The sequence below is a fragment of the Lycorma delicatula genome, chromosome 12 (assembly GCF_047948215.1).
Source record: "Lycorma delicatula isolate Av1 chromosome 12, ASM4794821v1, whole genome shotgun sequence".
NCBI lineage: Eukaryota > Metazoa > Arthropoda > Insecta > Hemiptera > Fulgoridae > Lycorma > Lycorma delicatula.
In genome coordinates this window covers 32,669,851-32,741,939 of record NC_134466.1, presented here as the reverse complement: position 1 = coordinate 32,741,939, position 72,089 = coordinate 32,669,851, and the positions used below count along the sequence as shown (strand labels likewise).

Genomic DNA, 72,089 nt, shown 5'->3' with positions numbered 1-72,089 from the left:
TCATACGTATAAAAAAGATTTTTTTAAAATTCAGGGATCATAAAAGGATTCAAAATATAGTAACCTATACCGTTTATTTAAGGTAAGAAAGAAGTTTACAGAGAGAGATGTAAAAAATTCAGGTCTGTTTTAAATAACGTTTTTCTATTTTTTTATTTTCTTTTTAATATACGTAAACAAGTTTATTTATAGCATCTTACTGTTTACGACACGGATCGATTAGTTGTACATGTTTCATTTTACTACAATCACCTGCTTCGTTGCGAAAGTTATGTTTGGTCAATATTATCAGTTATTCGAATTCTTCCTTTTATAATTACACCTTTCTTTTATATGTATAAAACAAAATTTAAAATTAAATTTTTTAATATTGATATTAATAATAATAATATTATATTATATATTATTATTATTATTATTATTACTTTTTTCGTTAGATAATGAATGAAAAAAATTAACATAAAGGTTAATTAAAATTCCTTACAGGTTCAATAATATTATAAAAACTGTACAATGTATTTGTCAGATTAAATTTTCAAATTTATTAAAAATTAATCAAGATTTTACGTTAACAATAATTACAATTTAACCAATCATTAGATGCAATCTCGATGTAACATATCTGATAAATATTGTTTTTCGAATAAAATTTATTATAATTTTTAAGTAAAACTATTTTGTTATTTTACATTTATGAATTTTTCAAGTTTTATATTTCCACCCATCACCTTCGACCGTATTTTTACATCTTTCATGAAATTTAATAACTATTTCCACACTAGTAACGCTGTATTTTTAATAGGATGGATCCGGAGTCAAAAAGAGAAAATCTTTTAAATATAGCAAGCCTAATTCGAGAATATTTTAAACTAATCCTCACCTTCTTTCGATCATGGAAGCACATGTTATCTCATCTTATTTAATCGATTTGTTATAAATTATTTCTTCTAAACTGTTTCGTTTACAGTAAGAACATATTGTCTATCTGATAATCCGGCACCTTCATAGTGCGATAAATATTTGTACGTGAACACCTTTTTATAAAACGTTTAAATTTAAGTAATGTAAAAGTTACTACTCCAAATTTCATCACGAAAAATTAAACTATATCTTAAGACATAAATGCATTTAATAAATTAATATTTATATTTAACACTTACTATCCATACATACATATATATAAATATATATATAATGTATATATATACAAACACATGCAAAAATAAAAGATGTAACCTAGATTTTTATTTTTCAACTTAGAGGAACTCAAGTAAAAAAGTATAAAAGTAAAAATTTTAAAAACCGAGGAGGTCATTTTTTGAATTGGAATAAAAGGGTGCTTACGTTGTTATACTAAAAAATAAGAAAAATTATTATAAATTTTGAGACAAAACTAATCATATATCTTGTTTATACATATTTATACAATTTTATTTATAAGATTCAAAAATATAATTTATATAATTCTGAAGTTTCACTTGTGGAAATTACGAGTACAATTTGATATGACTACTAAACTTACTTCTACGCAAAATGTAACAGTGTCTTTTATTTATTTATTTTTTTTTTATAGAACATATTGCTGCAGCGTTTATTAAAAAACTGCAAATAAATTTGTTCAATAAAATGATTTACAAAAAGATTTCTTTAAACGTGAAACTTCAAAAGTCTACAAAATAAAGCAGTATTGTTACATTAAAAATCGGTTTAAAAATACATCATGTGTCTACGAATATTTAAATTGTTATTTCTTGGCATCTTCAGTATAACAAATATTCTAAATGTAATTACATTTACTCATTATTTAAATATTTTTTAGAATCTATTTTGATCATATTTGCATAAAAGTAAGTAAAGTTTTTGATCATATTTACCTTAAAATATATCTCTTTAATATTTTTTGTACGGTAGTGAACATTTATTATTCACAATAGAAAGTGTTAACAAAAAATGTTATTTTTTCCTTTAAAAATTAGGTTATTTCCATTAACTACAAGAAAATTATTTTATTTGAGTTTATTTATTTTTATTTTTCAGCTCTGTTTTTTCTTCAATCAAATAAATTTTCGACATAGTTTAATGTGTAACTTTTTTTTATATTTTTGAACTCGAAAAAATGGAAATTAAGGCGGGGAGAACTCCATAAATATGTAAATTTATTTCAAATTTTCAAATAAGCTAGTTTTCTTTAATCTTTTTTCTCCTAATATGTACATTGCCATCTGTTCAACCAGTGAACCCCTCTTCAAGACCTAATGAGATAAGGATGATATGTATGATTTCCAAATGAGGCGCTGTCTTGTACAGGCTCAGAGCGACCATTCCTGAGACGTGTGGTTAACCCCAATCACCAATATATACCGGTATCCGCTATCTAGTATTCAACTCCGTATAAAACCAATTAACTTTTACTGGGATTTGAACTGCAGAACCTTCGACTTTAAAATCTACTATTAAAAAACCGATTTGTGACGACGAGTTAACTACTAGATCCGCCCGGGGGCTAAATCTTTTTTTTTTAAATCTGGAAAAAAGCAGTTTTTGATCCAAATTTAAAAAAAGATATATATTTACAAAATTAATTTGAACAAGATATTCCTACAATATTTTTCTACTCTATATCTACATAATAAAAAAATAATACTGATAAATAAAATCTACAAAAAAAATTAAATCAAAAATATTAATACTTATAATTTTTTTAGCTGATAATTTATCCAACATATTGAAGGTAGAATAAACAATTTTATTAGTTAAAAATTTACTGCGTATTTAAATACTTATTTTATATACATTAACACAAACCACAAACAAACACACCGAAACATTTAAATTAATATTTCACACACTTACACTCGGTAGACAAATTAAAAATATGATTAATTATAATAAACATACATATTTTTATACATATAAGCATATATTATTTTTGTTCTTTTTACTAAAGAAGAAATAAATAAAACTCTTAATAGTAAAAATTTATAAATAAATAATTCACAATGACGTACAAGTTCAAAACTTTCGATATATATGTAACATTTATAAATACATTAAATTTTTTTGAATTATCAATTCGAAATTATGCGCGTTAGTGAAACGGGCTTTACGTATCGTGGCAAATAAACACGACTACGGGGTTTGGACTTCGTATCAAGACTTTTAAAGTTGCTCAACATCAACACAACGTCGTACGCAGGACTGTTGGTTCATTCACTTTGTGGAGGGGGATGTAAACGAAATTATTCAAACTCTACCATACTGCTATCTAACACATAATCATTGAACTACATTAATAATTCAGGTTAAAATAAGTATAATATTTATTTTAGTTAATACTTAAAAACAATACAATAACAATTTTTTTTTAATTTATAAAAAAAAGGATATTTTCTGTTATGCGCCCAGCACCCTCTTTTTTGTTATTTATTGCAGAGATATATAAAATGATACTATGATTTAAATCATTACATCAAATAATGTTTAAAATAAATAATTCTGTAAAACTGTTATTTATGTTGGTCTGCACGGTTTACAAATAAGATAGCGATCTGTTATTGTCTACTTGTACGATGTTAATTTCTCACTTACGTGCAAAAAGATTAATGTGCTTGTATGACAATGTCCCATATTCAAAGTACTGCTTAGGTTAACACACGTAACATATTCTGCACACTTTGCTAACTAAAACTATGTTAGCAAAGTGTGTAGTAGTTTGGAGTCTGATTTTAGATGACCTAATTAAATGGTAAATGAAAGTTTCCATTTATCTGCAACATTTGCAGTATTCTACTATGAAGTTAAGGTGATGTTTCGTTAGTTGCCCAGTAACATTACGCCGTAATACCGTTTGTAAAGTTGCCCTGTTTTATTGTAAACTCACAATGTCGAAATAGAAAAGTAAAGCTTGTCTTCGGATGGTCGCAGGTTCCCAACTCGGCGAATATTTTGAAAAGGACAAGAATTCATAAATAACACATAATAGAGTAGGATTATTAGTTTCAAAACATGAATGTAGGAGCAAATTTTACTTGTCGATCAGACCAGGTTGGAAAGGTCCCACCAAAAACATTGAAATATCCGAGTGGATCTAATAAAATAGCCCACCACTCTATATCGATGTAAACGTGTTGTCTCATTCGGTTGTAACTAGCTTCGGTTCAAACAAAAATATTTTGTTTGTAAAAATTTTCGATAAATTCAATATTTAAACAAAATATTTTTATGTAAAATTTCTAGTAATATCTTCATAAGGTCATAAATAAGTGAGAATGACTAACACTCAATAAAGTACATATTTCTGGATAACAACCAAGTTTAATATAAAAATCTGTTTTTGTTAACTTTTTACAAAACAATTATATTGCTATTTTCACTGCTTGGTGCGCACTGACGCATTTTGCAAAGAATACGCTCACAAAACTCAGACAAAAAATTAAAATTTACGTATAACTGAACTACAATCTAAAAGTAAATACTTTTTCCTAACTACTGCTATTGCTTAATATTTAATTTCGTAAAATTTATATACTTTTGTGGTGAATTTATCAATTTATTTTTACACGAATCAATTTTTTAAATACGTCACATGATTTGTGGAAAAATCTTTATTTCAGTTCTCTTTTTTATTTTTTCATTTTCTTAAGGTGTACGTTAATCTGTTCAACTAGGAAACAGTAACCAATACCTCCACCCGGCCCAAGGAGATGAGGATGATATGTATGACCATTATCAGGCATAGTCTCAGGCCGACCATTCCTGAGAGGTGTGGTAAATTGAATCCAACCAAAGAACACCGGTAACCACTATCTAGTATTCAAATCCGTATAAAAGCTACTAACCTTTATTAGGATTTCAACCTCTGAATCTTAACTTCGAAAATCAGCTATTAACTGATTTGCGTCGACGAATTAACCACAAGACCAGCCTCAATTTTTACCAAACTCTATTTTTTGTAAATACTTTTAAAAAATCATGAACATTTTATATTTTTGGCTACTTTATCACGATATTTCAAGGATTTCACAAAATTTATTTAAAGGTATTATTGCCACTTTTTTGTATTATTTACTTAAAATTATATCTAAAATCATAAATTTAAACTTATATAGAGTGGTTACCTAAATAAAGTACTGCACAGATTTTCCTATGAAAGAAAACAGGGAGAAATTTTTGATTAACCATATTTCGATAATGAAGAATTTCCGGATCAATTTTTTACATAGAATGTTTTCACTATTTTAACTTAAGGAATGGGACTGTAAAGTCGAATACATATTCTATATAAATACGATTGGTTTAATTAACTTTTCCTTCTCAAAATTAGGAAGCAAACTTCCAAACTAAGTACCTCAAAATTTTATTTCTTATTTTGAACTTTTTAAATTCATTTCAAATGTAAATGTAATGAAGAAAGTTTCCGCTCCAAAAGAGTAAAGGTTATTATTAACTAAAAAGAGTCGGGTTACTGATAAATTCAAGTGAACTCAAAACAAACATTAAGATTTCAATAATGTAAATTATATTTAATTAAAAATTAATTCTTTTTTGCAAATTAAAAAACTCTGACATACATATGCACACGCAGCATACTGCTAGCATCCGCTGCTATGCAACATAGTTCCAACAAGTCCATAAATCAGAGAAACATCGATGTTGCAACTAAATACAAAGCAGTTCGTAAGAAGCTCATTCTCATCCCATATAGTGAAAACGGTTCAAAAATTACTGGGCACAGACAATGGAAAGTGAATTCAATACCGTGAATGGTTTCAACAATCTCTAGCAAATAATCCTATATGTTTTCTATACCGATCATTTATAGTTTCCTTTATCATTTATGATCTGACAACAACCCACATACCATATATAAAATCCTCTACATAACGAGAAGATTGGGATGTAGATTACAAAATTCAGGAAAAGACTACTTCGCTCAATATCTTTGTAGAAGCAATAAATTAATGTAGTTGTTAGATAACTGTGTCGAAATAAAATATTCTTGGTTTCAACAAGGGGCACATTGTGCAATACAGCCGGGCAATCGATGAACGTGCGAAAGGTTTTAGGAGGGGACGACCACATTTTAACGGTTCCGGTAACAGGAAGGGTCCTTGGCGAGATCCACACCTCTTTAAAATAGATGGAGGAGAAGGTGAAAAAGCCTTCGCTGCAGTAACAGCTGCACCTGGGCCTAAGCGTGTTTGTCCGCCGCCGCTAGCTCAGGCGTCGGCTAACAAAATTAAGGTGGTTACTGGAACCACCGTCAAGGTGGTCCCAGTAACGCCTGTTTCGTGGGCTTCGTCTGTGATGACGGAGCTGACCTTGAAGTAGGTCCTGGACTTGCGGAAAGAAAAGTTTCAGTTCTCCAGGGTCACGAAAACAAGGGATCATGGAGTGGTCCTGTAGGTCGTAAGAGAGTAGCAGGCGAAGCGGCTGCTGGAGACCAACGTTCTGAAGAGGAATAGGCTGAAAGCTCATTTGCAGACCGAGCGGAGACCTCAAATATTGGTGTATGATTTACCAAGGGCAACAAGGGAAGAGGAGCCCAAAATACTCAAGGTGATACACAGCAAAAATTTAGCGTTAGATATGGTTGTCAAGAACTTTCTCAAGGGTACCAGGATGGTCCGGCTGGGGCGGATGGAAGCCTCAAAGAGCTACTAGGACCTTACCTAAGAACCGGCCGGTCTTGGTGGCCGGTGGTCGGCTGTTCCTTGGGCGGACCTCTTGCTGGGTCGTTGACCGTACAGAAGTACCTCGGTGCTTCAAATGTCAAGGCTTTGGTCAGACCTCTCTCCGCTGTCACAGTCAGCACAGTCTGAGATGTGTGGTCATTGCGCCCTTGCAGGGCACAGGGCAGTTAACTGTCCTATTACGATCGCGCCTTAAAAGTGTGCTCCTTGTGCCTTGATGAAAGGCTTTGATGCCGGACACCGAGTCGGGGGCAAATAACGCAGGTCGCACGACATAGCCCGGGCAAACATTGTGCATAATACGACGTATGGTGATGCCTGAATTGGGGAAAGCTTTGAGGACGGTCCTCATCATATTAAACGCTTGCGCCTGGAGCAGTTAAACATTCATCGCTCCCGGACGGCCACCAATGAAGCCATGAGAATCATTGAGCAGTACGACCTCGAGGCCCTCTTGGTTCAGGAGCCGTATACGGTCGGGGATAAGGTGGTCGGCTACCGCGGGATTGATGTGATTCATTCTCGTGGGGAACGGCCCTTCTCTGCAATCGTGGTCGGCTCGGTCTCGCTGGATGTCATCTGAATGCCCCAGTATTCTGACCAGCGGTTAACCGTTGTGCGAATCACGAGGGTACGCTCGATGTGTTACTGGTGTCGGGATACTTCCAGTTTGGATAGACTATCCATGACTTTTTGGCGAAATTGGGGCTGATTCTGGACGCTCTCCCGGGCATCAGAGTGCTGATTGCTCTGGACGCTAAAGCCAAGTTTTCCGCCTGGGATTCAGCACTCATGACCCCAGAGACACTGGTCTCGCACAATTTTTTCAAGCCAGGAGCTCTACTTGCTTAACGAGGCAGAACAATCGCCGACTTTCTCTTCCGAACTAAGGGAAAGTTACATCGCCCGTCATCTTGGTGACAGGTGATCTGCATAGGTGTACATGTAGTTGGACTGTCTGACCCGAGGGCAGTGTGAGTAACCATATGCTTGCAACATATGAGATCGCTTACGGTGGCGCTCCAAGATCTCCAGATTCGGGTCGCTATAACCTAAGGGCCCTGGATCAGGACAGGCTGCAGCGCGATTGTGCGGCTGCTTTACAGGGGCTGGAATGGCGCATGGAACATTGGGTAGGAGGTGGAATAGATGGCTGAACAATTCGGCCGGGCCATCATAACTAGCTGCGATAGGGTCCTACGGCGGCCTCGGCCAATGGACGGACCCTTAGGTAGTGGCCAGTCCATTGATTGGAGAGTGCCTGGAGCCGCATGACCGCTGCTTCCGGGGAGCCGTCTGTTAAACGCAGGCAGAAGCTGGAAAAAAGTGGGGGGTCCTCTGACATTATCTTATTGCGCGCAACAGTTAGGTCTGCTAGGAGAAGATACCAGCGTCACCTCCTTGGCGATACTTTTGGCCCGTTTTGGCTAGACTCAATGTGCGAGTTGTAGCGCAACCCCTGGCAGCTCGCGAAGTCATGTTACAGGTCAAAGGCATTGCACGTGCTGTCCAGTGTTCAATGCGGGTTTGGTGGTCGTGACCACACTTTAACACCTGCGGTGACTTACCACGCGTCCCTGGATTCTGTGTTTCCAAATGCTCCGGAGGGTGAAACAGAAGTCGGCGTTAGAGCAGGTGAGACAGGATTCGCTGACGTACGGGCTGTGGATCCCGTAGGTATAGACCGAGTGGTTTCTCGAATGGCACTGAGAAAGGCACCGGGGATTGACCAACTTGACCCGGATATTTTCTATAATCTGCTGCCTGTCATAAGAGAGTTGCTTGGCAGGGTGTTCTCGGAGTGCCTAAGCTGGGGTTACATTCCGACTTGTTGGAAGGTGGCTTTGGTGAGGGTTCTCTTAAAATCAGGAAAGGAATCTCATTCCTTCCTGTTAGTTCCGGTTAGTTCGTGGTAACTCACGACCGCAGCTGGAAGACAGAGCGCAGGCGTTTTTATCAACCGCAGAGGGCTGGATGGACATTCAAAATTTAAACATTCCTGTGCCCAAAACGAAATTTATGCTTCTCATGGGTGCAGACAAATTACTATACAGTCGTAACCCCCTTATTAAGTATAAACGCTTGTAATCAGCTGAGTTCGAGTTTATAAGAGTTCGAGTTTTTTTGTGAGAAGTTGCTGTTCGGCAACCACATTAGGCAAGGATCGGCGGATGCAGTGTCTGTGATGCACAAGCTTAGGAGAATTGCTCGAAAGAATTACGCGCTGTCAGGCCGTCATTTTGGCCGTCATGCCGTCATGGTGTACAGAGGTGTCTTCTAAAGTATGACCTCTTACACGGCGTCTATTTGGGCGCATAGGTTGGAAAAATATCGAGTACATATTCAAAATTTAAGGAGTGCCCAGCAAAGAGCCTTAATTATATACACTAGAGTTTTTAAAACAGCCTCCTACGAGACTACCACTCTATAGGGAAAGGCTCTCCCAATTGATTTAGTGGTGAAAGTTCGGGCCGCCATGTGGAAATTACGGTAGGGAGGCCGAGGTATTTGGGATACGGTTTTGAGCCGTGTCTGTACCGGAGCTGAACGGTGTATTCAATGCACCGGTTCTAATTTCGAACAGTTCCCCGTCTCACGCCTGCGGAGGAGGCTTTACAGCCTCACAATGGAAGCATGGTAGCAAGAATGGCACACCACGACTAAAGGAAAGTCCTTGTATAATATTACACAGGATCTGAGGGAATGATATGCCTGTTCACGTTTTTAAGAGCAACGGGGGCCCGAGTCCTCTCCAACCATGTATTTTTTAACCAACATTTGTTTTGCTTCCGCCTGGCAGCTGATGAGCTGTGCGTCTGCGAGGACGTTCAATAGAATGAACACATGATGTTCGACAGCCCAGCTCTTGAGGGGGCCAGGACTCAGGCCCCCACCTGGAACTTAGTGGTCAAAAGGAAAATTGGCCACTCACAAGCGGCGAGTCAATGTGGCGAAAGCCGCTTCGTTGGATCGTGTGGGAGTTCCTTGATGCGGTTGCTTTGTTCAACAGACATCAGTAGTTTACCTAAGCTAAAGACTGTTACCGTGTTGCTGTAGGAAACTAACCGAGAGATATGGCTGGCTATCAGCCAGATTAAGGCTCCAATGGTGAACAGGTACTTTCTGGCATTCAGCGGCCTAAGTGTAGCAGCGAACTGCTTTCATTGATAAAATAAATTTAATTATTGATTGTCATATGTTTTTAGTAATGCGCCTACCCATTTTAGTTGTATATGTCAAGTGGGCAATGTGACATGCAAGCAAGTGATTTATGGTACCACACTTACTCCGCTCACGCTTTTAGGTTAGCTGTAGGAGGTAGTTAGGACACGAGTCACTAAACTGTTTCGAGGCTCAGTAGCCGTTTGTGGCACAGACATTATCTCTTATGCTTTAGGGCGACCTATTGGGGTGGTGGCGAGAGAAATGCCAAGCAAACAAAAAAAAAATCGATGTTCATGGGGACCATGAACAAACTAAACAGATGTTACATATTGTTATAGTAGTGCATGACAGGTGTATATTTACTTTCCGAACGCATTTTAGTTACTTTGTTACAAATTATTTATAGAAAAAAATATATATATATATAAAATACATGTTTAGTGGTTTAATCCAACCACGTGTATAATTTTGTCCTGAAACTTTGTTAGCGATAGTGGAATATAAAATCCATTTTCGTAAACGTTTTCTTTTACACAATCATACCGCTGTCCCAGTTAGCCCGAGAAATCGGTTCTAAGATGTTAATTTCTTTTACGTAGTGTTCATAGAAATCTATGGAAAATTGGGGGCTCCTAATTAAGTCGTAGAAATTATTGTTTTTTTAACGTAAATATAATATCGGTAGAATATATAGCTCCCGCGTTGGGCCTTTGGAGGTTTGTTAAAGAGAACAAGAATCGTTTGTTTTAATCTTTTTCTGACCGTACAATGGAATTTAATTGTGTTGATGTATTGCGCCTGGTTTAATCGCAGTATTCCTCAATTACCTGGTACAGATACAAGATATATTACAGTTTACTTTTCGGAGAGCTTCATAAATCTACAAACGAGCACACATTCAGACAGTGGAGCTGCAAAGCGTCATAAGAGAAACAAGTACGGGATCAGAACGGAACTGTTAAAGACTCCGGATTCTGCAAATACTAGTAGGACCACCGAAATGTAATCCAAAAGAAGAATCACTTTGAAGCAACATTGGAATATGTAAGACAATTCTGATCGGAAAATTGTAATTAAATTATACAGTTTTATAAAATAAATATTTCAAACAATTTCGGTAAGTGGGTGGTTCAATTAATAATAATAATAAAAATACGATTACAACACAACATGAAATACCATCGACAAGGACGGTTTTTAACAAGTAAACGCCGATCTTTGGCGAATGGTAGAGTCTCGGCAATTCATCAGAGGTACCAGGTTCCAAACCCGGTCAGGTATGGCATTTTTCATACGCTACAACATTTGCGTTTCAAACTCCCACGTACAAACGACAAGTACATATAATGAATTAATCATTAAAAAAAAAATCTAACAAAATAGCTATAATTTTCAAATCACTAAATATGTTCTAGCTACGTTTTTTGTAGTTTATTTTTCAAGAACGTCTTTCATCACATCATATGTTTCTTTAAAATTAATACCATGCATAAACGATTGAATATCGTTTATCGAAGAATATTTGTTACCTTTGTTACCGATGTGTAATGGAATCACTTTTAAAATTTTTGCAGTAAAATTTCTGCAATAAACCAAATTATTTTCATTAGTAAACTACTGAGAAAGTTCTTTTTGTAGGCATCGAAACCCCGAAATTTTTGTATTTCTTTGAAGTAAATTCCAACCTTGTAGTCTTGAATCTAACAGTTCAGCTTGATTTTTTGATAAATTTAAATGTCTAACCAAGTCATTTAATTCACCTTGTGATTAAGATGTGGCTTATTGAAAGATAATTCAAAATCAAAATCATTGTTGTCTTCTTCAGTACTGCCCGATTCTTCATCGCAGCTTTCGAAACATATATTCACAGGTGGCTCAGGAACTTAAATAATTTAAGTGTGAGGTACAAGCCTGATTGCAGATTGCAATGAAAGATATTTTACAGTATGTTAATTTTTTTTAGAAATTCTATACACACTTGTTAAACAAAAGTAACGATCGGTTACATGATCCTTTGGTTCGCGCCTAACCATAGATACAGCCAATGACAAAGCCGTCCGTGTATCTTTCAGCTATCCTCTTAAATATACTGAAAAATTCGTGCATTCTATATGAGGAGCCCATGTCTTATCCTGATCAATCTTACGCGGAAAGTAAAAATGATACGCTTTTTTTTCTTAAAGGTGTAATGTTTTTTCTACTTGATTTTACGACAACTTCACCACATACGTAACAAAAGGCATCCACATCATTTACACAATTTCGAGCATTATGACACAGCACGGTTAACAAACTTATGACAGTAATAAGACGGAAAAAATTTAATTAATTTCTAAATCCAGTGCTTAATACGAGTAACACAGCTGTTTTTTTTTTTTTTTTTCAGCTATATCTTTTGATCTGCACATATATGATTAATCTAATCAATGAAAGTTCACTCTTCAGTATTAGATATGATGTCATAATATGTGACGCTGATATGATTTAATTTTTTATCTAGTATTGTTGAATTATAGCTTACAAATTATATTACCAAAGTTAAACAATAAAAAATGAGCTACCAAATTCAACATAGAAGCGCTAAGTATGCGTTAAAAATGTAAAAAATCCATTATTAAAATTTAATTTTTTTTCAAAAATGGTGGGTGGTGGAAAGATTCTGAGTTCATATTCGTTTTCAGCAACAAAAAACAGATTAAAATCATTGTTATGATTAACACTTAATGCAAGGTACAATGAGCATACTCTGTCGGATAATTTTTAAACTACTAGAAGATACATGTTTAGAAGCTATAAGAAGTACGTAAACTTTACATCTCTAAAAGAGCGATTACACGTATGGAAATAACTTATTAATTAACGTTAAAAATAATAATAAAAGTAAATACATTTAATAACAAAAGTAAATATATTTAAAAGTTAAAAGATTACTAAGTATTTTACATTCTGAATTTACATATTAGCTGTTTTGTGAAGTAAACCACTAATAATAAATTTTATTGCATAGTTAATACCTTTAAAATATTCTTTATTCAGCATTAACAGCTGTAAATATTTCAGTTATAATCTAATTAGTATAAAACTAGATTAAATTTAAGATTTGAATTTAAGTTCAATTATTCTTTAAATACCAGGCCTAACTGATGTATTTTTATTTTATGTATGTTCATCTAAAAAATTATATTTTACGATTTCTAAAAAAAAAAAATAATAAATAAACAGCTCGTTCAGTTTGTCGCAAGAAAGGCTATTACGCTTTCTTTCTCCAATTGTGCTTGAATTTCCATGCCATGCGTATTCTTTACAAAGGTGATGAGGCCATAATATTGTACGCTGCGCCCATCTGGGCTCATCGTCTTCAATTATAGTGTTACAGGGATATTTTGTTACGAGCCCAGAGTCTTCTATTAGCTGTTGCCGGAGGCCACAGAACTGTCCCGCGAGAGGCAGTCATTGTGATCGCCGGCACAAAACCAACTGACAGCCTAGCTACGGAATGTAGCAAGCGTTACACTTCTAAAAAGGAGGGCCTTCTTACTCCTGGGTATATGCAAGTGACTGAAGACCAAGGTTTTGACTCTTGGCAAGTTAGGTGGAATGAATCTTCCACTGGTCGATACACGCATGGCATATTTCCAGATCTTTGGGGTTTTCGAGCTATTAGGTGGGTTTCCCCCAATCGGTACATAACACAATTTTTCTCAGAACATGGTGTCTTTAGGGAAGATTAGCTAGGTTTGGTTGGTTGATTCGGGTCTCTACCCAGACTGTAGCGTCGATGATACTGTGGACCTTGTCCTTTCTGTTTATCCCCGGAGTTGTTAGGAAGCTTGAGAGAGTAAACTCCTTTCTTGATCTGCAGGTCAATTGGAAAACTCGCAGAAAGTGGACCATTGTGGCTGGCTTCCTCCGTTTCCTCGCACTGATCAGATAAACTGAGGAGCTATAAGTAGAGTAGTACCCTGAGTCGATAAGATCCACCTAGACAGTTGATTAGCCACTGATATTTGTAGGCTTATTAGAATCGAGCCACGGTTAGTTGAATATGTTTGAGATAAGTAGGAGAATTCTGTCGGCAACACGACGACTACACTACTAAGTGTAATGGTAATCCATGCAGCCGAGAGGTGTAGCGTCGTTTTGACGATGGCGTTTAATAAATGAGTAAATAGTATCGCTGTCGGAGTGATGGTGACTGCAATACCGAGGGCATGATTGTCCATGCAGCCGAGAGGTATAGCACCCTCTTGACGAGGGCAGTTTATGTAAATGTCACGCGGGACTCTGCGATGAAGCTGAGTGGAAATAAGAGGCCTCTCCTCTTCTCCCTGGTAGACCAGACTGGAGTCCTTAGCTGCAATTTAAGTTACGGGGATTACAATTGATCATTGAGATCATTAAAGAACCAGGTCTAAATTTTATTGTTGCCAAAAACATTTTCTTGAGGTATGCATTGTTACTGAGTACAATCACTCACAGCTTGTTTAAAGTATAGAACAAGGCGCATGGTTCATGCTTAAACGAACTCTGTTAGGTAGTTCAGAGGGCAACGATGGAGGACAGAGATGTCTGAAAGAAAGCTATAGCAAAGGCCAAGGCTGAACTCACTGATTTACCGAGGCAATTACATTGGTGGCATCCCAACTGAGATCTGGCTGGTAACTGAAATGTAATCAGAGGCTAAAAAGGCGACTTCCGTTAAAACCCATCAGTGCTAGGAACGGAGGGGTGTGGCGACCGGAATCGTCACAAGGCGGATGGATCTCTTCCCCTGCAGGGGTTGGGATGAGGGCTAGTGACAACCCATGGTTGACCAGCCAGGTACTGAATATGCATAGCTCGGCTTAGCCTAAGATGGGCGCGCTCCACGTCGCGGTCTGCGACAAATAGCGCAACGTCGTCAGCGTACTCAACTAAGACCGATTCTTCAGGCATCTCCAGCCTCAGCAAGCCGTCATAGACAGCGTTCCAATGGTCGAGGACGAGAATCTACCCCTGCGCCGTCCCTGACCGCAATTATATGCCAGCCTGCTCATCCCTTTTATCGGTTGTGGAGCTGGGCTGACAGTGGGCTGCTGTGAGCTTACTCTGCTGAAGTCTTGCGCCGTACAGTGTGAGTTACTTCCGCTAGAAGTAAGTAGGAGTAAAAGGTCTTTCCTCTTCTCCCTAGTAGATCAGACTGGAGTCCGTAGCTGCAATTTAAGTTAAAGGGCTTACAACTGATCACTGAGATCGCTAAAGAACCAGGTCTAAATTTCGTTATTGCGAAAAACTTTTCTCCAGGGTCTATGTTTTTTTAGGGTCCCACGGGTAAGGGTATCGCAGCACTTATTGCTGCGTGCGAGCCCTGACGATTTCCGTATCGTGGGTCAGGTTGTACCTGACTCCTCGGCCTGGATTAAATTTGTGTGTGGCATTTCTAGGATTAAATTGGCAGTATCTATGATTCAGGGCACGCCCAAGAAGTAGAACAAGTACAATTGAACGCCCAAAAAGCAGAACAATTGAACCATTTCTCCACATAATTCAATACTTCTGTCAGCATCATCCTCATTCCGTTCTTGATGCAGTTGAATTTTATACGGAAAAAATTTTGTTCCATTTTAATATAGTGAATACAGAACCATAAGAAACGCCAGTTTCCCGGGATATTTTACGAATTGAGTTCTGAAGATTTGCTACTACATTTCCTAAAATTTTAACTATAGTTATTTCGTCTAAGACCTGCAAAGAAGTAGGTACCTTATTGGTTAAGCTATAATTCTGTTTTACCAGTAACGTTTTTGCGATGATGAAGAAACGTAAAACCCATATTTCTAACAAGAATAAACGATTTCAGATCTAATACTTCGGGTCAGTAACACTATCCCAATATAACATAAAAAAAACATTTTTTATCAAATATCAATTCCAGTGAACCAATTTTTATTTTATTTGTACCAAATTACTTGGTCATTCAAAGGGCTTTCCAATGTGATGCAAGTTACATCGTGTCCATTTATTTTTAAATAAGACTTCAGTCCTAGAAAATTTAGAAAATATTTAAGGGCGAAATTTTTTGTTGGTAATTTAAAAATAAATTTTCACAGTTTAAATCCGCAAATTACGATTATTTCAAATGATTTAAGAAGTAATATCACGTAATTTTATAGTTATTTATTTTGAGTTAAATTTAAGAAATTACTACTCCAAATTTTTTTGCACCTACCAAGCGATTTTAATTTTCTTTTTAAATATATACGTATTTTTTTAAATATATACGTATGTGTGTACATGTTTATATAACCTATGACATACCCGGTAATGTAAAGATTCCAGCTTGGGGTCACATCTAAATCGGTTCAATCGTTGAGCTACTATGGTGGAACATACAAACATAAACCCTAAATACATAAGAGCAATAAAGGACTACATAAATATGCAGTATTTAATTACATAAAATAATGGGTGACCAAGCAAGTTTCAGACAGCTTTAATTTGTTTCAATGTTTTATCATGTAGTATAAATCATGTCGTCTAAGGTTGTCTAATGATTAAGTTCTCACCAGGTCTTAACATCGATAAGAAAATTTTGGGGTTTTGGTTCAATTTATTTTTTTTTAGTTAAAGTTAGCCTTCAACCTACTATCAAATACCCCTTTGAATTTTGAAACTGGAATGATTGTTTGCAGAGAGATTATAAGACCACACCGCATTGCATTCCCAAAACAGCGGCCCAGGGCATCCCGTTTGTTTTCAGTTGATGATGACGATTGGTCTAGCCTCGCCCGAGGTACTCGCATCACTTCACCACTCTAGTCTCACACGCAGTCCCCACTAATTATTGTTTAATAATAATGGGAGCCAAGCCCATTATTATTAAACAGACATTCAATATTATAATATATTTAACGTATATTTAATTCTGTAATAGTTGCAATATTCATACCTGACTCCTTCATACCTGATGATTCGAATCATTCAGTTCAAACTCAGCTCACATAGTGATAAGAGGCTGACAACAGTTCACAGTTAATTCAATCGATTAAAGTTTGTACTTCAATCGGAAAATTTTCGCTACTACATATACATTATTATATTCAGCCGTTGAGCTGCCACGGTGGACATACACACATTCATATATATATCCTAAATACATTACATTCCTTTTTTGGCAATAAAACTTTTAGTTTTATACATCCGTTCAGAAATTAAAAGAAAAATAATTTAAATCCAAGATTTTTGGAAAGGGATGTTATTGTAGTTTTGTCTCATTTTACTGCAAAAAACAAGATGTTCAAACTTATCAACAAAATTTTTAATTCAGAGTAAAATATTTTTCATTTCCAAATTTTATTTTAAATATTTCAACTTTATTACAACAAATATGAAATAAGGTTTTTAATAGTTCGGTGATTTATTTACGAGAGTAAAATAAGTATTCCAGTCAAATATTAAATTATATCAGCTATTTAAAAAGTAAATTCAGCTGTTTATATCTCTGCTTTTATTAATATTTAATTTCACCCATAATCCGTTGATTTCTTTCAGTTCGTAGTTAAAATATAAGAATTTATGGCGTATTTTACTGTATTAGTTACACTTACAAAAATAAATAAAAATTCGTTTTGATAGTTTTTGTTGTAATGGTTTTAATACGAGTAGTAAAACTGCGAAGACTTATGTTTTAAATTAACCAAATATAAATAAGCTTATGTAAAAAAGGTAGCAAGTATAGGTTTTGAAAGTTGTACAACACCTTGTACAGCTCTCATTGCAAAACCTTTACGGCAAAGTCGGCAAGTCTATAAATATCAGTAGTATAGAATCCGTACATCCAATGTCCATTTTGATTGTTGGTTATGTATTAATTTTTATATTGAATGTTAGAGAATTTAAAAGCAGAGATAAATCGGTGTTTGTAGTTAAATTTACACGGTAAAAGCGTGGATTTACTGAAAAATACGTAGTAAAACACGGGTTTGATGTGCCCCTCAAAAACTACATTAAAGAATACTTTAAATAACAAACAATCATTTTGGCTATTGAATTTAAGAGTCTGTTTCCCGCTATACATTAAATAACGAGCAATGTTTGTCTAAGTACAATTGTTCGTATATATTAACGCACACATTAAACTATTCATATTATAATATATGAATATTAAACATATAATAAATATTAAATATATTATAAATATTATGTATATAAATATGTTGAAGTTGTTATTCAACGAAAAGGGGTTTATCCATAAACGTATGTTAAATGTGCATCTGTTTTCGATGAAACAACTGCCTCAGATTGAATCTTTTTATGATTTAAAGAAAAAAACATCTCAATCAGATTATAATCATGCACAAAATATTTGGGATTGTTTTAAAATTAACACGCTAGGTGAATATCATGAATTCTATATGAAATTAGACGTCATTTTGTTGGCTGATAAAATGATGTAAAATGATCGTAATAAATTGATGGAAATAAGCAATTTAGATCCACGACATTATATATCTGCTTCTCTGATATTATAGCTTGCCGCTTTCAAGACCACAAAAATACACTTAGAATCGTTACAGATCCTGATATGTTTTTTTAAAAAGGTGTATTAATGATTCCCAATCGTTATGCTCTGGCAAACGATCCGATTCACTCTTATATATGCGTTTGGTTAATGACAAATGTAAGTTTAAAAAATTAAACGGGATTCCAAGAATTAAACATATTTATGGAAAGAATGTGGTTGGAATATCAATGTTGAAGAAAATTATATACTTAAACAAACCCATATATGTGAGTAACACTAACAGATTTGGCTTAAATAAAACTTCTAATGACAAATACAGATTCGTTATACTCAATTATACCCAAAAATAAAAGTTCGGGAATTTTTTTAATCAAAAAGATCGAAATGTTTACGTATCGAATAAATACGATATAGGTCGTCAACTTCAATTTTTCAGTTCTATATTGCTTATTGCGCTTCATTTCATTAATATTTTCAACTTTGTTGCTATAATTTACACTATTCAATTGTTCGAAAATATTAGACATTTTTATATATCTAAATAAAAACTATCGTTATGAAAAATCAGTATTTTATTGTTAAAAATGTTAGTTTATTAAATAGATTTGCAGATGAGTAATATATATAACGATCAAATAAAATATAACTATTCTTACGGCATTTTTGGTGATTTTAAAGCAATTATAGATATAAATACAGAGGTTTTAACGTGACAAAGTTGTGTCAAGATGATGGGAAAAGATTTACTAATTGTTTGCACAATAAGGAATCAAAAAATTTTGCAGAATATTATTTTCAGCGACCAAAATATTACATATAAAGTAGATTCAAAGGGTACAAACCCATTAGATTTAGTGGTTTCTTCTGATACGTATTTATGGGAAGAATTACTATTAAACTTAGCGAGTTGAATATCAAAGGGTTTTATTATAAATGTTATAAAGTTATAAAAGAGTATTTCATTAAAACTTTTAATGGATATAAATATGATAATGCTCAGTTGCAAATAAAATTAAGAGCTTGAAAATATTTCAGAAAGATTAGAAGATGAAAACAGCCAACTTTTCGATGAAAATTCAAATCACATAGTAAAAGTAAAGAAAGTTAAACATATGGCTACACCATATTTGTCCACACTTTCTGCACGATGAAAGAGATATTGTCTTATAATTTTAGATAACCATAAAGTTAATGATTAATGTAAATATTATGCTATCCGCACTCCATATGAATCTTTAAAACAATTGTTATATAAATCAAGAAAAAGATTCCCAATAATCAAATCTTTTATAAAAGATCTAAATAATATAAGGTTTTTCAGTCTTACGAGTCTTTCAGTCGTATTCATCAGGATTTTAAGTCTCAAGATCCTAAATTTAAAAAAAAAAATCTAACAATTTGATACATCTATGGATACTGATGAACTAAAACAAAATTTAGATAGTTTATACGAAACACTAAGAATTTGTAATGTTGAATAGTTCGTTCTAGTTGATGTAATCCATTATTTTAATACGATTTTTTCTATCTTTTATTAGAACAATGTCAATTAAAGCTGATTTAGGGAAAGAATTACACAAGCCAGTCAGGTGCAATTATCCATCTAGAAAGACAGAAATTAAAGTTTGAACTACCTATATCAAGCAGGTATAGTAGAAATGCTTCCTTATTCCAGATTCAATAAAGGTTATAAATACTTGTTGACTGTTATTGATTGTTTTACTTAATTTGCGTTTGCTATACCGTTGAAGAAAGAAAAACAGACGTAGAATTGGCGTCAGCCTTGCAAAAGATATTCGAAATATAGATCAAAGATCAAATATAGATAAAGTTATTCAAATGGATCAGGGAAAGAAATTTTATAATTCGCGTGGGAAAGCGTTGTTGAAACAATACAAATATAAGTCTGATTGCCGCAGTTAGAAAGTTGAAAACGAAAATGTGGACTAAATTTACAGAAAGGTAATTTTTTTTATAATGGATTGATATGCTGCAAGATTTAGTTGAGTACAACAATACCGTGCACACGGCTACAAAATATAAATCTAAAGACGTAAATAATACCAATGAAACGCAACTGTTGATGAATCTAAACAAAAAATACGACAGAAGAAACGATGTTATAAAAATTAAATTTAATGTTGACGATCACGTTCGCATAAGCAAATATAAAAAGACATTTGATAAGGGTTATCTGCCTAACTAGACGGATGAAATAGTCAAAATACATACTGTATACGCTGAATCTCGACCTGTTACATGAATTGATTGATGGAAGAAACGAACTCGTAAAAAGATGTTTTCATCAACACTAATTACAAAAAACTAAACACAAGGATGTATATCAAATTGAGAAAATAATTAAACGGAAAGGCAACAAAGCCTACGTAAAATGGTTAGGTTTTGACGAAAGTTACAATTCAAGGATAGATTTAAGTAATGTTGAATGAACTTGATGTAGAATAAACAATACTTTATTCATGTATATTTTTAACCTTTTATACACAGATAACAATTATGTCACAATTAAGGTTTATTATTTCCAATCCAGTTAAATTTAAAAACTCGCACGCACAAATTTAATATTAATTATTGTTGTAATTAAGTCAGGGATTAAAGAAAAAATAAAATCTCAAATTAATGATTTTATTGAAAATTTTATTAAGTTTATTGATGAACACTATCATTGTGATAAATTGCATATAAAAATAACTCTTCACAGTTATGATAATAATGATTATATTTCATTAGATAAAGATTATTGTGATGAATTGGTATGATAATATATGATATAAATACTTTCAATTAGTTCAATTACAGTAAACTTATCAGCCTCGGGTAAAGATTAATAGTTTACTGATAATGCATTTATTAATTTATATATATAGATTCCATAATAATGTTGGAATTGATTGTTTCAGTCGTATTAACGTGTTATTTTTACTTGAGAATTTATGATTTGAGTATAAAAGTTGAGAAAATTAATAGAAAAATTACATTTTTTATATATATATATATATGTAGATCGTAAAATATTAATAGTTTATTGAAAAATCACTTGATTTATATATACATACAGAGATGAAGCTTCGTAATAAAATTGTTGGTAGAAAATTAGAGGAATGGTTACGAATTTTTGAGGACGGTTTAAACTATTTTTATTTCAAATTTAACTTTAAATATTCATTAGTTGTAGATGATGAAACATTTAATTTTCAAAAACATGTAGAGCGTAATATTAAATATGTAATCGAGTCGTTCGTTGATTATGTATTACGTGATTTTGTAGATGGAATACGTTTAAAAATGAAGTTTCATAGTAATTTAGATTGCATCAACGTAAGAAATAAATGTTATGATTATGAAACTAAATAACAGATACACAATGGTTTGTCAAAACTTTTTCGTATTTATCTAATCAGTAGAGTTGATCTAAGTATATCAACTTTTTGTTGTGAGTAGTTACGCATATTTTAATTTTTTCTATATAGATATGGAAAATAAATAAGTTATTGATTTTCTATTTTAAATATTTCATATAGAGAGATATGAAGGAAGTACAACAGAAAACAAAATTTCCAATTGCAAATGCAACATTAGGATCTGGTATATCCAAACGAAATAAGCATAGTTTTTATTATCAAACACTAAGATGTATTGCGTACGAGCGCCCTCAAACTGCCCAAAGAAATGTTTTTATTCTTTTAACTCATAAAATATATGGATTTTTTCAAAACCCCTACATCAACCTCTGTAGAGAAAATTATTCAACTCGATGTTAAATTTAGAACTAGATAATACGATTGAGGTGAAAACGATCAGGTTCCACAGCCAGAAGCTATTGAACCTTATGAAATAATGATTTTTGACGATGTAATAAAAGAAAAACAAAGAAGTATTACTGATTACGTTGCTAGAAATCGATATAATAAAATAGATTGTTTTTATTTAGCTCAAACGTATTCTAAAATACCAAACAACTTATACGAGACAATTGTATTTTTTTAATATTAATCAAACAAAATGGTCTAAATTTACACATTTACAATGAAGACGTAAATGCTGACATGTCGTTTGATGAATTTAAATCACTATGTGAGCACGTTTGGAACACGAACCATTACAGTTTTCTAGTTATTGATAAAGATTTTTATAAATATAAAGGTTGTTATAGAAACGGTATTGATAAATTTTTAATCGTCGATTGAACGCTACAACGCTACATTTGAACGCTGATCCAACGCTAATAAACTAGTCGTTTGAATTTTTAAATTTTTTTCTGTAGAACCATGCATAAGAGGGTGAAACAAATGGTTGAAACTGATAAATTATCAAGTTTATCAGTTTCAACCATTTGTTAAATATATACACCCAACTGATAAATTATCAAGTTTATCAGTTTCAACCATTTGTTTCACCTTTTTAAGCGTAAGCTTTTAAACGTAAATGTGCAGCATTCCTGATGGGTTTGGCTGAAGAAAATGCTATATTTCATAAACGCTTTAAATCAGAAATAGATAATAAGAAATTAATGAAAAACTAGATAAAACAAAAAATAAAACACCTCCAACTGATCGTGAACTTGATATTGATAGGGTAGGACGTGAAAGATTGTCACCTCAGTTAGAAAAATATCTAGATAGGTATGAACAACAAAAACATCAAGATAGATGTGAACAATGAAGTTTGTTTGAGCAAGATTTACAATCTACAGACGATGAAAAAGACAGCGTCTTTCAACTCAAACTACATATGAAGGTGAAGAACACCTTAAATTTACAAAATATACAGATGTTTTGATAGATGTACAAACACATTAGAATTTTTAAAAACTGCATCAAAAGTATCACTGGATCATGAATACGGAATAAAGTATAAAGACAAATGTAAGTAAACTGGATAGCGTTAAAATTGAATTTGTACACGATAAAATGTTAATTTTTAAAAACCCAGACATGACAAACGTTCGCAGGCAGATATGCAAACTTATCGTGAAATGTTGAAACAGACACACTTGACAGATAGAAGAAACGTTGGTGTAGTAAAAACGAGTAAATCTAAAAAATATAACGAAGTGATTAGAAAACGTTCCATATCTTTTAGTGGTAGCGAGTAACTATTACATATTCAATTTAATTATAATCCAGTCTACTTAAATTGAGATGATGCAAAAGAATTGTAGATAGATTATATACACTTGTGGGTGAATATGACGGGGGAAACAAGATCGTTTTAAATGTAATCATATCCATAATTAGAGAATCGAAAGATGTTGAATTCAAATAGATTGTTTAATTTATTATTTTATATATATGAAAATGTACCGTTTAAGATTTGGTCGTAAAGTACAACGAGGAAAGGGAAAAAATGTTCTCCAGGGATAGGTTTTTTGTTGAGAAATAATGGAAATTATGATAAAAAATCAGATTATGTAACATATCAAATCCAATTGATAACGATGAAGTTAAATTTAAACAAGCTAAACAGTTGTTTAACGAATACACAAACAATCTCAATGAAAATTTGTAGGTTCGGAAAGATTAAATCAGGCTATAATAGACTATGATGTAATCATTAAAAACTGTATTAAGAATGAAAAACTGAAGACTGCAGACGAAACTCTAAAGTTCATGAAAGATGCATTCGAGCCGCTGAAAAAAAAAATTGCAAAGTTATACATGATGAGTTAAATGGTCGCGTTACAGAAGATCTCTGAAAGCTACCATCTCTTCATATGTAGAAAATAATATGCAAGAGATTATTAAATCTATTGTTACAGAAATGATTCGCGAAAACGAAATGACAAAATTTACGCTGATTATCGGGGTAAAATAAAAATCATTCGTTTTAATTTAGGTGATAAAGATTTTATGATACAAAAAGATACGCGAATCGCACAAATGGTAATATCAAATTAATTACTAACGCGTATCGTGGATTGAAAGTGAAACACTCGATGAAACTGATCATCAGTTTGGCATGGGTTTGATTCGACGAGTTTAGTAAATAAAATGAAGTATATTTAAACGCAAAATTTTTTAGATAAATTTATTGTTTTTTTTTGGTTTATAAGAAATATTTTGGAAATGAAGATCTTCACTACCTAATTTATATACATCAAAGATTCATTAACCATGACAATATTGTCGTTAAATATTGCACACTTTATTATGAAAATATTACTTTATATGTATTTATTATTACTTTATAAATATTTTGGTGGGTCGAATTCGGACCAGCTAATTGAGATACATTAAAGAATCATTAAGCCTAAAAATTTTGTTAAAAAAATTGCCTTATGTGAAATATTTTGGTGGCGGGAATTCCCAAAAATCATTGAGCTTATCTTTTTTTCAATTTTTATTTTACTTCAAAAACATTTTAATTCATACTGGAGAAGAAATGGTTTACGTCTTTTTGCTTTTTAAAACTTCATATACCATAACTACCTTAATTAACAATATTTGATATAAAACTATAATCATTCCACTGTTCTTTATTTATAATGTAATATATAATTTAACAAGAAAAATATTTTTAAATGTGCTATGGTGTTTTACAGTTTTAGGCGCTATTCACCTCCCACGATCTTACTATCCCCAGCCCCATAAATTCACAAAAAATATCCCGTAGGATTCCCTAGTTTCAAAAAATCTTTTTAAAAAACCAATAGTATTTAAGTGTTTTAACTCCGCGTTAAAAAAAAATTGAAGTTTGTGACTTTTAAAGTGTTTATTTGAAACTTAGTAACAGTTAAACTTACCATTAATATTTGTTAATTCTTTCTCCATTCTTTCGCTATTTGCTACAATTTTATATGATTTGTTTTTAATGAATTTATTACGTTTGCATTTATTTTCTGGGGACGTTATTCAAAACATTAGAGTTAGATTTTCTACAAGTAAAGTTTTCATGGGTTTATTAGACATTTAAAATGTTATTTTACGCTTAACATAAAGTAGTGTATTTTTCGAACAAAATATTTCTCAGATTTCTTTAAAACTGTGCTTTTTTCAATTTTTCAGGTCAGATTTCATATAAAATCACTAAATCGCTAATCACATCGTAACACAAATATGAGCTTCTGCTGAATCAAAATCAAAGGAACTAGTAAAAAATAAATATTAATTCATAATTTAAATGTATTTTGTTCAAAAACAATTATTGTTTTTTAAACAATAATAATGTTTTTTTAAACTGAAACTTCATAAAATACAACTTTTCTACAAAAATTCAAACATACATACAAAAAACATAACATACAAAAAAAACAATTTTATCAAGTCGGCCATCAGTTCCACCTTCTGTTGAAACAAAAAAAAATGTTTTTCCTAAGGAAAACTGATAAATTACTATTCAACTGCTCACAATTTTCTGATATCTTATATAGACTTTCTTTTTATTTGATGGAATGAATAATTTTCAAAAATTATGTTTTTGAAATATTAAATATATAGTAAAATATAAAATAAATAGTAAAAATGACCGCTAGACGTTGCCATCTCTAAACAATTAACAATCTACTTTATCCATCATTATTAATAGAATAGTAGGTTTCAGAGCTATTTTAGTTTTTTACACAGGCTTTTAAAAAAAAACTTTTTCAAATAAATTATTCTGCCACCGACATCCAAGCATTATGAGAAAAAGGCAGGGTCTTATTTCGAAGACGGACACATATATATTTCAACTAGTATTATTATAGTTCTATCTGTGGCTGTGCACTATTTGGTGCAGCCTATTTCAATCGTATACTGCAAGTGTTTGCTGTGAAGTCGGTGTACCGATTACAATGGGGGTTTCCGGAAATTTTCAGAAAAGCAAAAGAATTTTTCTTATCTTCGGTTCTAGATCGTAAGAAAACATCTGTTAAGTATTACAGTTACAAAGATTAAAGAATATAATTTGGTACGAATATAATGTCTGATGTTGACGTTACGATGATATATCTACAATCTATTCATCAAACTATTAATCACTTAACTTTTGAAATCCAATTACCTCGTCGTATAGAAGAGATTTTACGGGAGACAGTAAAAAGATGGAATGCGATCTAAAACTAGTCCTATTATGTGAATTAATGTGGTGCCAACGTAACATCGACAGGAACACATTGGATAAACCTTTTCAAGTGATATCACTTTCTTTCGGCTTTTACAACATTAAAATCTTTATAAGACATACTTTTAACTACTAAAATAGCAATTTAAAACGTTCTTTCAAAATAAACCACCAAAGGCAATTTTCCTATTCTACTGTATCTATTAGAAGCCAAATTCTCGTTTATTACAAATATTTTATTTTAAAATTATTTTACTTTTGTAATCTATATTACTTTATTTTTATAATTATTATTTCTATGTTAATATATTTAGATTTCTACTGTCTATAGTTTAGTTTTATCCTCTACTTCTCCAAAGTTGAGAGGTGTTAAAATTTCTTAAAATTAGCCAGGGTGAAGTTAATTTACTTTTTTTTCTTTTTTTTCTTATTTTGAAAATATTTTTTATCGTTTTTTGTAAAAGAAGGAAAAAATCCTTTTTTCACATAAGTAACCTTGATTAGCCATTTTTATAAGAAACAACTTGTTGAATCATTTCAGTATGCCCAAAATGGTTTTTCTAGGAAAAAAATTATTGAATTCTCTGTATTAATTCACTATAAGATGCCAGATGAAATATAGTTAACATATTTTCTGTAAATTATTACGTGAAAACATGTTACTCGTATGTTATCTTGAATAGTCTTACACTAATTATTAATTATAAATCAATCCTTGAATTTTTACATTAGATTCAGAAAATTTGGTTGGATAAATGGTTAAAAATAATCATATCGTCAAAATGAACAAAAATAATCCTTAAAAGAATAATTATCTATAATAAAATCTATTGTTATAAAACATGAAAAATAAAAACATACCGTATAAAATTTGGCCAATCAGAATCCGCTGTTGCTGGTGCTGAAGTACTGCGACCCGGTAATGATAATCTTGGCATAATTTGTAATGTGATTGGACGTCTCCTCCTGAGACTGTAGTCTGAAAATTAAAAGAATATAGAAAATTAATGTAATATATAAACACGTGACTGAAAGATAAAGAAGAAATTTCATATTTTCCCATTATTCCCATAAATTAAGAAACTTAACTGAGAGATAACCTTTTAAAAAATTTATTTATTTGATTGTTTGATTAAAACTATAAAATTATGAACTGGATTGAAACTCAACAAGTAAATATTAAGCAAGCCATTTTTGCGAATTATCATTCAATGATCACAGTATACAAATTGAAGTTTCTGAAAAGATCTCTCAATTTAGTAGTTAGCGGCTTACAAGGCCTTTTTTAGTACATATTGAAAGATTTTTTTAATTAAATAGTGAGTGATCTCTTTTTTTTCTATGTGGAGTCATAATTTATAATCGTTATTTTCCTTTTATTATAAAATTAAATCTGTAATTTGCCATTACAACCGAATTTAGAAGTATGCATTCATTAAAAATTACCTATATTTACACTTACTCTAATTTTTTACTGAAATCTATTTAGTTTTTTTAAATAATCTGTATTTAATTATTTTATTCTACTTTGCGTCCTATTCTTCCCTCCAGCTTAGTAGTGAACCAACTTGAGTGACAGTATATGAGTAACCCCATATTTAGGTATATTAATTATGTGATGAAAGATACAAATAGGCTAAGACCAGTTAAAATTTACTAAGGATAAAACTACACCAGATAACGTCGTCAGACACATGCTCCAGAGTGAGAATGGATGGAGGGAGGTAGAGAGAGTGGCTCGTCTCGTACTAACAGCGAAGGGGCAGGAGGAACCCCCTTGACGTGCACACGGCCCTCGATGTCAAAAGAGGCGTCGAAATGTGTTTTATTTTTGTAGTTGTTAATGCACTTTGCTAGGTTAGGAATTTATGATTGTATTATGTGTCTTTGCTCATGTTGTTGTTGGATTATGCTGCCGGATGTACCGATGGACATGGAGTGGGGGGATATTGTGTGCGGTGCTCTACCGCTGACGGCGAGGGAGACATGGCGCAACAAGTAATGAAGGGTCATGGGAATGCGTGACGGATCGATCACCGGAAGAAGTGATTAGTATGTTTTCGAGGAGGCACGGGAAACCCCGATGGGATGTCCGAGTTCGGACGAGCTAGGGAGGGCAGACTGCGCTGCCATGAAACCCTGAGGCGACTGTGTTAACCTTTTTAGCGTGGGCTGGTCGTCTTGGGGGAGTTTAAAATAAAAAATAAAATAAAAAAACTAATTCTGAATTATATTATAAGGATAAAACTTGAATGTTTTTGATTGTGACCTTAAATTTTAAAATTATGTTTTTTTTATTATCAGTAATATTATCGTTTCTATTTTTAATACTACTTTGATAATCATAATTCTTTTGTCCCTGTAAATAAGGTAACGCATTTAAAGATTCGTTTTTGGTACACGCGATTTTCTTTGCTGTAAATTGAAGGTTTTTCAGTGGCATCCGTAGATCCTTTGAAAAGTCAAATGGTTGTTTTTTAGGTGTTATAAATGTTTATGCTTCGATTAAGGAATATTCTTTTGACATAACTTATGCGATCAATTTTGATAAATACTGTCACCTTGCTGTGACAGTTTTGATTATCTTCGATATTTGAATGATCTCTTTTATTCTTATAATATTGTGAATTTTTTTATTATTGTAAAATTGTTTGATCGATATCGATATAAAATGTCTTCCGATGTTTGAATTTTTATCTGATCTGGATTTGTTGATGCCCAGAATAACATGAATCATAACTTTCCTTCGATTATTCTTTTTTTATTACATTGCCAACACATGATATGTATGAGTAATCTCTACCAATTTTTCTCTGTGACCAATTCTTAAATAAAACAAGTATTAATTTCAGGGTTATTATCTCCTAATTAGGAATCAATTTTGTTCACATGGATGAGTATTGTGTTAGTAAAAATCTTACCTCGATTTTTGGAACAAAATTGATTAACAGAATGGCCCTTACACAAACAATTAAGACAATTTCTATTCTCCAGAAAGATTTTACGATCATTAATGGACGAGTTTAAAAATTCTTTACATTGATATAACTAATGATTTGAATTACAGAATGAACACTGATTATAATTAGACTTAGAATAATAACTAATAAACATTACGTCTTCTATTTGCTTGTTATGATTTAAAGTAAAGCTTCAGTGAAAGTTTTGGCTGGATTGTTATAACGCTGTCCCTTCGTTTCCTTTTCTAATTTCACTTGCGTCTTTGAGGTGACTGCGTTAATATTTTCGAGAAGTTATCTTCTTGTGTTAAGAAACTCTACATTAAAACAAGTCTTTGAATGTAGGAAACCATTGATTTTACAATTTTTCCTTCCATAGTCTTAACGTGTTATGATACTTTCTTGATGTTAAAGAATGTACTACGATAAATAAGTATGTATTAACATACATACTTGAAGCTGCATTGCTTCAAGTGAATATACAAGTGAGGAAATTTTATTAATAGGATTAGATTTTATGAAATGGAATAAAATATTTATCTTGTTTTTCGCAAATCTAAGGCAGTTAGATAATTCTCATTGGTAATAGATAAATTCTTAATGGTGGCCAATGGATCTTCTGTTAGAAAAGAATGTAAATAATGAAGTTTTTGTAAATCAATTTAATCAGCTCTTTTGTGCAGTAGATCAAAAAATTTGTTATAAAAATGTTGCTAATCTAAAACCTGTAAATAAAGGTAAAGTAATTTTATTTAATTGTATTTGACTAATTGGTGTATTTGAAATGTTTTCATTAGACTGGGTTTGATTCATTGAGGTTCATTAAGTATTGTAATTTATATTCTATGGGGCATAAGTCTTCCTAATAGCAAAATATGGTGTATATAATTCATCCTAATAGTAAATGTAAATTATTGATCATAAAATTAAATAGAATAAAATGAAATATTGTTGCGAAATATCTTTAATGATGCGAAATATTCATTGTTGCGATTCGTAATCCATTGTATTGTAAATTTGTATGTCGGTGGATTCTTTATGATGATAGATTGAATATTAAATCCTTTGTATATGAAAGTAGAAAATTAAAAGTATCCACGGTCCGGAGGACCAAAAAAGATGTTGAAATGTATAATAACTCTGGTGGCACTGATTCATATTACAATACTTAAATAAAAAACTCGCAAATGTATGTTTGATATACAAAACACATTTCATGTTACATTGTTAAACATTTTTTTAAACTATGAAATAAATTCATTTGTATTGTGCGTGATGTAAATAGGTACTGAACAATTGAAGTAATAAGTACATGAATTATAAATGAAAACTATCAACTGGTCTGAACTGGACTGAATTTAATCTTTTTTTTTTAAATTTTCATTCATTTCATCCTTTGAAGCAATACCTAACGGTGATCCCGGAGGTAAAAAAATATACATGTAAACACATGAGACTTACCAGTACCACTTAACAGAAGGTGTGAGTTTTCGGTTTTTGTACTTCTATTTACATAGAATTTTTGGTAGTGAAAACAGCCCATTCTTTGATTTCTATAGGATAGGCCAGTATTTCTATTGGGATATCTTTCATTTCTGATAACCAAACCTAAAAAAATAGGTAGTTTAGGCCAATAATGATTTTAGCTTATAAGCAAAATTTTATTACTATATTTTAAACATGGTCAACCTTACGCTATTTCTAAATAGAATTTTAAAAAACTGTTTTATAAGTTGCATATTTTAGTTGCTAAGTACAACTAAAATGTTGTTTTAAAAATTATCAAAATTTTTTTACGAATAAAAAGGTAGAATAAATTGTTAACTTGCTGTAAAAAAAAAAGTTAATAAATTACTTTATAAATTCATGAACTCAATTTCTAAAGGACAATTCGTTTTAATTATGGCTGGAACCAAGATATGATATCAATTATGTTTTATGATTGACAGATGGAAATAACCGTGTATAAAATATGATTGCTGTTTAGTGAAATAAGTATGAGACAAGAATGTTACCAAGGAACTCGTACATGTCCGTTAAAGCAAAATCGAATAATTATTTAGAAAAAAAGTGGAACCGATATCAAAATGCGCTAAAAAAAAAAAATTAAGAAGTAAATACTTAATTCCTTAGACACTTTTTGAATCACCACCTGCTTCTGAAAAATTATTTCGAGATATAAAATAAACTTGTTCTGTAATAATATGTACGTACACTTCATTAAAACCAATACCGATATTACATCAGTGGAATTCATATTTATATGCTTTGATTGCTTTTCCGTTTGCGATTATTACTTCTTTTTATATACATTATCTATATGTCCATTAAGTATCACATAAGTATGATCATATATTTTGGCACCGATTCAAAAAAGTGTCTTAGGAATTAATTAAGTATTTGGACGAAGTTATTTCTTACTTTTTAGTGTTATTTGACATCGGTTCCATTTTTCTTTTTAAATAATTATTTCATAATTTTTGGTCGCTGATCAATAATGATAAGTTATTCGGTGGAGTTAATGACTCCTTTTCTGCGATATAATGCAGCTAGCTGCAGATGGAACTGCTGTAAGAATATTCTTAATTATTAAATAGTTGAATATAATCATACTATGACTGATATGACATCAAAATCAGGTAGGAGTTATATTATTAATTCTATTGATGAATCACGAGAAGCTCCAACATACGGGAAAACCCCCAGAAATGTTATTCCAGTAGACATCAATAACTACGGTGGCCGGTTGCATAATGTATTATTGACAGAAGATTCAAGAGTTATGTTACGGCGTAATATATCGTTTTTTGATGATTTAGTTAACCAAATCATCTTCAGTTGTAAAGAAATTTAAATGGACTTCCCCACGAAGGGACCAGCTGAAAAGGGGTGCGTTACCAAAAGCTGTGTTAGTAAAATTCGATGTCGAAAAAATAATCGATGACAAAACTGAAAGATGAAGGTAATTGCATAACTAACTTCATCTTTGGTGTTAATATGTACCTATTACACCTGGCGTAATACGTAACACCTGTTACATCAATAAATACAACTTTTCAAGCTAATAAATGATATGGAGATGTAGAAAGACGTATGCAACCGTTAATTTTAAGTTGATCTTGTAACAATGCACAAATTTCAAAGTACAACATTAAATAGAGCTGTTGCAGATTTGGGGAAAGTGGTATTTGCAAAAAGGATAAGTTTTTTTATTTTTTTTACTAGTTTATTATTTTTTACTCTAAGTCGAGTCAGAAACTTAGATGGAAACTTTGAGTGATTTAGATCTACGTAAAGCACTGAACAGCCCACACGATAAAAAAGCACTTGCTGAGACGGAAATATTGAGAAACCTTGCACAGGATTGAATAATATGCTACAATTCGATGAAAACGTCGATAAGTTGATAAATGACAAATCAACAGTGTTACGAGTATTATGAAACATTTATTTGCCCGACATTACGAGAGACCGCAAAAGACCATGTAATGGATGCACGTATATAGAATTATGTGATTCCCACTGTCCCTTCCGATGCTATATATTATATATAATCTATACTGAATCTGAAAGGTTTAACAGGAGATATCTCGGTTTTTTATCTTTTTATTAACGTTGCTACATATCTTGTGCAGAAACTTGCCCTACAGAAGACCACATAACATGATACAGAGTGTCCCATATAAAACGCAACCCAACCTTATATTGGTAGGTATTGAAATAATAAAAAGGCATATTTAAATGTAAATGTAATTTTTATTATTACCTTACATTTAGAGTAAATGTTGGAAGTGGCCGCCATCTTCTTGAATACAAGCTTCAATTCTTTTTACAGCGTTTCTTGCAATTTTTTTCAAAGTTTGTGGCTGGATATTTAATACAGCTTGTTCAATATTGACTTTCAATTGTTCAAGTGTTCGTGGTTTGTTGCTGTAGGCTTTTTCTTTGAGGTAACCCCGTAGAAAAAAAATCTGCCGCAGTCAAATCTGGAGATCTTGGTGGCCACAAGCCTCGACCGATAACACGATTACCAAAGAATTCCTCAACGAAATCAGAAGTTGAACCTGCGTAGTGCGATGACGCATCGTCATGTTGTAGCCGGCAATGTCTGTCTTCCTCTTCCAAGAGTGCGATGAACTGAAATAAAATATCCTGATATCGTTCTGCATTAATGGTGTACTCGAAAAAAATAGGACCAATTATTTTCTTCCGCGATATCACGCAACACACGCCCAACTTCTGCGGGTGTAATTGTTTTTCGTGATAAACGTGGGGATATTCAGCACTCCAAATTCTACTGTTTTGGTTGTTTACGTAGCCATCCTAATGAAACTGCGCTTCATCTGTGAAAAATAACGAATTCATAACATTAAATCCCTCACGCAGAAATTGACGGAACCGTTGACAATATTGTAGCCGTTTTTTTTGTTGGGCTCAAGAAGTCGATGAACCGTTTAAATGGATAAGGTCGTAATTGTAATTGTTTGGTCGCCCGATGAACAGTTGATTAAGATAAATTAATTTCAGCAGACAAAGGTCTGATCAATTTATTTGGCGAGGTGAGTAATCGGTCTTTGATTTCAGTGACTGTATCTGTATTCAACACTGACGCAGATCTTTGGTGTTCCTTGTTATTAACAGAACCGGTCTCTCTAAATTTTGCAACTAACCTTAATACTGATGTTTTGTTAGGAGCTGGTTTATCTGGGTACTTATGGCGAAACAAATCTTGCACTGCAACCACTGATTTCGTACTGAAGTACGACTCGACAATGAAAACACGTTCATCTAGCGAAAACACCATCTTGTCCCCTCTAGCAATACACTGAACGTTATGATTGCATTGTTGTTACTATCGGTAGTGTTCTACTGCGTCGTCGCGATGTTCAGATGTTGGACGAGTCCATTTCAGTAACGAGTAGGGGAGTAAGCTTGACTTTTGAAATTTCATGGATGAGTTGCGTTTGATGGGTTGCATTTTATATGGAACACTCTGTATAACGTAACGCATATGTATACAATATCAGGATTCCTACTGTCACTACCTACCCGCTGGAAACGGAAAATATTTTGTTAATTTCCAAATCGACTTTTTATCTAAAACATTTTTTACCATCATGGTACTACCGTGAAAAGCAGCTGTGTTGATTGAAACAAAATTTATTTGAATCGGGTGAACAGGAAAAACATTTAGAGCAAACAGACATAAAAAAAAATATATACGGGCGAATACGTAACCTCCTTTTTTAAAATCGGTTAAAAATTAGTGACAATTTATTAGAGGAAGTCGATGATGGAGAATTTATAACACGTGATCCTTGCTTTCATAATTGGATATTTCGTGAAATTCCCCTATGAACAAAAAAAGAGTTCTTTCTGGAAAATATTTCTACATTTCCTACTGAAAAATAACTAATTTCACTTAAATTAATACTAAGTAGGTATTAATCATTCATTCCAGTTTTTTTCTGAGATGTGTATTATATTGTTACGCTTGAAATAGATCGGTTATAAAAGTTTTAAGTCAAACATTGTATTTTGATACATACAGAAGTAAACTGGCGGAAAACACCAAAAGGTTGTGAGGAAAGGCAGAATAATATAATATTTTGACATAGTGTACAATTAGATAATATTTGGGCTTGTATTTAGTGGAATTATGAAGTCAAAGCATGTCACGTACTGCGCTTTCATACAGATTCCGTATGATATATTAAATACTTTAACGGCTATCAATCAAGTAATATTATAAATGATATGAAGATGATAAATGAATTGTTCAGAAAACAATTAAACTACAAATTACAAAACTTTTTTATATAACTTACAAAATTAATCATAGCAACTTTAAGGGTAAAAACCTATAGGGACCCTGTCAATGTTTATGCATAGGTATTTTATTTGTAAAGAAAGTGTATGAAAAAAAATATATGTAATAATAAAACTATCCTTTTTAACAATAGTATTATATGCGTATTAGTTAATTCTGTACAAAATTACTGTAATATCCTCCATTCTTGTACTCGTTTTTTTTTTTTTTTTTATTGGACATCTCTTCATCCTCTCTTGTAGACGTTCCTTACTTTTCTAGTCCCAGAGACAGAAGGTACACCGGATTCCAAAGGGAGAATACATACAATAACACAGTGTAAACTAATATCTTTATTTACTGCAACATCTGAAGCGAAACAGTTTAAAAACAATTAAAGTAAATGTAAGTCATACATAGTCTAAATAGACAGAAAATGCAATAACGAGCTTCAACATCTTTGTTTAATGAAAGCTTACAATTTTAAAAAATATACTTATACGGAGTGATTCAAAAAGGATTAAGATATGTTCTACTGGCGAAAGTAGAAAAGAATGTTTATATAAATACAGCTGCGTTTGCGAATGTCGGGTAGTAAAAAATCTCTGCGCCTTTGGTAAAATTAAGCTATAATGTTATCCTTGGGTTCCAAATTAGGGTAAAATTAGTGGCTTTATATGATATCTAACTTGTTATTAACTTGCTATTAAATATTTTATAATCCAAAATAATGTACAACCAGTGTCTAATAACTTCTGCTTAAAATAACCTAACCACAAAAAAATTGAGGGTATTAATTACTCTCATAACCTACCAGAATAGAAAAAAAAAATTTCTTTTCCTAGGTTTTGAGGGTCAAAACGGATCACTCTTAGCAGAGTAGTAAATACTTTATCTGTAGTTTAGCCAGAGCCAATTTTAACTAGAAAAAAGATGTTATTTTTCATATTAATGCAAAATAAATCTGATGTGGACACCACATGACGTCCTTGCACGCCTATTAAATTACATACAGACATTTTTTGCTCCATTTCATTTGAAAGTGAGATGAAGTCCTCCAATTCTTTAATAAATTGGACAGTTACGCAGCTGCATTGTAGTGGATCACCACTACAATGCAGCTGCAATGTGCAGTGCAATGCAGCTGCAACGTGATGCAATTTGGATCACCAAATTGCATCACATTTTTTTGTGGTGTCTGTATCAGCATTTTATATTAGTTTAAATAATTGTTTTTCACGTCGCTGAAGTAGTTATGTGGTGTAAGTGAAAACGTGTCGGATCCGTAACCATGGATACATCGATTGAAATCCGATTTCATATACATATATATATATTTAATTTAAATATATTAATTTATTAACAATTATTAATCTCTGTAAAAATGTTTGAATTAGAATGAAAAGTACATAAAATTTTACTTTATTTATTGCACTAATAACTTCTGGATTTTCTTTTTTTAATTGTTATTATTGAATTTTCTTAGAGTGGTATTATATATATGAAATAATATTACATATAAATAAATAATATAAAAAAGAGCAACTTTTAATTGTTTAATTTATAGATTAATAAAATATTTAAAACATAATGGTACCAACCCAAATAATGAATTAAACATTAGATATATTGCTATAACAAATGGATATAATGTAAATTTAGTAAACAAATGATACAACAAATTAAAATTATACATATATATATATATATATATATATAAAATAAAACTAGCAAATAATATTACTGGAAAAGGATATGTTAAAATTGAATATAATAACTACAGAAAATTTAATAAAATATTTCATTATCAAAAAACAACATATATAACAAATATATATAATAACAAAATAATATATTATATAAATAATAATGATCTTTCTAAAACAATAAAAAATAATAACAAATATAATTTAGACAAATAAGGTATAGCCTAAAATGCGAAAAATGCATTTTAAAATATATTGATATGACTAATAGATAATTTTCAGTTAGAATCAAAGAACATATTAATTATATAAATAAAGGCCGTTCTAAGTTCGCGAAATATATTTTAAAATATAAACATAATTATAATCCAAACGATTTTATTAATGTATTAGAATATACTAATGATTTTTATAAAACTAACTTTAGAGAAATTTTACATTTATTTAAACAATAACAGATTGATAACGAACAAACTAAATTTGTTAACGACATTCTATTTAAACAAATCATAAAAATTAATTAATGATATAAGGCTTGCCAAACTGCTTTCAATTCAAATTACCAAAACAATTGAAATTCTTTTACGGAGAAGACATGTTATACTTATGATTGTTCGTACTAAAACTACTATACTTTTAATACATGTAAATAAAATTTTGGTTATTTTATTTTACTTCATTTTAAATGGATGTTGTAAAAGAATATTTTTATATTTAATCATACGGATATCCCTGAGGATGGTTGAAGATCCGAAAGCACTTGGATAAGTTTTAACATTTTATATTGTTGGTAAACTGAACCTTCATTATTTATATTTTATTATTGAATTAGTATTTATTGTAATTTTGTTTTTACAATCAGAGGTTAATAATTATTAATAAATCAACATATTTAAATTTAAAAAAAAAAGTTAAAAAAGAAGATGAAGTCGGATTTGAACCAATGTGCGTTTCTCTTGTAAGATCCAAATATTTCATTAATTAAAATTTTATTTGGCTATAACTCTGGAACTAGTCAAAAGAAGTACCACATGATACATCATTGAAAAGCTCTCAATGAGAGCGTATTACTCCAGTTAATAAAAAGTCAAAAATCCTTTTTTTTGGATTTTGGGCTTTTTTGGACACTTTTTGTCCAGTCGATTACAATCAAAACGAGAGGTGCACAACTAAATATTACAACAGTCCTAAATCCAAAATTTCAACATCTTACGGCTAATCGTTTTTGAGTTATGCGAGATACATACGTACGTACAGACGTCACGGCGAAACCAGTCAAAATGGATTCAGGGATGGTCAAAATGAATATTTCCGTTGAAATTTGAAAACCGAAATTTTTCACGATTACAATACTTCCTTTAATTCGTACAAGGAAGTAATTAACAATTTGCCGATGTCCGTGATGAATTGGTAGCGAATCGAACCCGGGGGTTCCGGGTCAGGCGTGGCATTTTTCCATACGTTACAAATTCCATTTCATATACTCACATTCAAACTCCTCTGTCAGCTTATGCGGTTAATTCATCAAGTAAAAAAAAGCTCACGATCATGATTGGTCCACGCCCCCTGATTTATATGATGAATTAAACAGTTAGTTTTACAAGTATTAACTTTTACTCTTCTTGCAATATTTTTTGTTTTTTTTTTTTAATTTTTAACTCAGGTATTTAATTCCATTAACATAATAACATTTTATATTATGTAATTACGTATGTTGCCTCATTACCATTTTTTAATGTTCTTTAAATTATTTATTTATTTATACAAAATCTTTTAAAATTAATCCAATGAAATAATGTTAAAAAGGTTTATATTTAAAAAGCATCATTGTTAATTATTAAAAAATGATTTCAATTTACAGGACTATGGAATTATTTGCTGCACGTTAAACTATCAATAGATTTAAGACATTCATTCAAGGTGAAGTAACAGAGTTGAGAACAAACAGAGCATAATAAGATCTAAGGAAACAAAATTAAATAGGGCCCTATATCCATTTAATTACATGTAAATAATAATGCATGGTACATAAACTTCTAATAGGGTGGAATTACAGAAACGTATATGGAATGTATAAAAAGATTATTTTTTAAAAAAGGTATATAAAAAATTGTTTCGTTAAATTTCTAATTAAAATTTGGCACATTTTGATATGTATTATTTTTTATTAAACTTCAAAATTTATACGTCTGTATTGAGTTTTTGTGGACTTTTTTCTTACTATTTTACTAAGAATCAAATTCTCTATAGGTTTTGTTTAAAACGTTTATGTGTTTATGATCTATTTAGGAAAGTTATTTTACGCCAAACATAAAATGGTGTGTTTTACGACCCCAATCTTTTGTCTTTTATCTCCGATTATTCAAAAACTAGTAAAAATACATCTCTCAGATCTATTTTTTAAAATTTTTCAGCTCAGATTTTTTTATAAAACCATATATTTACCCCTTAATTTGAGTGCCATGAATTACAGTCTGACTTAATTTTACGATAGGCGCAGTGATCAGAGTGACATTTTTTGCCTACCGACACTTTCTAAAAAATAAGCTTATGTTTATATGAAATTTCTTTTATTTTTTCACTAGCAGAACATGTCGTGAAAGTTTGTTACATTCTTCGTGAATAACTCTATATATATATATATATATATATATATATATATATATATATATATATATAAGCTAATATAAAGACAGTGAATGATATATAAATTTATTCCGTATTTTTATGAAAAAAAGAGTAAGATACTATGTCTTTTTTTTTCAAATTTTTATTTACTCGTACAATCGGTTATATTTTTGTAAGAACTTTAAGTAAATTACATCATACATATCCATTTAAGAAGAAATCACCATTGAATTTCGAAACACAAGAACGTACACTACCTTGTGTACGTTCTACACTTAGAAGTTCTATGTCACTACTATGTAATTTTTGAAGAACTTTTACAGTCAAGAACTGCACTATCAATAGCTCAGTAGAAAACAATAATAAAAATAACAGATTAATAAAGTACTTAGAAAAGAAAAAATACATCAAAAAAGGAAAAAACTGAAATTGAAAATAGAAACATAGAGAAAGGGAATGAAGAATTGATTAATGCACAACATTCAGCGAGTGTAATTACACTATATCTATTAAAGTCCAGAACGTGTGGTCGCTTACGTCTTCTAACATTCTCGTCGTTGTCTAGGAGGTTTACGGCCAAGTGCTTAACGCGGGCATTTAGCCGAAGTTCATATTTCAAATTGAAAAATTGTATTTCTTCCTTAACGTATCATAGACCCACATTTCGTGTATTTCACGTCTTAGCAAACCATGGCACCACAACTATACCCTCGCTAGTTAGTTTTGAAACCGCAGTATGATTTCAACATTTGATTTGCTTGCCTTCTTCCACAGTTGTACCCACATGTCTATACTTTTTTTTATAATTGCTGTGTATAAATATAGCTCAATAAATAAAGATAACTCAGATATCCTGTACAGCAACCAGTGAATTTCCTTGAACTTCATGTTAAGTTGCTTTGTCTTTTTCCTCACATGAAACTTCTACGCCAAAGGACGATCCAGGCGAAGACCCAGATACCTTAAACATTCAGAAAGCGGGATTAAAATGCCACCAAGTGAACCCATGGGCAACCTCTTCTCCTCACTGAGAACTTCACATAACTGGAGATTAACCCATATCTTGTCCAGCCATCTGATAACGAGATTTAATTCAGATTGTAGATTAGTTAAGGTCACAGTAGGGTTGTTATCAACAGCTAGAATAACTGTGTCATCGGTTAAAGAAGCAACGTGATTCCATTCTCAACCGGAAGGTCGGCAATGAAGATACAGAATAATAATGGTCCCATAACTGAGCCTTGAGAAACCCCCAACGTACTGTCGCAGAACGCAGGTAATTCTTGATTACATTTTATTCGGGAAAAATGCCCATCGAGTTAATATGAAGAACAAGGTAACAACTCCGAGAAAGGTCTTTTTTAACTTATATAAAAGCCCAGGCAGTCTCCTCTAAGGCCGAACATCTAAGAAGGCTTCCAAGCAACATTTCTACCCTAACCTCCTCTTTTCCATAAAAAGTTGAAAATAGATTTTTTTATGGAAAGTATTCCTTACATTTAATATGATTAGTTTCCGTAAAAATGCACATAACTAATTAATAATTCTGAGTAGCAGTTTGCATTAACAAAAACTAGATAAAAGTATACGTACGGATATGGAACGATAAAGCAAACGAATCTACGGAAATTGATGGCAAAAAGTATTTAAGATGTTTTCTTGTTTTACAAATTAATTTTTCGATTTATGTAATATTTAATTTTTTATCTGATAATTTTCTTCATACAATGTACAAAATAATTCTATTTATTTTTTTTAACACATTGAATTATTTCTTATCAGAAAATTAAAAAAATTTAGTTTAAGAAAAATCGTCTCAGTAAAAAGTAAAATATAATATTTTTCTCAATTCACGTTTAATTTGGAATATTTTTTTATGGACGTCTAATTAAACTCAACGACTATTAACTCTTAATTATACGCCAACTTAAAAAGTCATCATTTCATGCAGGTTTTAGTTTAATTCAATACTACATTTTTTTTAACATTTTATATTCTTAGTCTCGTTTACAGTATGAATAGCTCTACAGAAACCTCTACCCGTATGTAAAATGTATTTTGCAGGAAACTCAAAGCCAAGTAAATCATTAGTTTGATTATAATAATAACAACATAAATTAACTTCAGAAAAATTTTACCTTAGGCTGTAAAACAGGGAAATTCATAATTTTTACTTAAGAACTCGATTTATAGTTAAATTTTCTTTATACTTTCTCAAAAATTATTTTGAGAAAATGAACAGTCATACAATAAATTAAATGTTTGTTTGTATTTAGGCAATTTATGTATTTATTTTACAGGTTACTTTCTTATTTCCTCATCCAAATAAGAGTAGCATTTTCGAAATTTTTAATTTTTGAAAAGTTTTAAAAAATTTCAAATAATTACAACAATAATACATAAATAGAATTAAGATCTGTCTTATTTTAATTAAATCAGTTGAAAAATGTATTATCTATGTTATCATAACATTTTTTTAAAAACTGTTAAAGAAGAACTTGCAAACAAAATATTTAAGGTTTTATTTAGAAAGCGGACAAATTCTTTCATTTTCATTTTCTGAGTAACAAATATCGTAATGTAAATTATTTATGGATTAAGTAATAATAAACAATACTAAAGCTAATGTTTATCTTACACATATCATGTAATTTTTTTATTTTTTTTTTTGGTTGTTTGATAACATCACCACAATAAGCTCGAAGCCTGTGCGTGGGATATGGAAATGTAGCGTATGAAAAAAATGGCATGCCTGACCGGGGTACGAACGCAGGACCTCCGGGTGAAAGGCCGAGACGCTACCACTCGCGCCACGGAGGCCGGCGCGATGTAATTATATTTTAACTTCTCCCATCTTATCATAATTACATTCCTGACTGGGTACTGGTCGGTGCAGTCAATTATTACAATCGTGTACTGCATGTGTTTGCTGTGATTGTCACTATTTGTTATTTTTATATAACATGGGTTTGATTGATTTAATCCCTGATATTAAAGGGGTTAAGTTAAAGGGGTTTTACATAAATTAATACTAGGTTTTGCGTATAGGGTCTTGAAATTTTTCTTTCGTTAAGTGACAAGGTAGATAAATATCGTTGTGAAAAGGCAAGTTGTCACAATTCTGCACGATTCTGCGAGATAGTGTAACATGGAAATAGACGAATCTCTTTTTTAAAGGCGAAAATACAACGTGGGGATGGTTTACACTAAGCTGAGAGTGTTCTCAGGAATTTTTAGAGAAACAAAGAATGATTCTTGTCTTCAACAAGGTTTTCCAATGTCACCAACGTTATTTAATATAAATCTGGATGAGCTAATGTCTGTTTGTCTTAACAAACAGACATTGAATCCGGTATACATCTTGGACAAAGAGTTTCTTTAAATTTTTTCGCGGTTGCTGATAATATAGTGATTGTACAGGAACGTGAAGACAAGCTGCAAGTAGCAGTTCATCACCTCCATCTCATCAGTAAAGAATTCAACATGAAAATTTCACATCAGTTATCTAACGTTAAGTCCTTTTACGGAAAATGTTACTTACGTTCCAAGATAGTTATCAATGAAAATAAAGTCAGTTATTTTTACACGGATTTGAATACTAGATCGTGGATACCGGTCTTCTTTGGAGGTTGAGTTTCAATTAACCACATATCTCAGGAATGGTCGAACTGAGACTGTACAAAATTACACTTCATTTAGCTTCCGGTAATTATCTTTCAGATAATACTTCAGAGGATGAATATATATTATAGGAATATATAGGATGATATATATATATATATCATGCTCATTCATCCTCTGAAGTATTATCTGAAAGCTAATTACCGGAGGATAAACAGGAACAGAAAGTGATCGATGGAAAAATTCTGAAACAGGTGGGAAACTTCAAATAACTAGGGGATGACCTGTCCTTCGATCAAGGAAAAGATATAAGTGGAAATAAAATACTAATTTCGATCGACTGCTTTGCACCTAGCCAGTGATAACCTAACCTACGATTACCTATGATTAGACGATACGATAGCATATCGTCTCGAGGCACCTTGCCTGTGATATCACACCTGAGGCACGCCGAGAAGTCTGGGTCCTCGCGCATGAACACTGAGCAGGCATCTTGAATCTTGCGCAAGCGCAGTGAGCATACAACAACAAAAAATCCTAGCAAAATAAAGAAAAATTTTATAAAGGAAACATCTAATAAAAAAAGCACATATATACATACCTGATGCGGATGATAACGAACCACGCGGAGAAAAAGCATAGGGAGATAAAAAATCAGTTGACATTCTTTTAGAAGATCCATCATAAAGACCTTCATTTTCTGATCGCGAAGACAGCCTTCTATCCATATAACGTTCATTTAACTCGTTATCTTCTCCTGTTATTTCAATCCGGCACTCTGTTCCGGCATTACCACCTTTACCATCCAGCTGAAAAAATAATAATAATTATTATTACTAATTTATTTATTTTTATAATTAATATCGTAATCTTAGGCATATATAAATTTATTGGATCTGTGAGTGTTACTCTTTCATGAAAAAATCACTCAAATGATTGAGCTAAAAGTTTGCATAAATATAGCTTTTAAGCCTGGAATGAACATATATGACAACTGTCACTACGAAAAGTTTCACAGTTTCAAAATGATGATAGTTTTAACGGCTTGCGATCGATAACAATCGGATTATGTTCCTTGCTGATATCCAATTTTACAATGGCTAAACAGTTTGTCATATTGAATTCAGGGATCTCTTGCAGTAATTGAAATTAAATTTTCTACAAAAAAATTGTCGCTTTGTCTTTTTTAGATTTTGTCTTTTGGTTCTTTAGGAAAGTAGATCTAAAGGTGCAGCGGCTCAACCTACAGTACTGCCACTTTTACTGTCCGCGCCGCTATTAACAGCACTTATTTTTTTTAAGTTGGAGGCCAACTATTATGAGGTCCATATATTTCAGACCATTCAAAGTTTCGAGTCCTGTACTCCCCACACTATTGCTCCAAAGAAATTACAATACACTGATAGCTTTTATACATTGAACAGACTTTAATTGTTACTTATTATTATTATTATTATTACAAGCTTGAGGATAATGAACACAATGAGAGCCCACAATACACAACAAAAAACATTACAATATACGGGTCTCCCAAAAGTCGCTTGACCTAGAAATACAATATTTGTATTTTACGTCATATGCCTAAGATTAAACCATTTCATATTTTTTAGGTTGGTAACACTACTTATATTATTTTCATTTTTTCCTCCAGGTGATTGAGTAGTTCATTGTTCATGTTTACAAGTGATGATTTGTAAATTAACAATGAACCGTAAACTAAGTTGTCACTCTTACAATGTGGATAGTAGATAAAAAAAAAAAATAGTAATGAAATCGTTCAGCAGTTTGAAGAAGCGTTTCTTCAAACTCCAGCATCAGCCAGACAAGCGATCTACAACTTGAGAAACTGGAAGTGTACATGATTTTCCAAGGAATGTGAGACTAAAATTGCTGCAACTGAAGATATAAAAACCATTGCCTAATCATTTTTTCAGAGCCCAAAGAAATTTATTCGTAAACGATCTGTGCCGCAGTTGAGACAAATAATCGAAAATGAATTTTAAGCGTTAAACGCAAAGATTTGTGTAAAAAATTGGTTACAAGTGTAAAATCCCGGTGGGTGAAAAATGTATTTAAGTACATGAACTGCATTTTAGCAACTTTAGTAACGTTTTAAAGAATGTATAATAAATTTTACTATATAAAAATGTGTTGCTGACTGAATAGTACCAGTATTGTTTTCAGCTTTTGAAACATTGTTGTCATATTTTTTGGACAACTGACTTTTGGAACACCCTATGATTGAAATCACGTAATTCTGAACAAAAATTACTTAACGTAATATAAATGAAGAGAATATACATCACACATCCTCAGATATGTTTAAATATATAGTTTTTAAATATATAAAAGATTGCATGGAAAACTGAACGTTCTCAATTGGATTAGGTTAAAAAAACAAGCATTTGGAGCGGATCAATGAAATAAAACTTTTATATTTAAAAAAAAAAAAATTATTTAAATATGTCGAAGTTTTAAATATTGACTTAAAGTAATCAGAGAACTACTTCGAATTCGGTGGTACAAAGAATATAGATATAATTCAGAATATGTTTCAAAAAAGGAAAAAATTAGGTTGAGTTTAAAAGTAAAAAAAATTACGCAAGTAAGAAAGGATATCGTGAGCGGCATCAATTTTTTTATTCAGAATAAAATACAATGGTGTGAAAAGGTTAAACTCAGATCAATGATTTTTGATTACAATAATAAATTTTGGAATTAGAAAGAAAATTTAAAAATATTTTTCTCGAATTTAGTGCTTTATATTATCAAAATATGCACGCTAGGAAATCCACAAAAAAAGTAAGTATTTTTAATAAGGTATTTAAAGGGAAAATTTTAGATGGGATTATAAAATTTAAATTTTTTAAATTGAACGAAATGAGTTTATAAATATTTCGTTAAAGTTAATCCTGAGGGAACTTATCAAAATAATTAGAAATATCTTGGAATAAAAATACCAATGAGTGGTTTATTCCATCGATTTTTTCAATTTTTTTCAAATTTCTCATGAAAATGATATCTCATATGACCGTTAAAAAAATAATTAAATGTAATATGGTGAAAACAATATGGTGGCCAAAATTCTAGATTAAGGTAAAAATTTGTGTTTATGTCCAAAGTAGATGGATCTAGTAAATTAAAAATTATAGAAAAATAGGGGAAATTTACTTTTTATACACTGTGTGTAGTTCCTAATCGTACGTTGCATTTTAGTTATGTATTTTTACTGACAGATGAATTTATCATTACTTTTTTAGATTTTTTCAATCTTTGTGGGAATAACCATATAAACTTTACTGTTTACCCCTCCTCTTAGTATACACAGGAGTGAGTTATGGCAACTTGACCGTACTTAAAGCAAAATAGGTTGGCAACCGTTTAAACGAAAATCGAAATTGCTGTGATCTTGCATACTAGGTTTATGGGAAACGGCAGTAAAATCCTTAAAATTTCACTTTAAACGAATTGTTGGTTTGGCTAATTTAACTTATGAGGAAATGATTACAATAACCACACAAATTGAAGCGTGTCCCTAATGACTTATCCTATATCTCTTCTTCTCATTTCCTTATTGGTGATTCTCTTACTGCAATACCTGAGCCTGATATTACAGAAGCGAAACTAAATTCATTATCTCGATAGCAACGAATGCAGCAACTGCAGCAGCACTTCTGGCGAAGATGGTCCAAGGAGTATCTTAATCACCTTCAAATTCGAACCAAGTGGATGAACACTCAATCCAACCTTCTGCCTGGTATGATGGTTGTTATCGAGGACGATGATATTCCACCGCTAATGTGGAACTTAGGAAGAATCCTGCATATCAACAAGGGTGATGACAATTTGGTGAGAGTCGTGACTGTAAGGACAGCAACAGGCGAACTGGAATAATTAATATGTAAAAGGAATATTAATAAAATATGTATTTTACCTATTTCAGACAATCAGTAAAGAGGACATTATAATTTATTATTTTTCTATTGACAATATTTTCATGTTGAATTACTTATGTAGTTAATATTTATGTTTGTAAATCTTTGTATTTTTTTTATAAATATCTATAGGAGATATTTAGGTTATTTTAAAAAATAACAGTGATTCGGTTGTGATTAAACAAGTATTATTTTGTCGGCATTTCAATATTTCACGTCATGATGCCGTTCCTAGATGCAATGCTAAGTTATGGATAACAAATTTATTGCAGTTGTAATGAAAAACAAATCACCAGGTCATATGCATTCCAAGAGAACAATCCAAACATTGATAAGAATAAGGTAGAAAACATGAGAAGCCCTCGACGATCAACCAGAAATCATGCTGGATCCCATCGTTTATCCCACAGTTGTGTCAGAAATATTCTACCCAAGGATTTAAACTGAAAATGATGATGGAAAGATGTAAGTGAGCATAATAAAGTAAATCGGGTTATATGGTGGGCAAATTTTATTAACTTTACCGATAAAATGGTTCTGCTAATGAGTGACGAAACGCATTTTCATTAAAAAAATTTTCGTTTCTGGACTGATACGAATTCTAATTACTTAATATGCGTCTTATTCACAGTCTATAACTATTTGCTATGCTCCAGCAAGTATTGGAATGATAAACCCTATTTCTTTGATGAAGAAGGGCATGTGGTGAGAATCAATTCTAATCTGTACACAACGATGTTACAAACATTCCTTGCTCTTGATTTGCTTCGTAATGGGAGCAACTTGAATGCGATGTCGTTCCAGCAAGATGGAGCAACAAGCCATCAACTGTCAGAACATTCATGGAGGTGGTTAGAGAGATGTTTCAGGTCACGTGATTTCCAAAGGAGATGATGCTGCATTTTCGGCACGTTTTCCAAACTTATTAGTATGCGGCTTGGGGTAACTAAAGTCTAGAGAGTTAAAACACTAGACTTAATAATATTAACAAACTCAAAGCTTCCATACAAAAAGAAATCAGAGCAATTCCAGGCAATATAATGCAAACAACGATCAAAACCAGTGGGATAGACTATACAGTGTATGAAAAATGGTAGAGAATATTTACCTAATATTATTTAAAAAAATGAATTTAAACCACAAAATGCCATTATATTTTCTTTAATTACATATTCAAACATACTTAGGTAGTTTTTACATATTTTGTATTTTTCATTCAATTAAAAAAATCACCAGATTCCCGTGATACACTCTGTATAATAATGATTGTATAAAAAAATACGTCGATCCAGCTTTACTTAGATGTAATCAGATGACGCTACAATTATCGATTTTATTTTATTCCAGTGGGAATTTCTGACAACAAAATTAAATTGTTAAAATTCAATTTTAAAATCTTTTAACTTATATTTAACAATTTATTAACAATTGTAAATGTGTTTCTACTTAATTTAATTTTCTGCAGAAGCCTGAAATGATTATATATATATATATATATATATATATATATATTAATACGTCTATTAAAAAATAAAAGAAAGGATTGTCAAAAACATTTTAACTCCCGGTTAATATAACTAGAATATTTAAATCAAAAAGGAAGATATGGTGATCATGACAAAAATGGGTTATCGGGATTTTTACAAATCTTTTACGTTTCAGAGTCCAATTAGTTCGTCTAGATAAAAAAAAATAAAACTATGTATGTATGTGTTTCGCAATGCTTTTGGCCATAAATATCAGAATTGAAATTTGGCTGAAATATTTCTGTATGTGGAGCAGTGATCACATTTCTTTTTTCAAAATTCGTTAAGGGTGCGATATAGTGAAAAAATCAATTTAGATTTTCTTCAGATGCATTTTGAAGGAAACGTTTTTAAAGAAAATTTGATACATGCAATGCATGAATAATAAAAAATCAATCCCTTTCCTCTTAAAATTCAAGTATGTGTTACGAACTCGTTTAGTTGGTAGAATGTAAGGAATTTATTTTCGGAATTTGTGTTTATCTTTAAGAAAGAACATCTTTCATAAATATGCATTTTAAATTGTGGTATTGATTCCATCCCCAGTTCGATAACTTTTTAACCGTCTGACAAGAATTTCTGATACCGTTACTGAATTTAACATATTAAAAATTAAACATTGTTGAGAACCTTGCACTTGAAATGATTATAAACATTATTGAATGTGTCGTTTACCTAAGTTACATAGAAATTGTTGTTAAAGTACAAGTTAGAAATGCTACTTAAGACGTTAACGATAAACCTTAGAATTTTCGATTGAAAACGTTGAATGGGGTTGCAGATTGTACTTGACAGCTCAGAATAACAATAAACGTGCCCAACGTATACTCAAATCGGGTAGAGTAACATTATGTATGTTAACAATTTTGAAGCTATTAACAATTTTAATGGCGTTGGCACAAAAGTGAATAGCCATTTAAATCAGTCAAATAACTTAATAATTTGTTTATATCAGTAGACTTATTTTAAATTTTTATTCCATTTTGACCATTAGCTTTATTTCATTTTGGTTTTAATTTATTATATTTTTTAATTACTGATAATAATAAATCTTGATGAAACTAACCTTTAATTAATTTTATATATTTAATCTTAAATTAATTTGCATTGTATGTATTACTTTTTCAGTAAACAAACTTAAAATTATTGTATTTTATTTTACCATCATCTGTAAATATCTGTATCTGTGTAATATCTGTAAATATTACACGCACAAGTTGATTCTGGAGGAAAGGTAAATAAATTTGGAAATTATTCTAGAGCTTGAAATAAGGAAAAACGTTCATAGAAACATCATGTCCGAAAACGCTTTGTTATCGAGTTACGGCTAGCGAAAGATTTCGCCCGGATTTCAGTTTCCCAGGTGAAATGAAATTATATTGAAATTTTTAAGACATTAAATAAGAGTAAACTTGACGGTTTCTTATATTTTGTGACCTGAAAAATCGAATAAAATAGATCCTAGAACTGTATCCCAGTAGTTTTGACGAAAAACACGTATTTTAGGTTTGTAATAAAATAACATTGTTAAATAGCTAATAAATAACTTTATCATTATCAAAACTTGTAGAGAATTTTATTCACAGAAAATTTGAGTAATAGTCTCTCAAAAGCAAAACAAAAATAACTTTTTTGTATATAATAACTTTTATTATTAAAAACAAAACAGTAAAAATCATATCTGCATATTCTACGTTAATGAAGAGACGCTGCATTTCTCAAAACAAAACATTCCAAACAGATTTTAACTTTTTTAAATTCAGATTCAATTGGGAAAATGTAGGTACAGTTTAGAATAGAACAAACACAAAAACACTACCTAACTTGATTCTCAAATATAATTAATCACAATCAAAATTATGTCAAAAACTAAAATATTCAACGTTTATAACACGTGACCACAATTTTATGGCAAATGAATAGTATTCAAATTAATTTTGAAGCGTACAGACAGTGTTGCCAACCTAATTTTTCAAAGGTCTAAATTTATTTTACTAAAAACAATCATTTTTCATTTTTACAAGTTCATAAAATTTTTCTGTTATGTTCTGTTACATAATTTTTCTGTCTATTACATAGACTTTTTCTGAATTCTCTATAAGTTTTTATAATAAAATTTACGCATTTATAAGTAATTTAACGAAGTAATTTTGCTTCAAATCTAAAAAAACATGTTTTTAGTCCCCAAATATTTCTTTTTTACGTTAAATGTCGTGAAAATTGCGGAACATACAGTTCAGGGATCTGTTTTATTAGATTTTTCACGTAAAAAAAATCAGGAACCATCAAGTTTACCTCCTTATATAACGCCTTAAAAATTTCAGTACAACCTAATATCCGGTGGTGGAGGGGGTAACTTTTTCGGACATAATATCTGTATGAACGTTTTTCCTTATTTCAAGCTTTCAGTTCAGAATTACTTCCCTTCCTCTTTTATCACCCTGTTAAATCGATTGGTTCCTGTGAGTCTGTTATTCTTTCACAAAAAATCTCAGCTTAAGCTGAAATTTTCCTTGAACAGAGTTTTTCAGTAGAAAAGGACGTACGACTATCGCCTTACGAAATGTTGCATCGTATCAAGATGGTGACCTTTTAAATGGCTTGCGGAACAACCGGATTATGATTAAGTTTCACGGTCACTTCCTCGTACAGTTTGTCGGGTAAATATAACAACAGAGCAATAAATACCAGTTCAATTTTCGATAAATGTGAGAAGCTGCTCTGTGAGTTCAGTATAAATAGGAGATAGAATGACAAGTATGCATTAATAAAAGTGTAAGTTAGTCGCCTTTTATATACATTAAAAGGAAATAATTAGTATAAAGTTAATCACTTTATTTTGTAATTTTTATCTTATTTGTTATTGTAATGTAATCATTTTAAATTTTGAGATTTATAATTAACTTATTTTTTTAATTGTAATTATTATTTAAGAGTAAATAAAATATTTGTAAGAAAGTTTACGTGTGTTATCTCTCAATATCCTTGTTGAACTGTGAACACGGAACAGTATTTTATTACTAACTATAATACGAAATTCAAAGAAAAACAGAAAAGGAATATTACAATAATTGCTAAAGTGCAGTGCAATAAAAGACAGTTTAAAAACTGAGAACTAATCTTAAACAATTTAATGAATTTTTTAAAACTACCTTTAAAGGGATACATAATATATTTATTTATCAATGAGTCACAGTACTTTAATAAAAACAAAAGAAAAAGAGTATCTTGCTATCCTTTCTAAAACAAAATATTTAGAAATAACAAAAAACATATTAACGTAGACCGAAAGAAAAAGTTCATTTTTTATTATTAATAGCTTATATAAAACATCATTAAATCCTTTACGTTATTTCTAAAAAGAAATTACACGACTAAAAAATTATAAAGAAATTATAAGAATATATATATTGTTATATATATATATATATATATATATATGTTATATATATCTCAAGAAATGTTTAAAATTTTCACCATATCAATCAGAGGTACACAGAGTAATTCACGAAGAATGTAACAAACTTTCAGGACATGTTCTACTGATGAAAATAAAAAAGAAAGTTCATATAGATGTACGTTCGGAAATGCTTTGTTAGCGAGTGTCGGCTGGCGAAAGATTTCGCCCTGATTTTTCGCCTTTGGTAAATTTAAGCCGGACTGTAAAAATTGCCAAGAGTAAATTGTACGCCTATTTGGAGGCTCCCCACCGTATTTCCTAAAAATTACGTTGAACTGCAGTTGTTGACCGCAAATCGTGAAACCAAAACACACAGCGAGCACGTTCCGCACCAGTAAATGTATATTTTTAACAAACCTGGTAGCTAAATTCGGTACTAATGAACTACGTAAGTCAAAACTTGATATATTTTCCTATGAAAGGAGATCACAACCGAATCTGTAAATAAATAAATAAAGTAAATAAATGAAATAAATCACCCGGTAGAATAAGGAGTTTTTAAAGGGGCATGAAAATTTTACATTAGTTTCATTATCAGCATGACTCTGCACAACTTTACACAGCACTTTAGAATTATATTTTCGACCTCTGAGGCTGAAGATTTAGCAAATTTATTAGAAATATCTTTCTCAGTTCTGAAACTATTCATATATTTTAAAATGCTATCATCTAGATTATTCTTAGATTTCCCACTTGAATTTTAATTATCTGCCAAATTTTTTTAAGTTCGTTAGATTTTCTGACTTATTTTTAAAACTGTAATTTTTACAACTTTATCTTCTGTAATAATAATAATAATAATAATAATAGAGGAAAAAAATCCAATAATAACTAGCATTTAATTTTATCATTCATTTCGTACTACACTACCAAACGGATTTTTAAATGAAACTGAATTAATAAATTGAATAGTAAAATATTGTAAAAAACGAAATTTTTAAGTTTAGCTAATTCTAAAAGCAATCTTAGTCTATTAGCAATATCATAATTATTGAATCCGGGACAATAGTTATAACTAATGGATGTAAAGGAGATATTACTGGTCAAGGTTTAGAAATCTCAGTTGAATGCAAAGTGAGATTGAATTACTGGATTGGCGATTATCCTATAGTGATACATTTTAATATTGTCTGTGGCAACTTTACATCAGGCATAACTATTGTGCATCTATGTGTTTATCCTTTCTTAACTTTGACGATTAATATTTATATTGGCTTGTTTTCTTCTCCTTTAAATTAGACCTTTTTAGATCTTTTTGCAGTTCCTTTTCATCTTCTTTCCTTTGTTTCCAGAATTTTTTCATTTTTTCGAGTGCTATTTTGCTCTCTTGTAAATTTGTTGTAGCTGTTCTTTGATTTTTCCTTTTCATCTAAATCGAAATCCTCCATTATTTTTCAAAACTCTATTCTATTATTTCTTCCAATCATTATTTAGTGTTTAAGTTTTTTTCTTCCCGATGCCACCCTATTCTTGTTTTTCTATCTTTGTAAAAGTTAAAAACTGTTTTATTAATCTATTGCCACTTTTTCTATAAATATGGTAAAAAAAAACTTCATTCTTTTTTTGTAAATGGTTTATTTTTTGGTAAATTGTTTTGTTAGATTTTAGCTTATAACCTTCCTTTGTTCTTTTGGATGCAAAAATCTTCCTTAAGATTTCTTCTTTTAAAATATTTCTTACATTAAACACAAACACTCCCTTGCATAAGGCTTCTGGGCAAATTTTGTTGTGTTGTGATTTAGCTTTATAACTTTTTTAATTTTTTCCGCCTCCCGGAATCAGACCCCCAGTTAAACATGAACACGGTTCCGGGAGGTGCCTTTGCCTCTAGTCGGCAGATGAGGTAAACGCCAGGCTCGGCTATGCCCTTCCCGGCCTCCATCACCCAGCAACCGGGGCTCGGTCCTTAGTGCATCGCCTCTAACGGGGGCAAGATTTATAGCTTAAGAATTACTTATTGTACACATCCCTGTAAGCTGTTTTCATTTTTCGAATCCTACTTTTAATTCCTTTTTTTTCGAGTGCAATTGATGTTATTATCTCCCCACGGTACTTAAATTGCCTACTTTGTATATTTTTTGTCCTTTTTTAAAGGTTATTTCTTCTGACTTTTTTGTTTGTTTTTTTTTTTTTGAGATTTTTTGTTATTATAAAAAAAACTATTTTTAATTATTTAAAAATAATAGCTGTAGTAAATAATAGTATAATAATAGCCATCGTAAGTATAAAAATAAAATTAGTATTTACAATAAAGAGTAAATTACTAATTTCGCTAAGTCAAAAAAAGTCGAAAAGATCGAAAAAACAGTCGAATCAAATAAAATTTTAAATTCACATACCTGAAGATGATCAAAATTCTCAGTGATTTCAAAATCCATGTAAAATAAAAATGTAACTTTATTTAATAAAAAAAAATAACACCCACGCACTCTTTGAATGGAAGTACGTTTGAAAGGAAAAGTTACAGAAAACTAACCGTACCAATGAAATCGAACTCTATAACTGAACATTTTAAATGAACTGAAACAAAGAAAAAAAATATGGTGTTTAGAAAAGTAAACTGCAGGTGTTAAACCTATAAAATGAGATGTAGTTATAATAAAATTAAAACACACAATCAATATCAGATAGACAATCAAGAAACTTATCGAAACAATTTTTAATTAAATTTATGAGCGTTTGTGTGAGTCCGTATAAATAATTTTATTCTTTTTAAATAATAAATACAAATTCCGATATATGTAAACGCGCGCGCGTACCCTCTTATACATAATCAAATTATAATTAATCAAATAACTCAACACATATATCATTTTGTGCTATTTTCAGTATTTCATTGTTAAGCAGCATAATATATACTATATACCAGTCAATTTATATCTTTTACCATGTGGTTGAAGCTAAAATCTTACTGCACTAAAAATAAAATCTCGACAGGACCATAATTATATTCATTTATGATTGATTTTTTTTTTCTATGTAATTGTTTCTTTATTTAATATGTCTTAAAAAAAGATACGAAACGATTACTTTTCGTTACGACTTTTTAACCTAAAACTTATTTTAGGCCAATGTAAACTATGAAAGAAAAGCTTTTCTAGTACTCCTAATTAACTGTTACACAGAACGATTCACGAATAACGTAACAACTCTCAGGACAAATTCTACTGGTGAAAATAAAAATGAAAGTTCACATAAACAAAAAGTACGGAAACGCTTTGTTAGGGAAAGATTTCACCCTAACTTCTTCACCGTAAGTGCCAATTTAAGTCCCAGAATTTTTACCGATCTTTGGGTAAAAAACATTATTTCATGTTAGGCATAAAATAATTTTGTTGAAAGGGTCACTAACAAACATTTTTAAAAAAAATCTGTAAGGAATTTAACTCTGAATAAAATTGCATGAAAGTCTACAGAAACTAAATTAAAATGTAAGAATTTTGAAGATGATAAAAAAGGAATACCATAGTAATGTGGCAGATTTTAAATAACTATAAATACTACTTTACTTTGGATCCCAAGAGTTACAGTCACGACTTAATTTTAACGAAGGCCCAGAAATCCAAAGCGTTTCTGAACCTATATTTATATGAAGATTTTTCTTCATTTACACTAGTAGAACATCTCCTGAAATATTGTTACATTCTTCGTGAATCCCTCTGTATATGTGCCTTTATAATATACTGTATAATAACAATGGAATTTCTTTTTAAAGTAAATAACAAATCTGTGGTAATTTTTACACCTTAATTTGTACATATCCCAACATGTGAAATAAATTATATCAAACAAATTTAGATAAAATTATTTTTAATTAGCTTTAAAGATATGCAATAAATTGATTTTTGCAATTTTGATTGTTATTCTTTTAAAATGTTTAATTAATATGTTTTGTAATATTGAAACTTTTGTTTTGTTCAATACCTAGTGTATCTATCACATTTTGATATGTTTTGTTTTTAATACTCCTCGAAATTCTTATACTAGTACTTAGTTTTTGTGGATTTATTCATATAAGATTTTACTTACATTAAGAATAAAATTTTCTACAAATTTTATTTATTTGTTTTATGTTTAATACCAATTTGTTTGTAATTTTCAAAAAATTAATACTTTGAAAACATATAGACACGGAGTAGAGTACGATTTTTTGTCAATTGTATAAATGGACAAATTTAAATTGAAATGGTAGGGGGTATCGAGAGCAAATCAAATCCCAGCAGGCAGACACGTAATTTGGGACCAAGGATCCCCCCGAGCAGGGGTAAAGTTGCAAAAATCAGTTTTTTCTCGAGAAATATGCGTCAAATGAAAAACTTTTTACAACAAATTTTTGTTTCTCTTTCTAAGCTCTATAATTATTTTTTTAAAAATCATTTTGTGAAATCGTTATTTTTTGCAAAAAAAATTAGTAATTTTTTGCCTCTAATTTACAAATAAACTCTTTTTTTCACAAAGTTTCCATTGGAAATTTTGCTAGTTTGTGTGAGGGTCCATGCGGCTTCCTGAAAAACTGAATCCTGAAAGATAGACATGTAGACCGAGAGTCTCCAGAGAAGTAAAGTCGTAAGAAGTAAGGTTTTTCCTTAAATCTAGAGAAATACCCGTCGCATGAAAAAAATTTACAAAAAATTTTGTTTCTTTCCACGTTCTACAATTTTTTTTTCATTTAAGATTTAACTTTGTTTTTTTAGAAATCAATAGCTTTTGCAAAAAATGAAAAATCCATGAAAATAATTTTGTTGCCTTTCATTGTCAAAGAATCTTAGTTCAAGTAACACATTTACAAGTAAATGTCAATCATGCAAGATATTACAATAAATTTTTCAACAAAATTCATAATATGAGTAACAAACTTTTGGTGAAGTAAATTCAGGATATCAAATTGTACTTAATTTACAATTTTTAATTTTAAATGAAGTCCAATTATTTTTAATTATTTAATTGTTATGCACTGTGTGCATAACAATCATCTTCATTTTTAATGCTAAAATATAAACTGATATATAGATTTCCAAAATCAATTTATAGTGCTAACCACCATCCCTAAATTCACATCATTATTTAAAACTTCTTTCGAAAGAGAAGTAAAAGCTAAATGAATCAATATATCATTTCAACAAATTGCTAATAATAGTAATATTATTACTTTAATTGGTTACGCTCATCGATTTATTTATTCATTAATTTATGAGAATATATAATGATATTTATTATTTAATGGTCTAGGTAATTTTTCTACATTAAAATTTAATAAAGAAATAATCGTAGAACTTGGAAAGAAAAACAAAATTTGTTGTAAACTTTTTTCATTCGACGCATATTTCTGAAAATATACAAAAAGAACTGAAGTTTTGCAATTTTTAGCCTGCTCGGGAGCCCTTGAAGTTTTGGTCCCAGTTACGTGTCTGCCCGTTGGGATTTGAGTACTAGCACAATTTCCACTATAATTTGTCCATTTACACGATTGATGGAAAAATCGTACCCAGCTCTCCGATTAATTCAATCGTCCGTCTTATTATAGGTAAAAAGAGTTACTAATTAAAATATATTGTTAAAAAATCTGTTTAGTTGATTTTAAGTTTACCAGTGAATAATATAAAGTACTTTTACTTATTATGTAATCTCGTTATAGTATAGAAAACTCAGCTGACACCTAGAGTCAATGGATTGGATTGTTATTACGTCTTGTCGCCGTGCACTACATCCTCGTAGTTAGTTATTACCAACGTCAATTGATTAATGTCATTTAAAGTAGCAACGCCAATACTACTTCACATACCACAAGTAGAACTACTGCACATCTTATCAAATGTTTAAACTTTCTAAATTTTGACCAGCACTACATGTCATATTCTCGTCAAAATTTTATATTTTGATAATAAAAAAAAAGGCTGATGTGGACACCACATGACTTCCATGTACGCCTATTAAATTGCATATATACATTTTTAAAAAATTAAAAGTACATAAAATGTTATTTCACTAATAACTTCTGATTTTTTTTATTGCTATTGAATTATTATTTATTGTAAAAGGTTTTTTACAATCAGAGATTAATAATTATTAATAAATCAATATATTTAAATTAAAAAAAAATTAAAAAAAAGGAAATGAAGTCGGATTCGAGCCGATGTGCCTTCCCCTTGTAACAACCAAATATTTAATTAATTAAAATTTCATTTTGCTGTAACTCTGAAACCAATGAAAGTAAGTACCACTTGTGATACATCATTGAAAATTTCTCAGTGAGGGCTTGTTACTGCACTTAATAAAACGTCCTAAATCAAAATTTTATGGATTTCGGGATTTTCTGGACACTATTGCCATTAAAAGGGGAGGTGCACAACTAGATGTTACAAAAGTCCTAAATACAAAACTTCCAACATTTTCGGCTAATCGTTTTTGTATTATGCTCTACATACGTACGTACAGACGTCACAGCGAAACTAGTCAAAATGGATTCAGGGATGGTCAAAATGGATATTTCCGTTGAAATCTGAAAACTTAAATGTTTCGCGATCACAATACTTCCTTTATTTCATACGAGGAAGTAAGAATACGTAAATAACATTTAATAGCGTATACTTCCAACCTGATGATAAGTCACAGCTTCTAATCGGTATCTGATATAATCAGTACTAATCGGAAATGTTCTGAATTATAATTTATTAAGATATTTGTTGTTACTAAAGTTATTTAATGGTTAGTTTACTATTAGAAAAATTTTAAATTACTAACAATCTATTAATTTATAATTTAATACGTTTAAGATATAAGCGAAAAAAAGTAGTGACGTAATTATCATTCTATTAACAGATTTTGAGTAATTATAGAAAACTGTTAATGTATTTCGTTCATAAACCCATTAAATACACAATGAAGTTAAAATTTCAAACACATGAAGATAAAAACTTTAAAGAATGATTACATTTAATTTAATTAAAAGCTTACACAGAATGATATTTACATAAAAAAACAATGGCAGATATCTTAGAACGAAAACTACCGCTGCCAATGGTTGGACAACTGTAGGCCTTTAGTCTGTCAAGAAAGTTGTCGTACAGACTTAGATGGGTACTTAGCAGGGTACTTAGATGTTCAGCAGTTTGAAATGGATAATCTCACTCACAACCAGCTATAGGTGACGCGCCCCGTTTGTTTATAAAGTCCCAGTTCTTAACCGATTAACAAAGAAAATATTTATACTACTGACCGTTTTTTTTTCATGCCATTTTATTTTTATATTTATTATCTTGCTATAACATTTGATTGTTGTGGAGCTCTGTAGTAGATTACTGGATTAAAAACAAAGTTTAGAAAATAAAATAATAATAAATCAATAATCCAACTTTTACATATCTTTTAATTGATTTTTTCCCACTGTAAAATTTGATATCTAAAAAGCTGACAAGGTTATTTTCCCGACTACGTCAGAATTAAATAAAACAAATCGAAATCATGAAAAATTTTTTTTATTATTATTAAAAGATTTTTATGCTGACAAAAATAAGATTTACCCATTGATAATTCGGAATTGCAAAAAATCCTTTTGATTTTGGGGGCTGCCTTACTGTAATGAAGTAACTGGGTAAAATTTATGTTAAAAAAGTGTTCCTAAAGTGACAATAATAAATTTAAAAAAAATTGTTTAAAAATATCGAAAAAATAAAATATACAATCATAATTCGAAGGTGATTTTTTTAGGAATGGGGTGAAAATTTCTTACTAGTATTTTTATGTTAAGTATAAAAGAGATTTGGGATTAATGAAGTATCAATACTTTGACGTTTTAAACGTAATGAATATTATACACTGGACTTATAAAAAAAAAAAATCAAAAAATGAATTTTGGTTGCCGCAGGCTATAGGAATGGAATGGGGAAAACTTTTTATAGTAATTTAAAGCCTAATTGATGTTGAAAATATTCATATAAAAATCTTTCATTAACTCCTCTGAAGCAAAAAGTCCTTTTTGGGAGTTCAACAAAAAAATTACAAAAAATTGGCAGTTCAGGTAAAAAGGGTTTCAACTTTTGTAAGCAAACTTTTTTGGTTAAAATGCTCCAGTCAAATTTTTAAATTTTATTTTGACCAAAACACCCCTATCCCTTTTTACATTACAATACATTACTTTATATTTTATAATCATTTCAATGAAGAGCGCCCACGCTTTTATTATTTATGATATGAAACGTAAAGGAATTTTGTTAATAAATTCATTCAGTATGCATTATTATAATTAAATGTACCTGAGAAATATAATATATGAATGCTCACATATAAATACATTCACTACCGTGAATAGGTAACAAATTTATAGGTTATCATTATCAATATAAAATGTTATCTGAATTCAATGAGAGTTTGATAAAAACATTTATTATTGATTTAATATGAAACAAATTATTTTTCTTTTTTTAGTGCATCTTTACATATGTTTGTTAAGAACAATTTTTCCAAACAATTTAATTCATTAATTTCCAAATCTTGAAATTTTGGTACTTTTTCGTACGTTAATTAAAAAAAAAGCGCGTTTTTAATTTTTTTTTATTTTAAATTTATTCGAATTGAATTTAACATAAAATTTGTCAGTAATCTTACTGACTGTTTCTTCTCTTCTTTTGCATGAGCTCTCCAGTTAATCGACGATCAAGATGCATAACTAAGTACCAAACTGTCTTCACATCAGTGAAAATACAAGCCTTTTTGGCAGCATACTAAAAGTGCTACATGAATTGAAGATTCTAGCATCAACTGAATACTTCTGTAGCGGGACATATCCAATTCGATGACCTATAATTGACACTCGAGGTCGTCGTGTAACAGCTAGTCTGCCCTTGAGTACCATCATCGTTGTTTTCTATCGACCAAACACCAACTTATTTTCAAATTCCACAACTGAAGTATCTTGCAAGCCTGGACTGCTCTGAATTTGATCTTATTTCTCGGATCTCCCTTAACCAGCAAAATTCCGTCATCCGCATACCAAATGAAGCAGTATTCACTGAGTAACATCAACCGCATCAAAGAATTGAGTTCAGCGACTCAGAGCAGGGTTCCTGAAATATTTCCCTACAGACAACTTTAGATACCGCTTTTTCTACTTCTGAGAAGCCGCTTCGAAGAACGATGTCTCGATTGCTGAAATAAATATGAAACACATTCAGCTCATTCTGTGTACAATCACTCCTGCAATTCAAATAGGGCAGAGGACTACCAAAAAATGATTAAAAGCCCCTGATATGTCCAAAAAGATACCTAACACATACTCAGCTATAATAAGAAATGTTCGTAACTATAAGAATAGCACCTTCCGTGTCCCAGCCTGGGCGAAAACCATAATGATCATTCATCAACAACTTTCTAGAATTCAGTCTATCAGTAATACAAAGATATAAACCTTCTCAAAAACCTTTCCAATAAGTGGCAGGAGAGTTAAAGACCTATAAGAGGATCTCACAGTATGGTTCTTTTCACCACCTTTAAACATTTTATTTTATCCGGTTAATATTACTACTCTGAGAGTAACTGCCCGCAAATAATTACTTAAAAATCTATTTATTTTTTTTTTTTTTAATTCTATACACATATTCCGCAGGCGTATTCGAACGAGGCTGCTAGTTTAAGTCAAATTTTGATTTATTACAATTCGGATTTTGAAATTTTTAATAATACAGACTAAATTTCTCCTTCCTTAATTCAGAGTGAAGTCCGAATTGCGAACATTTGATACAGATTATCGTCAAAAAATGTAAATAATTCACTCTTATCTTTTATTAAAATTTGTAATATTTAAGAATATGGATCGGTTTTAACACGCTATTAACTTATAAATTATAATGTAATTAATGTTACGGGTATGACATTTATGTGTAATTTAGTTAAACTATATGTATAATTATAACATAATTTATGAGTTACACAGCAGACCATAAAATGTACAATTAAATGCCACTGATAAACACAAATATTTTTACAAACACATTTTTTTATATAGATCTATTTACAAATTACCCTTCGTAATCATATTCCGATAATTTACTCAAACCGGTTTTTTGTTGTACAAGAGTATTATAATTACAGTAGCCACTTTTCTATTAAAATGTGTGTATGTGTGTTTGTGCACGCGCGCGTCTACCCGTACTGTTTTCTTTTGTTTGTTTCATTATCTTAAAGTTAGCTTTAAATTCAGTTTTTTAACTTTTATAAAACTGAATTTTACACACACACACACACCTATAAAGCAACTAATGAATCCGTCAGTGAGTCTGACGGATTCATTAATGCCCAGCAAAAAGTATTGATGATAGTTGAAGAAAATTTGTACTTATTCTTCTTACGGTTTAAGTACATACTAAGGAAGGATTTTTAGAATTCCGGGTTTAAAAGTTTAAATAAAAGTGAAATTTGCTATTTTTTTTTAATTTCTTGATAACAAATGAAGATTTCAACTTGATTTTGTGTGTGTAATCTTCATTTCAATACGATTTTTTGAAATTCCGATTTTAAAGTATTAAAATTGATTTTTATCAATTTTTAATAACTTAATGATCCGGAAGGATTTAATGATCCGGAAGGGTGGTAGGGAGGAGAATGACCCCAGCGGTACAAGCTTTTGTGCATTTTAAGTTGTATGGCAAAGTTGTTTGAACGGATGGTGGCGGAACGGCTGAGTTTCGAGATTGAAGCAGGTGAGGGACAAAGTGAATACCAATTCGGTTTCCGCAAGGGCCGTACTGCAATGCAGGCTGCTGAGAGAACTCCAGGAACTAAAGAGAAAGAAGATCAGCCCGTATTTGTACAGGCTTGTGCAGGATTACTTTAATGGTAGGCAGTGCAGAAGGAGTTGCAATTGAGACTTTTTTGGACACTTCAATTGATTGCATTCAAAAGGGAAGGTGCACAACTAGATGTTACCACAGTCCTAAATCCAATATTTCAACATCTATGACTAATCGTTTTATGCGAGTTACATACATATGTACGTACAGACGTCACACGCCGAAATTAGTCAAAATGGATTTAGGAATGGTCAAAATGGATATTTCCGCTGAAATCTGAAAAACCTAAATTTTTCCTTTCCTTCGTACAAGGAAGTAAAAATGTAAATACTTTATTCAAAAAAATGTACATCATCATATACTACGGGTAAAATGGTATACCATTTTACCATGGTTAAATATTTTAACTATGTTACGAAGTTTTTTATTTTATTTTTTTCATAGGTTGAATTATTTTTTTAAGAACATAATTAGATTTCGTTAAAATTAGATCATTATGAATTATTAAGTTATTTAAAAATAAATCAAAGTAAACAAAATTATAAAAAATAATCTTTATAAAATATGACAAAATTTATTTACCGTTTGGTAATTCTGTTTATAAATTGCTGATTGGTAGATAGAAGTTAAACGCGTCGTTTTATTAAGGGGTCACTAATTGGCACATTTCGATTTAGTGCGTAAGAGCGTCCTATTATAAATGTGGAAAGGGGTACGACTTAATCCCTCCCTCTCCCACAATTCGTTTCTCACCCGCTTCAATACCGCTTCTAATGCCAGTAGCTATCTTTTAATTCTAATGCAACATCCCAACACAGTAGCTTTCCCTTTAATTCTAAACGACGTTATCATTCGAAAAGACACTATTATTTAGAATTTATTGACAGAACAAAGGTAACGGTTAAGCATTTGTTTTTTCATAATTCACTAGTTTAAAAATATATAGGCAGTTATTTTAAATACTGTAAAATTTTAACTTTTGTGAAAAGCAAAAAATTTCTAAAATTACACAAAAGTTTATAATTTTCTGTGAGTTTCCTTTAATGTCGTTTTATTATTTTTTTATTTACATGGTCTTTTTCACATGTTAGCAATTTCATTATTTTTTATTATAAGCTTCTATATTTTATGTTTTTCAGATGAATAAAAATATTGTAAAAACACACTGTATTGTAAAATGGTACAATATTAAAATAGTAAAACGTAATTGCTTAGTTGTAGTAATTACGGAAAAAACCCGCGTATTTTAATAATTTACCGTAATTTTATTTTTTTTAAAAAAAGCATACGTTCACAAATTCCTGAATTATTTTTTTTAATTGTAAATATCTTATAACTTATTATGTACGACAACGTTTTAACTGATATCCTTTATCAGAAGAAAAAAATAATGAAATAGAACTCTTACTACATGTGTAAAAAATAGGTACGTAAAAAATCAAATCTGGAAAATTTTTATCGTCCAAAATTAAAAAAAAAAATTGTACGTGACCTTTTTTTCTTTAACACATTCATTTAAAAAAGAAAAAAAAACATTTTTCCTTCTTTGCCATCTTGCAGTTAGGAAAAAAATATAAAATTTTATTCTTTCACAAAAATGAAATTACATTTTTAGTTACTTTTTTCTTTTCAGTAACATGAAATACTAAGCTATCAAAAAAAAATAAATAAAAAGATGTAAATAAATTTAATTAAATCATTAATTTGTGTATTCTATACCTACGCGTAAACTAACTTTGTAAAAATTTTATTTATATACGTTCGCAATTAGATGACAAATTTCAACTGCCGTACTTATTTTTCGATTAAAGACGAATATTTTAACGTAAAAAAATTAGTAAGCCTGACCGAATTCGAACCTAGAATCATCCGGATGAAAAACACTCCACAAAAAAACCATTGAAATATTTTAAAAATACACTTTCTGTCTTACACAAAAGAATATTCTCACACATTCGCTCCCCCCTCACCACTCTTAACACCCATTCTTCTTCTGGAATTAACTTTTGACGTGTCATAAGTTAGAAGCGGACCCATTTTCCAGTCTTACTTATTTTCCAGAAGTCTTACTTATATTCACTATTAGGCCAAAATAAGACGATATCCTGCAAATTTGATCGAACGGTTCCCTATCGATGTTACGTTGGCACCAAATGAATTCCTGTGAACAGGATTCTAGCATAGATCTCGATGTACCACACTCCTTGTCGTTCCGTCTTTTCGCTACTAGCCATAAATTCTCCAAAGGGTAGATATGTCTCGTAATTGTATATCGCATATTAACCGAATAATTAATAATTCGATGTGTAAAACTCTAACCATATAAATTAGGTTTATCATCATAACTCCACCAAAAATCATAAATGCTGTTCGTCACAGATCTAATACACACCTTTATAACACTAAGCAATGTGCCATTTGTTCTATCAGGGGCTCGCATATACGAAACATTCTTTCGTGTTTCCGAAAATTCTCGCAAACACCCACCGGTGAGGGTAAACCATCCCCACATTGAATTTTAGCGTTGAATAAAGAGATTTTACTATTATTGAACTTAATTCATCTACTTATCTTAAATGACTCAAATGTAATTGATTATACAGTGAAAGCCATTGTATTATTAATGGTTTGGGTAATCTTTCGTCTCATCAATTTTGAGTAGTCATAATGATTGTATAAACTGTTTGTATGAAAATATAACAGGGCCAATGAGTCAGAGAGGATCATAGGCACCTAACATACCTTTTGGTATAAATTTTACAATTATTACAATGAGCGATTTGGAGTTCAAATATTTGATCTCCCAAGTTATTTTTGTATGAAAGTGGAACAGTCACGTTTAAGAATGGGATCATTGTTTAGCCTTCTTTCCAACTATAAAAACCGTTTCTTCGCATTTATGAAAGAATCGCCTAGCCTTATACTGTTGGGTTTACTTGGTAATGCCACTACAAATCTACCTTGATTGTTTGAGTAAAATTGAGTTGAAATTTTTTTCGCAAATAGAACTTTCGTTAAATGATCAATATTAATTTCCTCAATTTTTCAGAAGTTCTCAAATGCAATCGAAAGATTTTTAGAATCCTTTCGAGAAATAAAAGATGTATTGGTATTATTACTCTTTGCGATATGGTATTATTTGCTCTTTGAGTTAATAGGAAAACAACCACTGAGATTGTATCCCAATTTAGTTTCTTGAAGAACAGGATATTTAAAGTTTCGAATAAATTCTGTAGGTAAAATAAAATTCCATGTAAAACTGTGCTCCAATAAGGATGTCAATTTTATTTGTTACATTAAATTCAGGATTTACAAAAAACAGATTATGAGGCAATTTAAAATGCGATATATCAAAGGTACATCTCGGCAGGCTAACTGTTATTTCCGTTAAAATAGCACATTGAAGTTGGAATGAAATATTTACACAGAGCGTTTCATAATGTTCTTAGGAGTTACAAAAATTCAGTACAAAAAAAGTATTTCACTTACTTAAATGAAAGCTGTACGAGGTGATGCAGGGACTCAAACGGGGTTTTTTAAATCTATAAATGTTCAATATGTGCTCCTCTGGTGACACGGCACACATCAACACGAAAGTCTAGCTCTTGACAAACTCGTTCTAACATGTCATTTTCGATAGAGTTGATTGCATTTATTATGCGACCCTTTAGCTCAGCGATATCGTGCCGCATTGGTGGGATATTCAAGTAACCCCGAGAAAGAAATCACATGGCGTGAGGTCTGGTGATCTTGGTGACCACAGCATAATGTGTTGGTTTTCTTCAGACGCGCATCCTCTCCAGCGCTGAAGTAATGTTGTGTTAAGGTACTGTCGAACCTCGTTTTGAAAATGGGCAACAGGGCAACCATCTTGTTAGAAAATGAAGTCGTTGAGTAGCTGAAGCATAAGCCATAATTGTAGCATTATCCAGGTATATCATGCCGGTTACTGTCATTTCCATAAAAAAAGAAAGAACTGCTTCACGAGATATCGCACAAAAAAACGTTTACTTTCGGAGAATCCCAAATGTGTTCCTCATAAGCGTGTGGATTTTCATTTCCCCAAACTCGCACGTTATGACGGTTTACTTTGCCGCTAATACTGTATGGAAAGTAGCTTCATCGTTGAAAATTATCTTGTTTACATAACCTTCATCTAACAACATCTTTTTCTGTAACTGTAAACAAAAATCGAGCCTACGTGTTTTATTTCCATCAGAAAGACGCTGGATTAATTGAAGATGGTACGGTTTGCATAATAAGCGTTTACGGAGAACTCTCCACACTGTTGTTTTCGAAATTCCTAATTCTCTGCCTGCAGCCGTAGTCGACTTTGACGGGCTGCAAATGAAACTTGCACGCACACGTTCGACATTGACTTCTGAGGCTGATGGACGACCAGTTAATTTTCGCTTGCACAAGCTACCAGTTTTACTGAATTGTTTATACCATGCACGAATTGAATTGTCACTTGGTGGCTCCTTATGAAATTTCAACCGAAACGCATGTTGTACAGAAATTACTGACTTTGACAAATGAAATTCTACAAAACGACTTCTCGCTTTCCGTGGCAGCCATTTTCTCTACTGTTGACGCCTAGCGAGTAAATCGTTTACTAACTGCCTAGTATATGTGGAAAAAATTATTTGAAGTACTCTTTCGTACAGTACTTGTTTTATTCCTTGAGTGAAATAGGTTTTTGTTAATGAATTTTCAAAACTCCGAAGGATCTTATGAAAAGCTCTGTATATAAAGAATGCAGAGTTAATTCAACACTATATTCAAAATGAGAATTGTGTTATTTATTCCTAAGATAGGAATATCATTTTTCGTTAATAAGTACAAAAATTTCCTTCACTTCCAAAGTTTACTAAAACTCTGGCATGTATCAGTATTACCATGTACATCATTGGTAAAACATAATGAAATTTAAATAACGTATGATTATTATTTTCATACTTTTTTTATTAATATTATTAATATTATTTATATGAATAAGAGTTATGTTTTTGAGAATAAATCTCACATACATGTTTAGAATAACATTCGTCAAATGAATGACCTTCAGTCAAACAATTTTAACAGCAATAGTTACGTTCCAGAAATTCTTACCGTTCATAAACAGAAAAACTTAAAAATTTCTTACAAAACTATAAATAATGATTAGAATTACAAATTAAACATTGCTTGTTTTGAATAAGAGCTAAAATTATTTGTTTTATATTGCTTGTTATAATTTATATTAAAACGTTTACTATAAGATTTAGTTCCATTATTGTATTGTCCCTCGGAATTATGTCATGAGACATCTTGCTGGTTTGACTTATTTGCATTAATATCTTCAAGCATCTGTCTTGTAAATTCAAGGAATTCTACGAAATCTTTGAAAGTGAGATACCTTGGAGTGGATAGTTTCTCCTTCTATAATCTTGAAGTATTATAATTAACTTTGATGTTAACAATTAAAAAACAATAAATTCATATCTATTGATTGGATTATTCATTGCTTCAAGAGCACTGACATATGAAGATATTTCGATAATAAATTTGGATAAATTATCCAAAGATTCTCTTATATGGAATTTAGTTTTAAATACAATCTGCATTATGAGATGCAATTAAATATTTATTGTCAAAAAGCCTTTTTTAAAAGATCTAATTCAATTTTATAATTTTCATTCGTAATTGGTAATGTTTTAATAATAGGCGGTATGTAAATAGTGAAGTTTTTTTAGATTATTTAAATCATTTCTATTATGTACTAAATCACTAAATAAACTATAATAATGTTGTCAGTCAAGAACATTACCTCTGAAAAATAATAAATTAATTGGTTGTAGTTACGTTTGCTTAGTTGCTGTAACTACGTTAATTTCTTTATCAATTGTCGTTCCCTTAATATTATTTGTTAAACATTGTAATAAACATTCAAAGGTACATAAATCGTCTTCAACCTGCACACGATCTGCACATATATCCTCATCTGCAATTTCAAACCGCGTTGGAATGGCATGATATCTGGCTTGCAACTCTTGAAAGTTTCTTAATTTAACTCGTAATATCAATTTGAGAAACGTTATATTTTTTCAACAAATGTACCAATTCTTGTTATAGAGGATTTAATTGATCCTCTCTGTTTAATTGTTCTCTGTTCATTAGGAATTAACAGTCTTAATAAGCAATGATAAATATAAATAAGAATTAAATTAGAAATAATTAAATGAAATTACTTGTCGGTAATGAAATAAGTTGTAGGCTGTATTTCATTAGGTAATTAGCAATCTTAATAACTTCTTTTTTGTTGAGCCATAAATTGATAAATTGAAAGATTCGTAACACATAACCTGGTTTTTAACTGAAGAATGCCACAATAAATATTATCTTCACATATCCGTGGCACGGAGGACCCAAAAAAATGTTCGAATTACTGCGCGTAATTGCATCTTCCAGTATGCGAAACTTATGCCACTGTATCAATAATATCTTTAATAAATACTTTGTTAATGTATTCAGTTATATTCTTATTATATATACATTTTATTGCAGATTTAGATATAACTCATTTATTTTATTATTATATTCGTAGCTTCAGTTGTTTCACATTGAGATTAATCAGTACATAAGTGTAGAATATTTATTATATTTGAAGTATTATATTTAAGTACTTATTTAGATTCATATTTTTTAAGTTACATTTTAAATACATTGATTTAACCTTTAAGATATCTTTTATTGAACTTACTGCAACAACATTTTTGAAGAGAGAGAAAACTTACTTTAAATGAAAGTACTTTAACAATAGCATTACCAAGAAGAAATAAATATATTATAAAACAGTTGATTAACATATCTGTATGCCTGACAAGTAAGAAGAAAAATTGCATTGTTAGTTTATAAATAATAAGGAGGACATGAAACTGAACACCATGTACCGTTCCTTAAACGAGCAGAATTGCGACAGCCGCCTTTCCACAGCACCAATTATTTTCCTTGTCACTAATTTTACACACACACATATATATATATATATATATATATATATATATATATATGTGTGTGTGTGTGTGTGTGTGTGTGTGTGTATCATATAAATGTATGCCTTGCTCCTAAATAATCCATGTAATGTCATCTATAATATTAAGATCATTAATATAATATATATAAGATCAATAATATATATATATATATATATACTTGTATATTACTTCAAACGATTACGATCGCCATAAAGTTTTCACTTCGGCGAAAACGTTTTAATTTAGGTACAAAATAAACAGCCAATATGAAAAACGTAACCAGTAATAATGCAGTAATAATTTATAAATCAAAAAAACGGAATGGAGACAGTAGAAAGAACATAAAACAAAAAACGTCAGGTACAAAAATTAAAATAATTATTATTACAGAATATATTATTCAGAAATAAAAAAATGCCAAGAGATAACGTACAATTGTATCGAGCGTGAGCTTTTTACTCAAACGTTTCATCAAATTTTCCTGAATTTTCACTTGAAAGTGATTTAAATCAAATCAGTTTATGTGTATATTTATTTATCCTATCATAATCCAGCACCAAAAAATGAATATAAAAATATTTTAAAGATCTTACATGATCGACATATAAAATTTATTGATTTTTTTTAAATCTTCCATCACTAAAGTTTTTCTGAAAAAAAAATTCGATCGGGACCACTAGATGAACATCCTCTAAAAAAAACTTATTCTCGATATTGAAATCTGTTTTAAAAAAATCATGACTTACCATAATTTACACGGACCAATTCCGAATTTTAATCATACACGTGTTAAGCAGGATAATATTTAAGTATGAAGACGGTTTCATATTTCAAAACTGAAGGACATTAGGAGGTAGAAACAAGTACGGATCTACATAATTACAAAATTACTAGTTAATGGTGTGTTTGAAATTTTTTCTGCCATATTGAATCGAACTTGTTTTTTAAAATAGGAAAGTGGACATGTGTTATATTTTTTAACGTAATATTTTACGAAAAAACTACGGCCTAATCGTTTCTTGATAAATGGCTTCGTTTTTGAGTTATAAGCAGTGGAAGTTGTAAAAACAGAAGTAAAATAAAACTGATATGGGCATCACATGACTTTCTTGTACGCCTATTAAATTACATATACACATTTTTAAAAGTACATAAAATTTTATTTCACCAATAACTTCTGATTTTTATTCATTTTTTTTTATAGTTATTATTGAATTATTATTTATTGTAAGCATTTCTTTACAATCAGAGGTTAATAATTATTACTAAATCGATATATGTAAATTAAAAATAAAAAGTTAAAAAAAGAAGGGAGATGAAGTCTGATTCGAAACGATGCGCCACCTTCTTACAAGATACAAATAATTCATTAATTAAACTTTTTTTCGCTATAACTCTGGAACCAATAAAAATAAGTATCGCTTATGATATATCGTTGAAAAGCTCTCAATGAGGGCTTATTATCGCAGCTAAGTAAAAGTCCAAAATCAAAATATTTTGGATTTTGGGGTTTTTGGAACATTTTTGGTCAAGTCGATTGCAATCAAAAAGGGAGGTGCACAACTAGATGTTACAACAGTCCCAAATTCAAAATTCCAACATTCTACGGCTAATAGTTTTTCAGTTATGCGAAATACATACATAAGTAAATACAGACGTCTCGCCGAAACTAGTCAAAATGGATTCAGGAATGGCCAAAATGGATATACCCGTTAAAATCTGAAAACCAAAATTTTCTAGATTACAATATTTCCTTGTACTTCGTACAAGGATGTAAAAAGGTATTAAAAAAGCAACATAAAATGTCCGGTAACAGCCCGGCATATTACCTTCATAATTACAACCAATAACAAACTTTAAACAGTTAATGTTGAAAATAATGACTCAAACACTAATAATAACAGTCATCAAAGTAATAAATAATACTAATAATAATACATAATAACTAATAATTTGCATCAGTATTACAAATTAAATGGCTATGGCTCAACTGATATCGTTTACTTTAATTTTCACAATAATTAATTTTAAAATTTAGTTAAATATTTTCGGTCCAACATTTTTTAATACATTAAGACAAAGATTTGAACCACTAAAACTTAATTTTTTATCGGTAATTTTTTTGAAACAATCAAATACTGTAACTACTTTTACGTCGAAGTAAGAAGTCAAAATGAGAAGGTAATATGCATTGTAGTGATATAATACAAATTGCACTGTTTT

General features: G+C 30.9%; 1 protein-coding gene across 1 annotated transcript; it reads right to left on the bottom strand.

Moving 5' to 3' along the window:
* Window positions 1–25,418: 25,418 nt before the first annotated feature.
* Window positions 25,419–54,444, bottom strand: LOC142333387 (uncharacterized). Its single transcript, XM_075380409.1, has 4 exons — window positions 54,406–54,444; window positions 43,747–43,954; window positions 27,283–27,400; window positions 25,419–25,467 (listed from the first exon to the last, which is right to left on the bottom strand). Exons 1-4 carry the CDS (start codon window positions 54,442–54,444, stop codon window positions 25,419–25,421), a joined length of 414 nt encoding a protein of 137 aa, XP_075236524.1.
* Between the last annotated feature and the right edge of the window lie 17,645 nt (window positions 54,445–72,089).

Coding starts and splice junctions, on each gene's coding strand:
- LOC142333387 (XM_075380409.1), bottom strand. CDS start 54,444: ATGGATTTTGAAATCACTGAGAATTTTGATCATCTTCAG. Junction 43,955..54,405: donor AGAATTTTGATCATCTTCAG/GTATGTGAATTT, acceptor TTATTTTTTCAG/CTGGATGGTAAAGGTGGTAA. Junction 25,468..27,282: donor GATTGGCCAAATTTTATACG/GTATGTTTTTAT, acceptor ATTTTTTACTAG/TTCCTTTGATTTTGATTCAG.